Genomic DNA, 72,089 nt, shown 5'->3' on the forward strand with positions numbered 1-72,089 from the left:
CGATCCCCTACAGGCACATCTCCTTTTCTTGTCATGGCAGATGCTATACCTGGAAGGAGTCCATACATTGTATCATTTTCAGCAGTGAATCAGCTAGACTGTATGGGCTCAATTTTTTCATTTTCTCATGGACAACAGGATAAAATGAATCCTAAAAATTTGTTGGGCAATTTCTCCTGAGTACACCGATACCTCATATGTGGGGGTAAAATACTGTTTGGGCGCACGGCAAGGCTCGGAAGGGAAGGAGCGCCATTTGACTTTTTGAATGAAAAATTAGCTCCAATCGTTAGTGGACACCATGTCGTGTTTGGAGAGCCCCTGTGTGCCTAAAGATTGGGGATCCCCCACAAGTGACCCCATTTTGGAAACTAGACCCCCGAAACTTATCTAGATGCATAGTGAGCACTTTAAACCCCCAGGTGCTTCACAAATTGAACCGTAAAAATGAAAAAGTACTTTTTTTCACAAAATAATTATTTTAGCCTCAATTTTTTCATTTTCACATGGGCAACAGGATTATATGAATCCTAAAATTTGTTGGGCATCTTCTCCTGAGTGCACCGATACCTCATATGTGGGGGTAAACTACTGTTTGGGTGCACGGCAAGGCTCGGAAGGGAAAGAGCGCCATTAAACTTTTTGAATGAAAAATTAGCTCCAAACGTTAGTGGACACCATGTCGTGTTTGGAGAGCCCCTGTGTGTCTAAACATTGGAGCTCCCCCACATGTGAACCCATTTTGGAAACTGTTGTGAATTCTTTTGTCAAGCTCCCTCCTGTGGTCATGAATGGTACTTCTGCTGGTTCTGTCCATGGGCTTCCTCTGGTGGTTGTGAGTGGGGCTGCAGCTTCTGAGTTTCCTTCCACAGGTGACGAGGTTAATTCGTTAGCTGGCTGCTCTATTTAACTCCACTTAGATCATTGCTCCATGCTACCTGTCAATGTTCCAGTATTGGTCTAGTTCGCTCCTGGATCGTTCTTGTGTAGAGTTGAGCGACCTTGACCTTTTTAGAGTCGAGCCGGGTTTCGCGAAACCCGACTATCTCAAAAGTCGGGTCGAGTGAAATCGGCCGATTATGACGTAAAGTCGGGATCGACCGAAACACGAAACCCAATGCAAGTCAATGGGGCAGCATAGTCGGCAGTGAGTGGGGGCCAGGAAAACACCTAGAGTGCCCATTTTAATGTCAAAACCATCCATTCTTCTTAATGAAGCTTGTCAAGCGTAATTTACCTTATAATAATTGGAAGGCATTTGAAATTGGGGGTCATTTGGCTAAAGTTGTGTGGGGTAGGGCTGGTTCAAGTAATTAGTGGGCCCAGGAAATCTGGACCACGTCACGGCAGTGGAGCAGGGAGAGGTAAGTATTTCAACTTTGCAAGTGCTGTGATCCTGAGCAAGCAGGGGGGGCCCACTTGTTGGCATTGGCACTGGCACAGGGCCCCTCAAAGTACAGCGGTGTGTTTGCACGGCGGGGGCGCCTCCCACCGGCAGCAACACTTTTGCGTACTATGAGAGGCCCTGTGCCAGTGACGTCGCCAACTAGTATTCCTCCCCCCACCTGATGAAGGAACCTGCACTTTCATCTGCACCTTCCTCTTTGTCCCCGTGTAAGGTGGTATGGTATGCGGGAAGAGCAACCTGACTTTCAGCAGGGTCACAATGTTGTTGTGTAGCATGCACGGGGAATGTTGCGTTATGGGTCAATGTACCAGCAGACTCATCTATCAATGGCTGGGCAATGGGCACGATGAAGTGGAAACACAGATATAGGCCCAAAGAATAAAGTGGGCTAAATGCAGTTCAAAATTGGTAACACAGGAATAACCAGGGGGCATTGCAGTGGAGGACAACTGGAATGAGAGGCTGACACAGAGAGTAGGGCCAAATCAGTAAGTAGTCGAAATGCAGTTCAAAATTGGCAACCGTAGTAAACAGGCGGCACAGCTTTGTTCAGTGGAGGAGAACAGCAAGGAGTGGCAGACACCGATAGTAGGCCCCAACCCAACTAGTAGGCCAAATGCAGTCTAACATTAACAACTACTTAACGAGAGCCTGAAAATGGAATTTCAGGACAGGAAACCAGGAGAACAGCAAGGAGTGGCAGACACCGATAGTAGGCCCCAAACCAACTAGTACGCCAAATGCAGTTGTTCCATTTAACCACAATTTAATGAGAGCCTGAAGATAGAAGCTCAGGAAAGGCAACCTGGGGAACACCTTGGAGTGTAACACACCATCTCTCTCCACCCCATACCCATTTTGTAGGCCTAATGCTGTGTACTTTTCTACAACTACTAAACGAGAGTCGGAAGACCGAAGCAATGGCAAGGAAACCTGGGGAACACCTTGGAGTGTAACACACCATCTCTCTCCACCCCATACCCAATTTGTAGGCCTAATGCAGTGTAGTTTCCAAGAACTACTAAACGAGAGCCGGAAGATCGAAGCTCAGGAAAGGCAACCTGGGGAACACCTTGGAGTGTAACACACCCTCTCTCTACACCCCATACCCAATTTGAAGGCCTAATGCAGTGTAGTTTCCAAGAACTACTAAACGAGAGCCGGAAGATCGAAGCTCAGGAAAGGCAACCTGGGGAACACCTTGGAGTGTAACACACCCTCTCTCTACACCCCATACCCAATTTGTAGGCCTAATGCAGCGTAGTTTCCGACAACTACTAAACGAGAGCATGAAGATCGAAGCTCAGGAAAGGCAACCTGGGGAACACCTTGGAGTGTAACACACCCTCTCTCTACACCCCATACCCAATTTGAAGGCCTAATGCAGTGTAGTTTCCAAGAACTACTAAACGAGAGCCGGAAGATCGAAGCTCAGGAAAGGCAACCTGGGGAACACCTTGGAGTGGAACACACCATCTCTCTACACCCCATACCCAATTTGAAGGCCTAATGCAGCGTAGTTTCCAACAACTACTAAACGAGAGTCGGAAGATCGAAGCTCAGGAAAGGCAACCTGGGGAACACCTTGGAGTGTAACACAACGTCTCTCTACACCACGGAAGGGCTGATTCTTAGGAAGGAAGGCTGTTGGAAATAAGCATTGCGCGTCCGAGGGTGATTATATTCTTATTAGGTATATACTCACCCTCGGACGCGCCCTGCTTCTTTATTTGGAATGAATGTTAATTTGCAATGTGGTGTTGACTTTCTCTATTATTTTGGTAATTAATGATTTTATTATTTTCATTGTTTTGCATCTTCTCGGCAATAATATAAAGAAGAGGCGACAGGACAACACTCGGTGGATGCCATATCTGTGTTTTCAATTTAAAAAACCTTTCAGTTAACTACTTGCAGGAGAAAGTAATTGTAGCTGGTGGCCATTTTTAGTACTGTACCAGATTTTAGTTGTGTGTTTGTTTTTAATGTTAAAATGTCTGCATTTGATATCTCTCCAGTATTTTCCTTTTTGTAAGCAAAATACTTATTTTTATATTTTCTGATGTTGGTTCCAGGGGTACACGGGCAGCAGTGCCCTGGTCAGTGTAGTAGTAGTTGAAAGAATGGACCGCAGACAGGCATCGAAGGCCTAAAATAAAAAAATTGGGCTGGCTGTAGGCAATTTTAAATTGGTTCCAGGGGTACACGGGCAGCAGTGGTGTGGTCAGTGGAGGCCTAGTGGAAGGAGTGACCGCAGACAGGCATCGAAGGCCTAAAATAATAACACATGGCTGTAGGCAATTTTAAATTGGTTCCAGGGGTACACGGGCAGCAGTGGTGTGGTCAGTGGAGGCCTAGTGGAAGGAGTGACCGCAGACAGGCATCGAAGGCCTAAAATAATAACACATGGCTGTAGGCAATTTTAAATTGGTTCCAGGGGTACACGGGCAGCAGTGGTGTGGTCAGTGGAGGCCTAGTGGAAGGAGTGACCGCAGACAGGCATCGAAGGCCTAAAATAATAACACATGGCTGTAGGCAATTTTAAATTGGTTCCAGGGGTACACGGGCAGCAGTGGTGTGGTCAGTGGAGGCCTAGTGGAAGGAGTGACCACAGACAGGCATCGAAGGCCTAACATAACAAAAATGTCAATACAATGGTATTGTCAGTGGCAGGCATTGAAGGATGTCAGCGCATAGACTAAACATTGGTGGAGCTGTGAGATAATTTTGCAAGTGGTAGAGCACTGTTTGAGCTGGGGTGGGGGGAAACTGTCTTGTGGCCGGCGGTACAGGCCCAGGGCCCCTCATATTACAACGGTGTGTCTGACGTTGGGTGCGCACCACCACCGCCAGAGACACTTTATTGTACTAGGAGGGGCCCAGTGGCAGTGCCGTCGACCAAAAGCGGGCTCACCCACCTCTTCAGACAAACTGCACTCTCACGGGTGCTGTCGCCAAGTGTCGATACCACGGCCCCGTGTGGGGAGTTTGGCCATTTAGTGAGGTGTAAACATGTCGTATGCTGGACAATCAGGTGCTGAAAATTACGAGATTGGAAAAGGCATTCAGAATAGTCCACAGGCAAGACCTTTTCATAGGAAAGCTAGGTGTCAGCCGGGCAAGGTGGGGCAAAAGATTTCGAAATCCAGTTGTGGTTCATTTTAATGAAGGTTAGATCATCTACATTTTGGGTAGCCAGACGAGTCCTTTTTTCTGTTAGTATTGAACCTGCAGCACTGAATACTCTTTCTGATAGGACACTAGCTGCCGGGCAAGCAAGCTCCTGCAATGCATATTCTGCCAATTCTGGCCAGGTGTCTAATTTTGATGCCCAGTAATCAAATGGGAATGACGGTTGAGGGAGAACATCGATAAGGGATGAAAAATAGTTTGTAACCATACTGGACAAATGTTGTCTCCTGTCACTTTGAATTGATGCTGCAGTACCTGTCCTGTCTGCGGTCATAGCAAAATCACTCCACAACCTGGTCAGAAAACCCCTCTGGCCAACGCCACTTCTGATTTCTGCCCCTCTAACTCCTCTGGTCTGCTGGCCCCTGCAGCTCGTGTGAGAACGATCACGGGCGCTGTGTGCAGGGAATGCCAGAAGCAAACGGTCAACAAGAGTTGATTGTTTGGTTGCTAATATTAGTTCCAAGTTCTCATGTGGCATTATATTTTGCAATTTGCCTTTATAGCGAGGATCAAGGAGGCAGGCCAACCAGTAATCGTCATCATTCATCATTTTAGTTATGCGTGTGTCCCTTTTGAGGATACGTAAGGCATAATCCGCCATGTGGGCCAAAGTTCCAGTTCTCAAATCTGCGGTTGTGCTTGGTTGAGGGGCAGTTTCAGGCAAATCCACGTCACTTGTGTCCCTCAAAAAACCAGAACCCGGCCTTGCCGCGCCACCAATTTCCAGTGGCCCCGGAAAAGCTTCCTCATTAAAAATATAATCATCCCCATCATCCTCCTCGTCCTCCTCCTCCTCTTCGCCCGCTACCTCGTCCTGTACACTGCCCTGGCCAGACAATGGCTGACTGTCATCAAGGCTTTCCTCTTCCTCAGCTGCAGACGCCTGATCCTTTATGTGCGTCAAACTTTGCATCAGCAGACGCATTAGGGGGATGCTCATGCCTATTATGGCGTTGTCTGCACTAACCAGCCGTGTGCATTCCTCAAAACACTGAAGGACTTGACACATGTCTTGAATCTTCGACCACTGCACACCTGACAACTCCATGTCTGCCATCCTACTGCCTGCCCGTGTATGTGTATCCTCCCACAAAAACATAACAGCACGCCTCTGTTCACACAGTCTCTGAAGCATGTGCAGTGTTGAGTTCCACCTTGTTGCAACGTCTATGATTAGGCGATGCTGGGGAAGGTTCAAAGAACGCTGATAGGTCTGCATACGGCTGGAGTGTACGGGCGAACGGCGGACATGTGAGCAAAGTCCACACACTTTGAGGAGCAGGTCGGATAACCCCGGATAACTTTTCAGGAAGCACTGCACCACCAGGTTTAAGGTGTGAGCCAGGCAAGGAATGTGTTTCAGTTGGGAAAGGGAGATGGCAGCCATGAAATTCCTTCCGTTATCACTCACTACCTTGCCTGCCTCAAGATCTACAGTGCCCAGCCACGACTGCGTTTCTTTCTGCAAGAACTCGGACAGAACTTCCGCGGTGTGTCTGTTGTCGCCCAAACACTTCATAGCCAATACAGCCTGCTGACGTTTGCCAGTAGCTGCCCCATAATGGGAGACCTGGTGTGCAACAGTGGCAGCTGCGGATGGAGTGGTTGTGCGACTGCGGTCTGTGGACAAGCTCTCGCTTCTGCAGGAGGACGAAGAGGAGGAGGAGGGGGTGCGAACGGCTACAGCCAATTGTTTCCTAGACCTTGGGCTAGGCAGAACTGTCCCAAACTTGCTGTCCCCTGTGGACCCTGCATCCACCACATTTACCCAGTGTGCCGTGATGGACACGTAACGTCCCTGGCCATGCCTACTGGTCCATGCATCTGTTGTCAGGTGCACCTTTGTGCTCACAGATTGCCTGAGTGCATGGACGATGCGCTCTTTAACATGCTGGTGGAGGGCTGGGATGGCTTTTCTGGAAAAAAAAGTGTCGACTGGGTAGCTCGTAGCGTGGTACAGCGTAGTCCATCAGGGCTTTGAAAGCTTCGCTTTCAACTAACCGGTAGGGCATCATCTCTAACGAGATTAGTCTAGCTATGTGTGCGTTCAAACCCTGTGTACGCGGATGCGAGGCTAAGTACTTCCTATTTCTAACCATAGTCTCATGTAGGGTGAGCTGGACTGGAGAGCTGGAGATCGTGGAACTAGCGGGGGTGCCGGTGGACATGGCAGACTGAGAGACGGTGGGAGATGGTATTGTTGCCACCGGTGCCCTAGATGCAGTGTTTCCTACTACGAAACTGGTGATTCCCTGACCCTGACGGCTTTGGCCTGGCAAAGAAACCTGCACAGATACTGCAGGTGGTGCGGAAAATGGTGGCCCTACACTGCCGGAAGGGATGTTGCGTTGCTGACTAGCTTCATTGGCCGAGGGTGCTACAACCTTAAGGGACGTTTGGTAGTTAGTCCAGGCTTGCAAATGCATGGTGGTTAAATGTCTATGCATGCAACTTGTATTGAGACTTTTCAGATTCTGTCCTCTGCTTAAGGTAGTTGAACATTTTTGACAGATGACTTTGCGCTGATCAATTGGATGTTGTTTAAAAAAATGCCAGACTGCACTCTTTCTAGCATCAGATACCTTTTCAGGCATTGCAGACTGAGCTTCTTTAACCGGATGGCCACGCTGTCCTCCAACAGGTTTTAGCTTTGCCACGCGTTTTGGGCAAGATACGGGCCCGGCAGATGGAACCTGTTGCGATGTTGATGCCTGCTGCGGCCCCTCCTCCTCCGCTTCAGAACTGCTGCCGCCTGCACCCTGTTCCCCCAATGGCTGCCAATCGGGGTCAAGAACTGGGTCATCTATTACCTCTTCTTGTAGCTCGTGTGCAACTTCGTCTGTGTCACCGTGTCGGTCGGTGGTATAGCGTTCGTGATGGGGCAACATAGTCTCATCAGGGTCTGATTCTTGATCAGCACCCTGCGATGGCAATGTTGTGGTCTGAGTCAAAGGACCAGGATAGTAGTCTGGCTGTGGCTGTGCATCAGTGCACTCCATGTCAGATTCAACTTGTAATGGGCATGGACTGTTAACTGCTTCACTTTCTAAGCCAGGGACGGTATGTGTAAAGAGCTCCATGGAGTAACCCGTTGTGTCGCCTGCTGCATTCTTCTCTGTTGTTGTTTTTGCTGAAGAGGACAAGGAAGCGACTTGTCCCTGACCGTGAACATCCACTAACGACGCGCTGCTTTGACATTTACCAGTTTCACGAGAGGAGGCAAAAGAGCTAGAGGCTGAGTCAGCAAGATAAGCCAAAACTTGCTCTTGCTGCTCCGGCTTAAAAGCGGTTTTCCTACTCCCAGAAAAGGGAGCGTTCGAGGCCTTGTGTAGCTAGACGACGAACCTGGCTCCACAGCTCCAGACTTAGGTGCAATATTTTTTTTCCCACGACCAGCTGATGCTCCACCACTACCACTACCCTCATTACCAGCTGACAATGAACGCCCCCGGCCACGACCTCTTCCACCAGACTTCCTCATTGTTTTAAAAACGTTACCAAACGAACGGTATTTGTTGCTGTCACACAACTTACACGGTGAGCTATAACTTCAGTATGATTTAGCTACCCCTTTACAGGTGGGTGAGACCACAACGAAAATCAGCCACAATGTTACACACTCTGTTGTTGTTGGCAACAAATGAGATGGCACACACGCAGGACTGTCACTGAAGCGCAAATGTAAATATTTATCTCCCACTGATTTGTGTTTGTTTTTTTTAAAAGGGAGACTTCAGAAAAAAAAAAATTAAAAAAAAATTATTTTTTACAGAAGAATTTATAAAACAAATAAAATGAAATGATTGTTTCAGGGAGAATTTAGGAAAAAAAAAAAAAAAAAAGGCTTTGTAGGGCCCACTGAGTGAGAGAGGACGCACACAGGAGTCAGGAGTGGCACACAAGCCCAGAGGCCAATATTAATCTCCCACCGATTGATTTAGTTATTTTTTTTGGTAGATTTTGGAACCCAAATCAAGCAAAAAAATTAATAGGCTTTCTATGGCCCACAATTGGGGAGAGAGAGAGAGAGATGGCACACCCAATAGTCAAGACTGGCACACAAGCAGAAGGGGCAATATGAATCTCCCACAGATTTTTTTTTTTTTTTTTTTTTTCAGGGAGACTTGAGAGAAAAAAAAATACCAAAAAAATGATTTTTTTCAGGAATAATTTAGAAACCAAAGAAAATAAAATGATTGTTTCAGGGAGAATTTAGAAAACAAATAAAACAAAAAATAGGCTTTCTAGGGCCCACTGAGTGACAGATGACGCACACAGGAGTCAGGAGTGGCACACAAGCCCAGAGGCCAATATTAATCTCCCACTGATTGATTTAGTGATTTTTTTTGGTAGATTTTGGAACCCAAATCAAGCAAAAAAATTAATAGGCTTTCTATGGCCCACAATTGGGGAGAGAGAGAGATGGCACACCCAGGAGTCAAGACTGGCACACAAGCAGAAGGGGCAATATGAATCTCCCACAGATTTTTTTTTTTTTTTTTTTTTTTCAGGGAGACTTGAGAGAAAAAAAAATACAAAAAAAATGATTTTTTTCAGGAATAATTTAGAAACCAAAGAAAATAAAATGATTGTTTCAGGGAGAATTTAGAAAACAAATAAAACAAAAAATAGGCTTTCTAGGGCCCACTGAGTGACAGATGACGCACACAGGAGTCAGGAGTGGCACACAAGCCCAGAGGCCAATATTAATCTCCCACTGATTGATTTAGTGATTTTTTTCAGGTAGATTTTGGAACCCAAATCAAGCAAAAAAATTAATAGGCTTTCTATGGCCCACTATTTGTGAGAGAGATGGCACGCTCAGGACTGGCACACATGCCCAGAGGCCAATATTAATCTCCCATTTTTTTTTTTTTCCAGGGAAAATTTATAAACCCAATAAAAAAAATAATAATAAATAGGCTTTCTATGGCCCAATATCTGAGAGAGAGAGATGGCACGCTTAGGACTGGCACACAAGCCCAAAGCCCAATATTAATCTCCCACTGATTGATTTAATGATTTTTTCAGGTAGAATTTAGAACCCAAATCAAGCAAAAAAATTAATAGGCTTTCTATGGCCCACTGAGTGAGAGATGGCACACACAGGAGTAAGGAGTGGCACACAAGCCCTGAGGCCAATATTTTTCTCCCACTGATTGATTGATTGATTTTTTCAGGTAGAATTAGGAACCCAAATCAACCCAAAAAATAAATAGGCTTTCTATGGCCCACTATTTGTGAGAGAGATGGCACGCTCAGGACTGGCACACAAGCCCAGAGGCCAATATTAATCTCCCACTTTTTTTTTTTTTCCAGGGAAAATTTATAAACCCAATAAAAAAAATAATAATAAATAGGCTTTCTATGGCCCACTATCTGAGAGAGAGAGAGATGGCACGCTTAGGACTGGCACACAAGCCCAAAGGCCAATATTAATCTCCCACTGATTGATTTATTGATTTTTTCAGGTAGAATTTAGAACCCAAATCAAGCAAAAAAATTAATAGGCTTTCTATGGCCCACTGAGTGAGAGATGGCACACACAGGAGTAAGGAGTGGCACACAAGCCCTGAGGCCAATATTTTTCTCCCACTGATTGATGTTGTGATTTTTTCTGGTAGATTTTGGAACCCAAATCAAGCAAAAAAATAAATAGGCTTTCTATGGCCCACTGAGTGAGAGATGACACAGACAGAGATGGCACTCTAGCAGAAATGTCAATCTTAATCTCCCACAAAAAAAAAAAAAAAAAAGGAACTGTCCTTCAATTACTATCTCCCTGCAGTAATCTCAGCCAGGTATGGCAGGCAGCAATAAGGAGTGGACTGATGCACAAATTAAATAAAAAGTGTGGACAAACAAACAAGATAGCTGTGCAGAAAGGAAGGAACAAGAGGATTTGTGCTTTGAAAAAAGCAGTTGGTTTGCACAGCGGCGTACACACAGCAATGCAGCTATCAGGGAGCCTTCTAGGGCAGCCCAATGAGCTACAGCGCTGAGGAAAAAAAAAAAAAAGGAGCTTCCACTGTCCCTGCACACCGAAGGTGGTGTTGGGCAGTGGAAATCGCTACAGCACAAGCGGTTTTGTGGTTAATGGACCCTGCCTAACGCTATCCCTGCTTCTGACGAAGCGGCAGCAACCTCTCCCTAAGCTCAGATCAGCAGCAGTAACATGGCGGTCGGCGGGAACTCCCCTTTATAGCCCCTGTGACGCCGCAGACAGCAAGCCAATCACTGCAATGCCCTTCTCTAAGATGGTGGGGACCAGGACCTATGTCATCACGCTGCCCACACTCTGCGTTTACCTTCATTGGCTGAGAAATGGCGCTTTTCGCGTCATTGAAACGCGACTTTGGCGCGAAAGTCGCGTACTGCATGGCCGACCACGCACAGGGGTCGGTTCGGGTTTCATGAAACTCGACTTCGCCAAAAGTCGGCGACTTTTGAAAATGTTCGACCCGTTTCGCTCAACCCTATTCTTGTGACCTGTCTTCCCAGCAGAAGCTAAGTTCCTGCTTGTTTTTTTTTTGTTTGCTATTTTTCTGTCCAGCTTGCTATTTTGATTTTTGTCTTGCTTGCTGGAAGCTCTGGGACGCAGAGGGAGCGCCTCCGCACCGTGAGTCGGTGCGGAGGGTCTTTTTGCGCCCTCTGCGTGGTCTTTTTGTAGTTTTTGTGCTGACCGCAAAGTTACCTTTCCTATCCTCTGTCTGTTCAGTAAGTCGGGCCTCTCTTTGCTATATCTATTTCATCTCTGTGTTTGTAATTTTCATCTTAACTCACAGTCATTATATGTGGGGGGCTGCCTTTTCCTTTGGGGAATTTCTCTGAGGCAAGGTAGGCTTTATTTTTCTATCTTTAGGGCTAGCTAGTTTCTTAGGCTGTGACGAGTTGCATAGGGAGCATTAGGAGCAATCCACGGCTATTTCTAGTGTGTGTGATAGGATTAGGGATTGCGGTCAGCAGAGTTCCCACGTCCCAGAGCTTGTCCTGTATTATTTGTATCTATCAGGTCATTCCGTGTGCTCTTAACCACCAGGTCCATTATTGTCCTAACCACCAGGTCATAACAGTACAGGTGGCCCAAAGTATTAATGCATCTCAATAGAGGGATAAGAGAAGTTCTGAGACCATTTTTTTTTCTTTGCAGTGTGTTTTGTCTCTCTTTTCCCCTTTACCTCTGGGTGGTTCAGGATACAGGTGTAGATATGGACATTCAAGGTCTGTCCTCTTGGATGGATAATCTCACTGCAAGGGTACAAAATATTCAAGATTTTGTGGTTCAGAATCCGATGCCAGAGCCTAGGATTCCAATTCCTGATTTGTTTTTTGGGGATAGATCTAAGTTTCTGAATTTCAAAAATAATTGTAAATTATTTCTTGCCTTGAAACCTCGCTCCTCAGGTGACCCTGTTCAACAAGTAAAGATCATTATTTCTTTGTTACGTGGTGACCCTCACGACTGGGCATTTTCCCTTGCGCCAGGAGATCTGGCATTGCATGATGTTGATGCGTTTTTCCTGGCGCTTGGATTGCTTTATGATGAACCAAATTCAGTGGATCAGGCAGAGAAAATCTTGCTGACTCTGTGTCAGGGTCAGGATGAGGTAGAGATATATTGTCAGAAGTTTAGGTAGTGGTCTGTACTCATTCAGTGGAATGAAAGTGCCCTGGCAGCAATTTTCAGAAAGGGTCTCTCTGAAGCCCTTAAGGATGTCATGGTGGGATTTCCCATGCCTGCCGGTCTGAATGAGTCTATGTGTTTGGCCATTCAGATCGATCGACGCTTGCGTGAGCGTAAAGCTGTGCACCATTTGGCGGTATTATCTGAGCATAGACCTGAGCCTATGCAATGTGATAGGACTTTGACCAGAGCTGAACGGCAAGAACACAGATGTCGGAATGGGCTGTGTTTTTACTGTGGTGATTCCACTCATGCTATCTCCGATTGTCCTAAGCGCACTAAGCGTTTCGCTAGGTCTGCCACCATTGGTACGGTACAGTCGAAATTTCTTTTGTCCGTTACTCTGATTTGCTCTTTGTCATCCTATTCGGTTATGGCATTTGTGGATTCAGGCGCTGCCCTGAATTTGATGGACTTGGAGTTTGCTAGGCGCTGTGGTTTTTTCTTGGAGCCCTTGCGGTATCCTATTTCATTGAGAGGAATTGATGCTATGCCTTTGGCCAAGAATAAGCCTCAGTACTGGACCCAATTGACCATGTGCATGGCTACTGCACATCAGGAGGATATTTGCTTTTTGGTGTTGCATAATCTGCATGATGTGGTCGTTTTGGGGTTGCCATGGCTACAGGTCCATAATCCTGTATTGGATTGGAAATCTATGTCTGTGTCCAGCTGGGATTGTCAGGGGGTACATGGTGATGTTCCATTTTTGTCTATTTCGTCATCCACCCCTTCTGAAGTCCCGGAGTTTTTGTCGGATTACCGGGATGTATTTGATGAGCCCAAATCCAGTGCCCTACCTCCTCATAGGGATTGGGATTGTGCTATTAATTTGATTCCTGGTAGTAAGTTTCCTAAGGGCCGACTGTTCAATTTATCTGTGCCAGAACACGCCGCTATGCGGAGTTATATAAAGGAATCCTTGGAGAAGGGTCATATTCGCCCGTCGTCGTCACCATTGGGAGCAGGGTTCTTTTTTGTGGCCAAGAAGGATGGTTCTTTGAGACCTTGTATTGATTACCGCCTTCTTAATAAGATCACAGTCAAATTTCAGTACCCTTTGTCGCTGCTGTCTGATTTATTTGCTCGGATTAAGGGGGCTAGTTGGTTCACCAAGATAGATCTTCGTGGTGCGTATAATCTTGTGCATATTAAACAGGGCGATGAATGGAAAACAGCATTTAATACGCCCGAGGGCCATTTTGAGTACCTGGTTATGCCATTCGGGCTTTCCAATGCTCCATCAGTATTTCAGTTCTTTATGCATGACATCTTCCGGGAGTACCTGGATAAATTCCTGATTGTATATTTGGATGATATTTTGGTCTTCTCGGATGATTGGGAGTCTCACGTGAAGCAGGACAGAATGGTGTTCCAGGTCCTTCGTGCGAATTCTTTGTTTGTGAAGGGGTCAAAGTGTCTCTTTGGAGTTCAGAAGGTTTCATTTTTGGGTTTCATTTTTTCCCCTTCTACTATCGAGATGGACCCTGTTAAAGTCCAGGCCATTTATGATTGGACTCAGCCGACATCTGTGAAGAGTCTGCAAAAGTTCCTGGGTTTTGCTAATTTTTATCGTCGCTTCATCAGTAATTTTTCTAGTGCTGCTAAACCGTTGACTGATTTGACCAAGAAGGGTGCTGATGTGGTCAATTGGTCTTCTGCGGCTGTGGAAGCTTTTCAGGAGTTGAAGCGTCGTTTTTCTTCTGCCCCTGTGTTGTGCCAGCCAGATGTTTCGCTCCCGTTTCAGGTCGAGGTTGATGCTTCTGATATTGGAGCAGGGGCTGTTTTGTCGCAAAGAAGTTCTGATGGCTCGGTGATGAAACCATGTGCCTTCTTTTCTAGAAAGTTTTCGCCTGCTGAGCGCAATTATGATGTTGGCAATCGAGAGTTGTTGGCCATGAAGTGGGCATTCGAGGAGTGGCGTCATTGGCTTGAAGGAGCCAAGCATCGCGTGGTGGTCTTGAAGGATCACAAGAATTTGACTTATCTCGAGTCTGCCAAACGGTTGAATCCTAAACAGGCTCGTTGGTCGCTATTTTTCTCCCGTTTTGATTTTGTGGTTTCGTACCTCTCGGGCTCTAAGAATGTGAAGGCTGATGCCCTGTCAAGGAGTTTTGTGCCCGACTCTCTGGGTGTTCCTGAGCCGGTGGGTATTCTCAAAGAGGGGGTAATTTTGTCTGCCATCTCCCCTGATTTGCGGCGGGTGCTGCAAAAATTTCAGGCTGATAGACCTGACCGTTGCACAGCGGAGAAACTGTTTGTCCCTGATAAATGGACTAGTAGAGTTATCTCTTAGGTTCATTGTTCGGTGTTGGCTGGTCATCCTGGAATCTTTGGTACCAGAGATTTGGTGGCTAGATCCTTTTGGTGGCCGTATTTGTCACGGGATGTGCGTTCTTTTGTGCAGTCCTGTGGGACTTGTGCTCGGGCTAAGCCCTGCTGTTATCGTGCCAGTGGGTTGCTTTTGCCCTTGCCGGTCCCGAAGAGGCCCTGGACGCATATTTCTATGGATTTTATTTCAGATCTCCCTGTCTCTCAAAAGATGTCGGTCATTTGGGTGGTTTGTGATCGCTTCTCTAAGATGGTCCATTTGGTACCCTTGTCTAAATTGCCTTCCTCCTCTGATTTGGTGCCATTGTTTTTCCAGCATGTGGTTCGTTTACATGGCATTCCGGAGAACATCGTTTCGGACAGAGGTTCCCAGTTTGTTTCAAGGTTTTGGCGATCTTTTTGTGCTAGGATGGGCATTGATTTGTCTTTTTCCTCGGCTTTCCATCCTCAGACAAATGGCCAAACCGAACGAACTAATCAGACTTTGGAAACATATCTGAGATGCTTTGTTTCTGTTGATCAGGATGATTGGGTGTCCTTTCGCCCTTAATAATCGGGCCACCTCGGCTACTTTGGTTTCGCCATTTTTCTGCAATTCTGGTTTCCATCCTCGTTTCTCTTCAGGGCAGGTTGAGTCTTCGGACTGTCCTGGTGTAGATACTGTAGTGGATAGGTTGCAGCAGATTTGGACTCATGTGGTGGACAATTTGACATTGTCCCAGGAGAAGGCTCAACGTTTCGCTAACCGCCGGCGCTGTGTGGGTCCCCGACTTCGTGTTGGGGATTTAGTTTGGTTGTCATCTCGTTATGTTCCTATGAAGGTTTCCTCTCCTAAGTTTAAGCCTCGTTTCATTGGTCCATATAAGATTTCTTAGGTTCTAAATCCTGTGTCATTTCGTTTGAACCTTCCAGCTTCTTTTGCCATCCATAATGTATTCCATAGGTCGTTGTTGCGGAGATACGTGGCGCCTGTGGTTCCATCCGTTGATCCTCCTGCCCCGGTGTTGGTTGAGGGGGAGTTGGAGTATGTGGTGGAGAAGATTTTGGATTCTCGTATTTCGAGACGGAAACTCCAGTACCTGGTCAAGTGGAAGGGTTATGGTCAGGAAGATAATTCCTGGGTCTTTGCCTCTGATGTTCATGCTGCCGATCTGGTTCGTGCCTTTCATTTGACTCGTCCTGGTCGGCCTGGGGGCTCTGGTGAGGGTTCGGTGACCCCTCCTCAAGGGGGGTACTGTTGTGAATTCTGTTGTCAAGCTCCCTCCTGTGGTCATGAATGGTACTTCGGCTGGTTCTGTCCATGGGCTTCCTCTGGTGGTTGTGAGTGGGGCTGCGGCTTCTGAGTTTCCTTCCACAGGTGACGAGGTTAATTCATTAGCTGGCTGCTCTATTTAACTCCACTTAGATCATTGCTCCATGCCACCTGTCAATAGTCCAGTATTGGTCTAGTTCGCTCCTGGATCGTTCTTGTGACCTGTCTTCCCAGCAGAAGCTAAGTTCCTGCTTGTTTTTCTTTTGTTTGCTATTTTTCTGTCCAGCTTGCTATTTTGATTTTTGTCTTGAGCCGTGAGTCGGTGCGGAGGGTCTTTTTGCGCCCTCTGCGTGGTCTTTTTGTAGTTTTTGTGCTGACCGCAAAGTTACCTTTCCTATCCTCTGTCTGTTCAGTAAGTCGGGCCTCTCTTTGCTATATCTATTTCATCTCTGTGTTTGTAATTTTCATCTTAACTCACAGTCATTATATGTGGGGGGGCTGCCTTTTCCTTTGGGGAATTTCTCTGAGGCAAGGTAGGCTTTATTTTTCTATCTTTAGGGCTAGCTAGTTTCTTAGGCTGTGACGAGTTGCATAGGGAGCATTAGGAGCAATCCACGGCTATTTCTAGTGTGTGTGATAGGATTAGGGATTGCGGTCAGCAGAGTTCCCACATCCCAGAGCTTGTCCTGTATTATTAGTATCTATCAGGTCATTCTGTGTGCTCTTAACCACCAGGTCCATTATTGTCCTAACCACCAGGTCATAACAGGAAACTAGACCTCCCACGGAACTTATCTAGAAGTTTGGTGAGCACTTTTTACTCCCAGGTGCTTCACAGAAGTTTATAATGAAGAGCCGTGAAAATAAAAATTCTTTTTTTTTCCTCAAAAATGATTTTTTAGTCCACAATTTTTTATTTTCTCAACGGTAATAGGAGAAATTGGACACCAAAAGTTGTTGTCCAGTGTGTCCTGAGTATGCTGGTACCCCAAATGTGGGGGTAAACCACTATTTGGGCACACATCGGGGCTCGGAAGGGAAGTAGTGACGTTTTGAAATGCAGACTTTGATGGAATGGTTTGCGAGCGTCATGTTGCGTTTGCAGAGCCCCTGATGTGCCTAAACAGTAGAAACCCCCCACAAGTGACCCCATTTTAGAAACCCTGAAAGGAACTTTCTAGATGTGTCGTGTGCACTTTGAACCCCCAAGTGCTTCACAGAAGTTTATAACGCAGAGCCGTGAAAATAAAAAATCATTTTCTTCCCACAAAATTTTTTTTTAGCCCCCAATTTTTTATTTTCCCAAGGGTAACAGGGAAAATTAGACCCCAAAATTTGTTGTGCAATTTTTACTGAGTACGCTGATACCCCATATGTTTGGGTAAACCACTGTTTGGGCACACGTCAGGGCTCGGAAGTGAAGGAGCACCATTTGACTTTTTGAACGCAACATTCGCTGGAATCAATGGTGGCACCATGTTGCGTTTGGAGACCTCTTATGTGCCTAAACAGTGGAAACCCCTCAATTCTAACTCAAACACTAACCCCAACACAGCCCTAACCCTAATCCCAACCCTAACCATAACCCTAACCCCAAGCCTAACCCTAACCCCAACACACTGCTAACCCTAATCTTATCCCTAATTCCAACCCCAACCCTAATCCCAACCCTAACTCTAATTCCAACCCTAACCCTAAGGCTATGTGCCCACGTTGCAGATTTGTGTGCGGATTTTTCAGCACCGTTTTTGAAAAATCCACAGGTAAAACGCACTGCATTTTACCTGTGGATTTACCGCGGAATTCCTGCATTTTTTTGTGCGGATTTCACCTGCGGTTTTACATGTGCGGATTCCTATTGAGGAGCAGGTGTAAAAAACTGTGGAATCCGCACAAAAAATTGACATGCTGCGGAAAATACAACGCTGTGTTTCCAAGTGGTATTTTCCACACCATGGGCACAGTTTACATGGTACTGTACACCGCATGGACAAGTGTCCGCATCTTGTGCACATACCCTAATTCCAACCCTATCTGTAACCCTAGCCCCAGTTCTTACCCTAACCCTAGTTCTAACTTTAATTCTAACCATAACCCTAGTTCTAACCCTAATTCTAATCCTAATCCTAGTTCTAGCCCTAGTTCCAACCCTAACCCTAGCCCTAACCCTAGTTCTAATCCTTACCCTAATTCTAACCCTAACCCTTGTTCTAACCCTTACCCTAGTTCTAAACCTAACCCCAGTGTAAAAATAAAAATAAATATATTTTCTTTATTTTATGATGTTCCCTACCTATGGGGGTGATAAAGGGGGGGCAATTTATTATTTTTTTATTTTGATCACTGTGGTAAAACCTATCACAGTGATCAAAATGAATGAACGAATCTGCCGGCCGGCAGATTCGGCGGGTGCACTGCACATGCGCTCGCCATTTTGGAAGATGGCGTTGCCCATCCTAGATGCCGGACGGACACCGGGAGGGACCCCGGGACTCCGGAGGTATGGGGGGTGGGATCAGACAGCGGGGGGTCGCTGGACAGGACGGAGGGGAGAGGAGGGCACAGAAGACAGGATGGAGGGGTAGGAAACACTGACAGCAGCTGCAGATCACCGCTGTCAGTCGGTGGGGGGGTCAGATCGGGGTCTCCAGCCATGGCTGATGATATTGCAGCATCGGCCATGGCTGGATTGTAATATTTCAAGTTTCATTGGTGAAATATTACAAATTGCTCTGATTGGCTGTTTCACTTTCAACAGCCAATCAGAGCGATCGTAGCCATGTAGGGGCAAAGCCACTCCCCCTGGGCTGAAGTACCTTTCCCCCTGTCCCTGCAGATCGGGTGAAATTGGAGTTAACCCTTTCACCCGATCTGCAGGGATGTGATCCCTCCATGATGCCACATAGGCGTTACAGGTCCGATTGGCACCGACTTTCACGACGCCCACGTGGCGTCACAGGTCAGGAAGGGGTTAATGAAATGCAGGGGCGAAGCTTCGGTGACTAGCGGTGCCGTCATCGAAGCTCTGCCCCCTGGCGGCATGAACTCATATGAACTGTAGCGTGGGAAAATATTCAGAAACTTTTACACGCTACAGTTCATATGAGTTCATGCCGCCGGGGGGGTGGAGCTTCGTTACTACACCGCTAGTCACCGGAGCTCCGCTTCCTGCCTATCATTCATTCCCCAGTCTTTTACAGTCGGGAGCAGCTGCATTAGCAGCGCTCCCGATTGTAAATGTATTTAACCCCTTGAGCTGGATTACTGCACAGGACTTGACTGTACGGCACACAGGTATGGGATATTGTTGCTTTTTTATTTTGCTTTTTTTTCAGAAGAACGAGGGCTTCGCTTTGGATTGAGCATACAATAAAGATGGTAAAACATGTGTGTTTCTTTCATTAAAAGACTTTACTCGTAATGAGTGTGTATATTATTAACCCTTTTCTACTATTGGATTAATAATTAATATTGACACCTCTCCATTATTAACCAGGCTTAATGTCACCTTAGAATAGCAAGGTGACATTAACCCCGATTTACCCTATATGCCAATGCCACAAGGCAGTGGGAAGAGAGAGGCTAAGTGCCAGAATAGGCACATCTTACAGATGCGCCTTCTCTGGGGTGGCTGGGAGCAGATGTTTTTAGCCAGGGGGGCCAATAACCATGGTCCCTCTCTAGGCTTTTAATATCTGCCCTTAGTCACTGACTTTCCCACTCTGGTGGAGAAAGCTTCCAAATTTTACACACAAACAATTCTAACATTATTAGTGATGGATATAAAAAAATCTAACGGATATGAAATGGTTTACTGTATGTCAACCATGTCTCATATTCTGTCGGGTTCAGTAATGATTTAGCAAACGCCGACATTTGAATTGAAATGCCGGCTATTCTGCTATCTAGCTCTGTATTAAATATAAATATATATATGTGTGTCTCACTGACATATATATGTATATATATATATATATATATACTGTATATATATATATATATATATAGAGAGAGAGAGAGAGACTATATATATATATATATATATATATGTTTTCAATAATAATTGAGCCCATGGATCCATTATAGGTCCATTTTGCAAGCTGGCGAGAAAATCTCGCCATACGAATGTCATACGGATGCCATAAGGATGACACACGGATATTTTTGGGAGAAAAAGTCACATCCTCGCACTGCACACGGCTTACTGATCATGAAACATTTGTGCATTTCTCGTCCGTGAAAAACGGACCGATTTTTTTTATACTTTGTGTGTGATGCCAGCCATATAGAGGAGATCTGACCATCGCCTCTATGCAGCAGAGCCGATCAGGTTGTGGCAGCTTCTAATCTCCTATGGAGACTATTGAAGCATGCCAAAAGTAAAAAGAAAATGTTTTTAAAAATATAACAAAATAAAAAAATATAAAAGTTAAAATCATCCACCTTTCACCCCATTCAAAATAAAACAATAAAAATAATATCAAACATACATATATTTGGCATCGCTGCATTCAGAATCCCTGGATCTATCAATAAAAAAATGATTAACCTGAACGCTAAATGGCATAGCGAGAAAAAAAGACAAAACGCCAGAATTCCATTTTTTTGTCGCCGCAAAATTGCATTAAAATGCAATAACGGGTGATCAAAACATTGTATCTGTACCAAAATGGTATCATTAAAAACGTCAACTCGGCATGCAAAAAATAAGCAGTCACCTAACGAGAGTTCACGAAAAATAGAGAAGCTACAGTATCAGAAAATGGTGCAATTTTTTTTAACAAAGTTTGGAATTTTTTTCACCACTTTGATAAAAAAGAACCTAGACATGTTTGGTGTCTATGAACTTGTGATGACCTGTAGAATCATAATGGCAGGTTAGTTTTAGCATTTAGTGAACCTAGTAAAAAAGCCAAGCAAAAAAACAGTGTGGGATAGCACCTTTTTTGCAATTTCACTGCACTTGTATTTTTTTTCCCGCTTTCTAGTACATGACATGGTAAAACCAATGGTGTCATTCAAAAGTACAACTGGTTCCACAAAAAACAAGCCCTCACATGGCCATATTGACATAAAAATAAAAACGTAATGGCTCTGGGAATAAAGGGAGCGTAAAAGAAAATGCAAAACTGAAAAAAGCTCCGGAGGTTAAGGGGTTAAACAAAGAGAAAATATATGTATATAAACACATACATTTCCTTTCTGTTTCTATAATCTGTATATTGGTCCTGTATTTAGTAGTAAGTTTATGCCATGTTGTAAAAGATGAGTTATAAACTGAAACTTGCTCACCTGAGGCACAACTCTCATTTTGGTTTGGATTCAAAAGTGATAGACTGCAGCTATTACCAGAGAGACAGGGGGAATCGCTTCCTTGAGTTTCCCCACAGTGGAAGAATCAAAAATGGAGCACTGTCTTCTGTTGCCACAATTGAATCATGTTTTATTAAGACAATTATTATTATTTTTATTATTTTTTTTATATAGTGTTATTGCATTTTTATAAGCACTGTATATTTAGCAGATGTGTTTTACTGATTAATCTTTCCTTGTGGCAGAAAAGTATAAAACAGGATCATTGTTAGAGTACCACAGTGTGAATACGGTTGTAAACAAAAGTACACAGTAAGGGTTAAATATGTATGTGTTTAAAGCTTTCCCTTCCCAACCCTCTACACTGCGCCCTCACCCCTCCTTTTTCCATTCCTCCCACTTGCTGGTGGTGTAGGATATAAAGTTGGATAAGTATATTTTTATTATACATCTAATGAAGGCTGTAAGCAGCCAAAACGCATTATTTATTTTATTTATTTATTTTACTCATTTACTGTATATAGTGCCATCAGTTCCACAGTGCTTTACACACATTATTGGCAATCTAAATTCCTTATCAGTATGTCTTTGGAATGTGGAAGGAAACCGGAGTACCCAGAGGAAACCCACGGACACACAGGAAGAATATACAAATTCCTTGCAGATGTTATCCTTGGTGGGATTTGAACCCAAGGTTGCAGTGCTAAGCACTGAGCACGCCCATGTAAACTAATGCCTTAATAATTTTTTATTTTTAAATAAATGCTCATTGAAGCAATCAAAAAGGGCTGATAATAATAACCTGGGAAGCTACATATTTCTTACCACCTTCCCAGGCTATTAAGACCAGCTCTCAGCTAACTGCTTTCCCTCAGCTGGTTAATAAATATTAGGGGGACACATTTTTTTCTTTTATTTATTTAATTTTGAAAATACTCCACTTCCACTGGATGAGACAGTAGTCATGGTTCATTTTTTCATAAATTAATGGTAAAGATAGAAATAAGCAAATTTGTTACACAAATTTCTTCTGAGAAATCAATTTATTTCTCCTCCTGGATAAAAATTTCAATATTACTTAAAGGATAAAACATTCGGCTGTATATTCACCTGAAACAACAGTTACACTTCAAATCTATGTTAAAAGAAAGTTAACTTTTTATACCTGATACAAAAGAGTTCATTGAGTCAATCTGCTTGCATCTAATTCTAGCACTCCCATCCCATCCCATAGTGCAAGGCAAGTCTGGATTAATTTCACAAGGCAATGTTTTTACACTGCTCACTGATGTAATTTATGCCACCCTTTTCCCATTAGAGATTTCACTTTCTCCTTCCACTCGACAACGATGGCACTCAAACTAGTTATCTGATATTATAATCCATCAATGTGTAGAAACATGTTTCTTGGCACATAACCTGTTTTTAAGAACAACTCTTGACATCCTCCTCTGATCCCTCCCTTCAATGCTTTCTTTAGATCCACAGTATCCTCTTTTGCTGGATGTTTGTCATCTATCAAACAAGTATATTCTTGCCATAAATGTGCAAGAAGCCCCATGAGGTTGGCAGCTTTTAAAAAAAAACAATATTTTCCCTCACACACCACCTTCTCCCCTCGCCCTGTTGTGAATTCTGCTCTTGGGCTCCCTCCGGTGGTTGTTGATGGTAATGCAGTTATTCCTGAGCAGCAGTCTTGGACAGGTGTTTCTGCTAATTGCAATTCTGACTGGGGTATTTAGCTGTGCAGGACTCATTAGTCCTTGCCAGTTGTCAATGTTCCTTTGGAAGTGTTGGTCCTCTGCCTGGCCTCTCCTGCTTGCTGCCAATTCAGCTAAGATAAGTGTTTGCTTCATTTTTTAGACACACTGCTGTGTGTTTATTTTCTGTGCTTATCTTGTTTCTATTTTGTTCCTGCTAGACTGTGCCTGTTGTTTTTCTCAGTCTAGTTGGACTTGCTGGAGTCGCAGATATATTCTCCACATCTTTAGTTAGGTGGTGGAGTTTTTGTATTTTTCTGCTGTGGATATTTTGTAATGTTTTATGCTGACCGCATAGTATCCTGTACTATCCTTTCCTATCTAGGTAGAAGTGGCCTCCTTTTCTTATCCCTGTTTTCTGTCTGCATGTGTCTTTTCCTCTCCTACTCACAGTCATTATTTGTGGGGAGTTACCTATCCTTTGGGGATCTACTCTGAGGCAAGAGAGTTTTCCTATTTCCATCTTTAGCGATATTTAGTCCTTAGGCTGTGTCGAGGTGTCTAGGTCTGGTTAGGCACACCCCACGGCTACTTCTAGTTGCGGTGATAGGATCAGGGTTTGCGGTCAGTAAAGTTACCACTGCTCCAGCGAAGGTCTTTTCATGCTGCTCCAAGGCCACCTGATCATAACAGTACTACTGGCCAACAATGAGTTAATTGCTTCTCAGAAGAAGGGAGAAAAGATCTTGAGCCATTTTTTTTTCTCCAGTCTGTTTTGTCTTCCCCTCCCTCTTTATCTCTGGGTGGCTGAAGAGCCTTGTGCTAGCATGAATGGTCAGGAATTAGTTTCTTGTATAGACCAGCTTGCTGCTAGAGTACAGGGTATTTCTGATTACATTGTTCAGACTCCTGCTTTAGAACCGAAGATACCTACTCCTGATTTGTTTTTTGGTGACAGGTCCAAATTTTTGAGTTTTAAAAACAACTGTAAACTGTTTTTTTGCATTGAAACCTCGATCCTCCAGTGATTCCATACAAGTTAAAATCATCATTTCCTTGCTGCGTGGTGATTCACAGGATTGGGCATTTTCCCTGGAATCTGGGGATCCTGCTTTGCTTAATGTAGACTCCTTCTTTCAGGCATTAGGATTACTGTATGATGAACCTAATTTGGTGGATCAAGCTGAGAAGACCTTGTTGGCCCTGTCTCTGGGTCAAGAGGCGGCAGAATTGTATTGTCAGAAATTCAGAAAATGGTCTGTATTGACTAAATGGAATAATGATGCTTTGGCGGCAATTTTCAGAAAGGGTCTTTCTGAATCCGTTAAAGATGTTATGGTGGGGTTTCCCACACCCTCCAATCTGAGTGATTCTATGTCTCTGGCCATTCAGATTGATCGGCGCTTGCGGGAGCGCAGAACTGTGCGCTATGGCGTTATCCTCAGAGCAAATTCCTGAGCCAATGCAATGTGATAGGATTCTGTCTAGAACGGAACGACAAGGCTTTAGACGTCAGAATAGGTTGTGTTATTATTGTGGCGACGCTTCCCATGTCATTTTTGTCTGCCCTAAGTGGACCAAGAGGATCGCCAGTTCATTTACCATTAGTACTGTACAACCTAAATTTCTGTTATCTGTGTCCTTGATATGTTCATTGTCATCATTTTCTGTCATGGCGTTTATGGATTCAGGCACCGCCTTGAACTTAATGGACTTTGAGTTTGCCAGGCATTGTGGTTTTCCCTTGCAGCCTTTGCAGAACCCTATTCCTTTAAGGGGCATTGATGCTACACCCTTGGCTAAAAATAAGCCGCAGTTTTGGACACAGGTGACCATGCGCATGGCGCCAGCCCATTAGGAAGATTGTCGATTTCTGGTGTTGCATAATTTGCATGATGCTATCGTCCTGGGTTTTCCATGGTTGCAAGTACATAATCCTGTTTTGGATTGGAAGTCCATGTCTGTGACTAGTTGGGGTTGTCAGGGGGTTCATAATGATGTTCCTCTGATGTCTATCGCCCCTTCTCCCTCTTCTGAAATTCCAGAGTTTTTGTCTGATTTTCAGGATGTATTCGATGAGCCCAAGTCCAGTTTCCTTCCACCACACAGGGACTGCGATTGTGCTACTGACTTGATTCTAGGCTGTAAGTTTCCTAAGGGCCAACTTTTCAACCTGTCTGTACCTGAACCTACCGCCATGCGGAGCTATATTAAGGAGTCTTTGGAGAAAGGGCATATTCGGCCATCTTCTTCACCGTTGGGAGTGGGGTTCTTTTTTGTTGCTAAAAAAGATGGTTCCTTAAGACCCTGTATTGATTATCGCCTCTTGAATAAGATCACGGTCAAGTTTCAATATCCTTTACCTTTGCTTTCCGATTTGTTTACTAGGATTAAGGGAGCTAGTTGGTTTACTAAGATTGACCTTTGGGGGGCTTATAATCTTGTTCGTATTAAGCTGGGTGATGAATGGAAAACTGCGTTTAACACGCCCGAGGGCCATTTTGAATACCTTGTGATGCCATTCGGGCTCACTAATGCTCCATCTGTTTTTCAGTCCTTCATGCATGATATCTTCCGGGATTATCTTGATAAATTCCTGATTGTATATTTGGACGATATTTAGATTTTTTCCGATGATTGGGAGTCTCATGTGCAGCAGGTCAGGATGGTATTTCAGATCCTTCGTGACAATGCCTTGTTTGTGAAAGGGTCTAAGTGTCTTTTTGGGGTGCAGAAGGTTTCCTTTTTGGGCTTTATTTTTTCTCCCTCGTCTATAGAGATGGATCCGGTTAAGGTTCAGGCCATTCATGATTGGATTCAGCCCACATCCGTGAAGAGCCTTCAGAAATTTTTGGGTTTTGCTAATTTTTATCGCCGTTTCATTGCTAATTTTTCCAGCGTGGTTAAACCCTTGACTGATTTGACGAAGAAGGGCGCTGATGTGGCGAATTGGTCCCCTGCGGCTGTCTCTGCCTTTCAGGAATTTAAACATCGCTTTACTTCTGCTCCTGTGTTGCATCAACCGGATGTTTCTCTTCCGTTTCAGGTTGAGGTTGACGCTTCTGAGATTGGGGCAAGGGCTGTTTTGTCTCAGAGGGATCCTGTTGGTTCCTTAATGAAACCGTGTGCCTTCTTTTCCCGTAAGTTTTCGCCTGCTGAACGCAATTATGATGTCGGCAATCGGGAGTTGTTGGCTATGAAGTGGGCGTTTGAGGAGTGGCGACATTGGCTTGAGGGAGCTAAGCACCGTATTGTTGTCTTGACCGATCATAAGAATCTGATTTACCTCGAGTCTGCCAAACGGTTGAATCCTAGACAGGCTCGATGGTCCTTGTTTTTTTCTCGTTTTGATTTTGTGGTCTCGTACCTTTCGGGTTCTAAGAATATTAAAGCTGATGCCCTCTCTAGGAGTTTTTTGCCTGATTCTCCTGAGGTCTTGGAACCAGTCGGTATTTTGAAGGAAGGGGTGGTCCTTTCTGCCGTTTCTCCTGATTTACGACGGGTTCTTCTGAAATTTCAGGCTGACGAACCTTATCATTGTCCTGTGGGGAAGCTGTTTGTTCCTGACAGATGGACTAGTAGAGTGATTTCTGAGGTTCACTGTTCTGTGTTGGCTGGTCATCCTGGCATTTTTTGGTACCAGAGACTTGATTGGTAGGTCATTTTGGTGGCCTTCTTTATTGCGTGATGTGCGGTCTTTTGTGCAGTCCTGTGGGACTTGTGCACGGGCCAAGCCTTGTTGCTCCCGTGCTAGTGGGTTGCTTTTGCCATTGCCGGTCCCTGAGATGCCCTGGACGCATATTTCGATGGATTTTATTTCCAATCTTTCTGTTTCCCAGAGGATGTCTGTTATCTGGGTTGTTTGTGACCGATTCTCTAAGATGGTTCATTTGGTGCCTTTGCCTAAATTGCCTTCTTCTTCTCATTTGGTTCCGTTGTTTTTTCAGCATGTGGTCCGTTTGCATGGTATTCCTGAGAATATTGTGTCTGACAGAGGTTCCCAGTTTGTTTCTAGGTTTTGGCGGGCCTTTTGTGCTAGGCTGGGCATTGATTTGTCTTTTTCTTCTGCATTTCATCCTCAGACAAATGGCCAGACCGAGCGTACTAATCAGACTTTGGAGACTTATTTGAGATGCTTTGTGTCTGCTGATCAGGATGATTGGGTGGCTTTTTTGCCATTGGCCGAGTTTGCCCTTAATAATCGGGCTAGTTCGGCTACTTTGGTTTCGCCCTTTTTTTGTAATTTTGGTTTTCATCTTCGTTTTTCTTCTGGGCAGGTTCTGACTTTCCTGGTGTGGATTCTGTGTTTGACAGGTTGCAGCAGATTTGGGCTCAGGTGGTGAACAATTTGGTGTTGTCTCAGGAGGAGGCTCAACATTTTGTTAACCGACGTCTCTGTGTTGGTTCCCGGCTTCGGGTTGGGGATCTGGTTTGGTTATCTTCCTGTCATGTTCCTATGAAGGTTTCTTCTCCTAAGTTTAAGCCTTGGTTTATTGGTCCTTATAGGATTTCTGAGATTATTAATCCGGTGTCTTTTCGTCTGGCGCTTCCGGCCTCTTTTGCTATCCATAATGTCTTCCATAGATCTTTGTTGAGGAAATATGTGGAGCCCATTGTTCCCTCTGTTGATCCTCCGGCCCCTGTGTTGGTCGATGGGGAGTTAGAATATGTGGTTGAGAAGATTTTGGATTCTCGTTTTTCGAGGCGGAAGCTTCAGTACCTTGTCAAATGGAAGGGTTATGGCCAGGAGGATAATTCTTGGGTTTCAGCCTCTGATGTCCATGCCGCTGATTTGGTTCGTGCCTTTCATCTTGCTCGTCCTGACCGGCCTGGGGGCTCTGGTGAGGATTCGGTGACCCCTCCTCAAGGGGGGTACTGTTGTGAATTCTGCTCTTGGGCTCCCTCCGGTGGTTGTTGATGGTAATGCAGTTATTCCTGAGCAGCAGTCTTGGACAGGTGTTTCTGTTAATTGCAATTCTGACTGGGGTATTTAGCTGTGCAGGACTCATTAGTCCTTGCCAGTAGTCAATGTTCCTTTGGAAGTGTTGGTCCTCTGCCTGGCCTCTCCTGCTTGCTGCCAATTCAGCTAAGATAAGTGTTTGCTTCATTTTTTAGACACACTGCTGTGTGTTTATTTTCTGTGCTTATCTTGTTTCTATTTTGTTCCTGCTAGACTGTGCCTGTTGTTTTTCTCAGTCTAGTTGGACTCGCTGGAGTCGCAGATATACTCTCCACATCTTTAGTTAGGTGGTGGAGTTTTTGTATTTTTCTGCTGTGGATATTTTGTAATGTTTTATGCTGACCGCATAGTATCCTGTACTATCCTTTCCTATCTAGGTAGAAGTGGCCTTCTTTGCTTATCCCTGTTTTCTGTCTACGTGTGTCTTTTCCTCTCCTACTTAGAGTCATTATTTGTGGGGGGCTACCTATCCTTTGGGGATCTACTCTGAGGCAAGAGAGTTTTCCTATTTCCATCTTTAGCGATATTTAGTCCTTAGGCTGTGTCGAGGTGTCAAGGTCTGGTTAGGCACACCCCACGGCTACTTCTAGTTGCGGTGATAGGATCAGGGTTTGCGGTCAGTAAAGTTACCACTGCTCCAACGAAGGTCTTTTCATGCTGCTCCAAGGCCACCTGATCATAACATCGCTCCCTGTTTGTCGGTGTTTTCCAAGGCTCAGTTCTAGGACCCATATTCTTCTCCATCTACACCTTCAGCCTGGGACACCTCATAGAATCCCACAGTTTTGAAGTGTCATCTCTACGTTGATGACATGCAGATCTACCTCTCTGGACCTGACATCACCTCCTTACTGACCAAAATCCCAGAATGTCTGTCCACTATTTCATCTTTCTTTTCTGCTCACTTTCTAAAACTGAAGATGGACAAAACAGAATTCATCATCTTTCCCCCATCTCACTCTACCCCTCCACTACACCTATCCATTAATGTCAACGGCTGCTCACTTTCCCCAGTCCCGCATGCTCGGAGCCTCGGGGTGATCCTCAACTCTGCCCTCTCTTTCAAGCCACATATCCAAGCCCTTGCCTCCTCCTGCCAACTCTAACTCAAAAATATTTCCCTGATCCGTACATTCATTGACCAAAAAGCTGCAAAAACGCTCGTGCACGCCCTCATCATCTCCCGCCTTGACTATTGCAACCTCCTACTCTTTGACTTCCCCTCTAGCACTCTTGCACCACTCCAATCTATCCTAAACTCTGCTGCCCAACTAATCTACCTGTCTCCCTGTTATTCTCCAGCCTCTCCTCTCTGCCAAGCCCTTCACTGGCTTCCTATTGTCCAGAGGCTCCAGTTCAAAACCCTAACTATGACAAACAAAGCCAAACACAACCTGTCTCATCCATACATCTGTGACATGGTCTCCCGGTACTTACCCACATGCAACCTTCGATCCTCTCAAGATTTCCTTCTCTACTCCGCTCTTATCTCTTCTTCCCACAACTGCATACAAGACTTCTCCCGTGCTTCCCTCATACCCTGGAACTCTCTAGCCCAACACATCAGATTTTTGCCTACCATGGAAACCTTCAAAAGGAACCTGAAGACCCAGCTCTTTTGAAAAGCCTATAACCTGCAGTGATCCTCAGTCTACTGAACTGCCACATGGCCAGCTCTACTCTCTCCTATTGTATCCTCAGCCATCCCTTGTAGACTGTGAGCCCTCACGGGCAGGGTCCTCTCTCCTTTTGCACTTGTGTGTGCCTTGTATTGCTCATGTGTATTGTACTTGTCTATGTATGCCCCTTTTTCACATGTAAAGTGCCATGGAATAAATGGTGCTATAAAAATGAATAATAATAATAATTTTTGCACTGATGGCCATGCCTATTTCAAAGTTACTAATTTTGTTGGATTTTTCCATTCCAATGTGGATTTTCACTTAAAATGATCTACAAAAACTTACTTGCTTGTTATTATGCTGAACTTCAGGTTCATATGTTTAATTTCCATGCAGTATATTGACAATCATACAAGGACAGTAGTTTCTGATAAAGTAATTTTTGTATTTTTTTCTTATGGTCTTATAAAACTTCAGAGAAAAACATCCTGTATGCATCTGAAATAATACAGCTGTATGGATGAGCTCTTATAGAGTTTTTATGCAATTTAGGCAATCAGTAAATTGACTTTGAATTTGAGAAACTGTGTTTGACTTCTTTGCAATCTTTCTAATAGATTTTTGATTAATTTTAATATTATGGATTGAACTTTATACAATATAGTAACATTTAAATGAAATCTTAACTCACACACTTCTATTTCCTTTTTTAAAAATGATATTGACAATGCGATTGCTAGATTTTCAAATTGCTCTAAGAAATATATATCTGTGCAAGCTGTTCCACAGTTATAACAGCATGAATATTGTGCATTTAAACAAGAGTTTCTTATTACAGTAAAACGGCTCCACATAGTTTGATTCAAGTTGCAGAACTGCTAAGGGACATTTTCAAAATGAAGCCTTTTTAGTAATAATTAGAAATATAGATGCAGAAAAGGAAAGAGTCAATTCTGAACATTAACATTTCATATTCAGTATATACACAACGTGATGCGTTGCATATGGTAGCCACTACTGTTAAATTATCCATTGCTAATTGGCATTTTAATTGTCCCTAATCTAAATTAGATAATTAAACATATTCTGGACTATTAGCTGGTGCGTATTTTAGACGTTCAGCTAATTGGACATTTTCTAAACTATTCATTTGCATTTGAATAATTTATCCACAATTTGAATTTTTCATTACACACATAGCTGTCAAATGCTCTACTTCTGTCTACAGTTATGATATTGTTAGCATCCTTTACAAAGCTTTGTATACAAAAGAATGAAGATGACTGTATAAACAGAATATACACTCTTACGGAAAAAAATGTATTGCAATTTGTGGAGAAGTTATTTGAAGTTATCAGAAGCGATTTGTATGTCTTTTTTCCAGAAAATTGATTCTCATAAAAACACAAGAGGTCCAGGGATTTCAGTGCAAGAGCAAGTAATATACAGTAAAGATGCAGCAAGGACAGAAAGGATGATGGGTCGTGTGATGTTGAGGGGTCAAAAAAGTATATATAAAGATTTTTTGACTGTCAATGGCTGCCATCTTGCAAAGAGTCAATAAATTCCTCACCGTGCAATAAATGACCAAATCTGTCCTTTTTATGCAATAAGTGCCATTTCAAAAGCTTGTGATCATCAGGAAATTAGTGCAGCAAGACTTGGCAGCTCTGATGAGCAGCAAAGTCACTACCTGGTGCCTGTGAATAGCAGTCACTTTCTGCTATTCACAGACTCCTAAGAGAGATAGGAGGGATATGGAGTACATTGGACCTGTGTGGCAACATTTTGGGTAATACATTGGTGAATGAGGGAGTGTCTATTGTCTTTATTTCTGTCTTTTACTTTCATATATCCTTTCATATATTCTTTTCTAGACTACTTCAGATCTGGTGGATTACTTTGGACCTGCATGGGATATTTTTAATAAAATGATGAATAAGGTATAGTGTGGTGGAGACTTTATTAAAAAAAAGTTTTTTTTTCTCTGTGTGTGTTTTCATTTATTATTACCAGGTTAGTAATTGGGTGTCTCATACACACCTCTCCTTTACTAAACCTAGGGGTTGGTGGCAGCTGTAAGTAATAACAGCTGTCATCAACCCCAACTATGATTACTTCAATTTCCACAGCACCAGGACAATTGGGAAGAGCCGGACAAAGTGCCAGAATTGGCCCATCTAATATTACGCCAATTCTGAGGTGGCTGAGGGCTTGTATCCCAAATGTTATGTAAAATGTTTCCAATAAAAGCAAAAGCTTCAATTCAATCCACACAAAAAAGCAAGTTCCCACTCAGTTCCATCATCTGTCAATGGAAATATAGCGGGCGTGCCTTCCCTTGTGATTCTCACCATGTGGCTGAATGGTACTATAAAGTCACACAAGGGGTATTGCCACATTCAGCAGAAATTGTGTGCCAAAATTTGGTAACATTTTTGCAAACTGGCTAGTGTGAACATGTAAAATCCGGTGCTAAATCAATTTTTTTTTGTGGTAAAAATGTAATTACCTTTTCTTCACTTCCCAATGGCATACAATTCTATGACACACCCATGGAGTCAATATGATCATTGCACGCTTACATAAACTCATTGAGAGGTTTAGTTTGTAAAATTGGGTAACTTATGTGGGTTATACTGTTGTGGCATCTCAGAGCCTCTGCCAATGTGAAATGGCACCCAGAAGCCATAACAACACTATAATATGGTGCATCTCCCCTTCTGATCTTTCCATAGTGTCTGAAAGGTATTTTCCCATTTACATGTAGGGTATTGGCACACTGAGGAGAAATTGCACCAAAAACTGTGAGGTCCATTTTTTCCTTTTAGCACTTATAAAAATTAAGGCCACGTGCACACGTTACGGAAAGTGGTGCGGATTTTTCCAGACTGATTTTGTTAAATCCGCTGGTAATCCACACTGTGGATTTCCTGCGGAATTACCCCGGATTTACCACAATTTTTTGCGGATTTTGTGCGGTTTTACACCTGCGGATTCCTATTAAAGAGCAGGTGCAAACCGCTGAGGAATCCACACAAAGAATTGATATGCTGCGAAATAAACAACGCTACGTTTCCGCATGTTTTTTTCTGCAGCATGTGCACTGCTGATTTTGTTTTCCATAGGTTTACATGGTACTGTAAACTAATGGAATACTGCTGCGAATCCACAGCGGCCAATCCGCTGCGGATCCACAGCAAAATCCGCAACATGTGCACATACCCTAAAAACTAAGCCTAAAGCAAAATTTTAGCACTAAAAATACAATTATTCTTTCTTCCTCACCCAATGGTATAAAATTCTGTGAGGCACATGTGTTGCCAATATGCTGAATGCCCCTAGATAAATTCATTGAGGGGTGCAGTTTGTAATGTGAGGTCACTTATTGAGGGGTTTGCTTTCTGGAGGTCGGGCTCTGTCAATTTTATATGGAATCCACAAACCATTCCAGCAAAATCTGCACTCCAATATGGCTCTCCTTACCTTCTGATCTTTGAACTGTGCCTCAAAAGTACTTTTCAACCACATATAGGGTATTGGCATACTCAAGAGAAATTGTATAACAAATTGTGAAGTTCATTTTCTCCTATTACCCCTTCTGAAAATAATAACCTTGGGGACTAAACAACATTTTAGTGGAAGAAATTATAATTTTCACTTGACTCAGCCCAATGTTATGCATTTCTGTGTATTGTCTGAGGTTTAAAAATGCTCACTACACCCATAGATAAACACCTTAGAAGGTGTATTTTCCAAAATGGGGCCACTTGTGGAGGGTTGTCTGTCCTGCCATGTCACCCATAGGGTCACATCTTCTTGGATGCATTTCGTTGCTGTAGAAACCACAAAAAATCTTGTTTAAAATTTATCGGTATCATATTACTCAACCATAGGATGTTACATCTTCTTGGGTACATTTTGTTGCTTTAAAAGCCTCAAAAAACTTGTTCAAAATTTATCGGTATTATATTGCTCACTAGTAGGGTTGAGTGACTTTTACTTTTATAGGATTGGGTCGGGTTTCACGAAACCCGACTTTTTCAAAAGTCGGGTCGAGTGAAATCGGCCGATCCTATAAAAAAGTCGGGGTCGGGGTCGGCCGAAACTCGAAACCCAATGCAGTGCATTGGGTTTCCAATGGTTCCCAGGGTCTGAAGGAGAGGAAAATAAAAAATATCTCTATACTCACCCTCGGACGCGCCCTGGTACTAACAGGGAACCATCCTTCCTTCGAATCAGCGCTTGCAGGACCTTGCGGTGACGTCGCGGCTTGTGATTGGTCGCGCGACCGCCCATGTGACCGCTCGCGCGACCAATCACAAGCCGCAACGTCACCGCAAGGTCCTGCAAGCGCCGATTCTTAGGAAGGAAGGCTGCCGGAAAGAAGCAGGGCGCGTCCGAGGGTGAGTATATTCCTATTAGGTATATATAGCTTCAAAAGCTATAGAAAAGATAAGGCGTGTTACAAAACTACCACACTGTAATTTATGTTTTTTTTTACCAAGATAGTGAATAGACCTAGGGTATTAGACAGACCGAAAATTGGAATTTATGGAATGTATGCATGAAAAAAAAATATTTTGAGACACACATAGAACGGGCGTCGGATGGAGATAACGGACTGTTTCAATATGTGGCCTGTATTTTTAAAAATTCTTAAAACCACAAAATGCTGTATACACCCAGAGTATCAGTCCAAAAACTGGAATTTATGCCTGAAAGGCCAAGATTTGAAGACCACAGATAGAGCAGACGTGTGACTGAGATAACAGACTGTTTCAATATGTGGCCTGTATTTAAAAAAAAATTTAAAATCACAAAATGCTGTATACACCCAGGGTATTAGACCAAAAACTGGAATTTATGCCTGAAAGGCCAAGATTTGAAGATCGCAGATAGACCAAATGTGTGTCTGAGATAACAGACTGTTTTAATATGTGGGCTGTATTTTGTACAATTTAAAAAAAATCTAAATACTGTATACACCAATGGTAGCAGACCAAAAACTGTAATTTATGGCTGAAAAGCCAAGATTTGAAGACCACAGATAGACCACATGTGTGACTGAGGTAACAGACTGTTTCCATATGTGACCTGTATTTTTAGAAATGTTTAAAACCACAAAATACTGTATACACCAAGGGTATCAGACCAAAAACTGGAATGTGTGGCTTAAAAGCCAAGATTTGAAGACCACAGATAGACCAGACATGTCTCTGAGATATCAGACTGTTTCAATATGTGGGTTGTATTTTGTACAATTTAAGAAAAAAAATACTGTATACACCAAGGATAGCAGACCACAAACTGGAACGTATGCCTGAAAAGCCAAGATTTGAAGACCACAGATAGACGAGACGTGTGACTGAGATAACAGACTTTCAATATGTGGCCTGTATTTTGTACAAAATTTTAAACAAAAAATTCTGTATACAGCAATGCGAGCAGACCAAAAAATGCAATGTATGCCTGCAAAGCAAGGATTTGGACACCATTGATACACCGTGCGTCTGATGAAGATAACAGAGTGATCAAAATGTGGCCTTGATTTTTTTGGGACTACCAAAATTATGTCAATAAGTAGGCTATGACTAGTGTTACATAGTAACATAGTAACATAGTTAGTAAGGCCGAAAAAAGACATTTGTCCATCCAGTTCAGCCTATATTCCATCACAATAAATACCCAGATCTATGTCCTTCTACAGAACCTAATAATTGTATGATACAATATTGTTCTGCTCCAGGAAGACATCCAGGCCTCTCTTGAACCCCTCAACTGAGTTCGCCATCACCACCTCCTCAGGCAAGCAATTCCAGATTCTCACTGCCCTAACAGTAAAGAATCCTCTTCTATGTTGGTGGAAAAACCTTCTCTCCTCCAGACGCAAAGAATGCCCCCTTGTGCCCGTCACCTTCCTTGGTATAAACAGATCCTCAGCGAGATATTTGTATTGTCCCCTTATATACTTATACATGGTTATTAGATCGCCCCTCAGTCGTCTTTTTTCTAGACTAAATAATCCTAATTTCGCTAATCTATCTGGGTATTGTAGTTCTCCCATCCCCTTTATTAATTTTGTTGCCCTCCTTTGTACTCTCTCTAGTTCCATTATATCCTTCCTGAGCATCGGTGCCCAAAACTGGACACAGTACTCCATGTGCGGTCTAACTAGGGATTTGTACAGAGGCAGTATAATGCTCTCATCATGTGTATCCAGACCTCTTTTAATGCACCTCATGATCCTGTTTGCCTTGGCAGCTGCTGCCTGGCACTGGCTGCTCCAGGTAAGTTTATCATTAACTAGGATCCCCAAGTCCTTCTCCCTGTCAGATTTACCCAGTGGTTTCCCGTTCAGTGTGTAATGGTGATATTGATTCCCTCTTCCCATGTGTATAACCTTACATTTATCATTGTTAAACCTCATCTGCCACCTTTCAGCCCAAGTTTCCAACTTATCCAGATCCATCTGTAGCAGAATACTATCTTCTCTTGTATTAACTGCTTTACATAGTTTTGTATCATCTGCAAATATCGATATTTTACTGTGTAAACCTTCTACCAGATCATTAATGAATATGTTGAAGAGAACAGGTCCCAATACTGACCCCTGCGGTACCCCACTGGTCACAGCGACCCAGTTAGAGACTATACCATTTATAACCACCCTCTGCTTTCTATCACTAAGCCAGTTACTAACCCATTTACACACATTTTCCCCCAGACCAAGCATTCTCATTTTGTGTACCAACCTCTTGTGCGGCACGGTATCAAACGCTTTGGAAAAATCGAGATATACCACGTCCAATGACTCACCGTGGTCCAGTCTATAGCTTACCTCTTCATAAAAACTGATTAGATTGGTTTGACAGGAGCGATTTCTCATAAACCCATGCTGATATGGAGTTAAACAGTTATTCTCATTGAGATAATCCAGAATAACATCCCTCAGAAACCCTTCAAATATTTTACCAACAATAGAGGTTAGACTTACTGGCCTATAATTTCCAGGTTCACTTTTAGAGCCCTTTTTGAATATTGGCACCACATTTGCTATGCGCCAGTCCTGCGGAACAGACCCTGTCGCTATAGAGTCACTAAAAATAAGAAATAATGGTTTATCTATTACATTACTTAGTTCTCTTAGTACTCGTGGGTGTATGCCATCCGGACCCGGAGATTTATCTATTTTAATCTTATTTAGCCGGTATCGCACCTCTTCTTGGGTTAGATTGGTGACCCTTAATATAGGGTTTTCATTGTTTCTTGGGATTTCACCTAGCATTTCATTTTCCACCATGAATACCGTGGAGAAGAAGGTGTTTAATATGTTAGCTTTTTCCTCGTCATCTACAACCATTCTTTCCTCACTATTTTTTAAGGGGCCTACATTTTCAGTTTTTATTCTTTTACTATTGATATAGTTGAAGAACAGTTTGGGATTAGTTTTACTCTCCTTAGCAATGTGCTTCTCTGTTTCCTTTTTGGCAGCTTTAATTAGTTTTTTAGATAAAGTATTTTTCTCCCTATAGTTTTTTAGAGCTTCAATGGTGCCATCCTGCTTTAGTAGTGCAAATGCTTTCTTTTTACTGTTAATTGCCTGTCTTACTTCTTTGTTTAGCCACATTGGGTTTTTCCTATTTCTAGTCCTTTTATTCCCACAAGGTATAAACCGCTTACACTGCCTATTTAGGATGTTCTTAAACATTTCCCATTTATTATCTGTATTCTCATTTCTGAGGATATTGTCCCAGTCTACCAGATTAAGGGCATCTCTAAGCTGGTCAAACTTTGCCTTCCTAAAGTTCAATGTTTTTGTGACTCCCTGACAAGCACCTGGAATATGCAAATTAGCCTCCTGAAGCTTGAATCCCTGGTTTGGTGATGCTTTCGAAGCAGCTGGTCCCGGCTGTACCCAACGACCTTCTAGCTTAGGGAGACTTCGCTTCTCCCAGAAGGCACCTGGAATATGCAAATTAGCCTCCTGAAGCTTGAATCCCTGGTTTGGTGATGCTTTCGAAGCAGCTGGTCCCGGCTGTACCCAACGATCTTCTAGCTTAGGGAGACTTCGCTTCTCCCAGAAGGCACCTGGAATATGCAAATTAGCCTCCTGAAGCTTGAATCCCTGGTTTGGTGATGCTTTCGAAGCAGCTGGTCCCGGCTGTACCCAACGATCTTCTAGCTTAGGGAGACTTCGCTTCTTCCAGAAGGCACCTGGAATATGCAAATTAGCCTCCTGAAGCTTGAATCCCTGGTTTGGTGATGCTTTCGAAGCAGCTGGTCCCGGCTGTACCCAACGATCTTCTAGCTTAGGGAGACTTTGCTTCTCCCAGAAGGCACCTGGAATATGCAAATTAGCCTCCTGAAGCTTGAATCCCTGGTGTTGAGCGATACCTTCCGATATCGGAAAGTATCGGTATCGGATTGGATCGGCCGATATTCAAAAAATATCGGATATCGCCGATACCGATACCCGATCCCAATACAAGTCAATGGGACCAAAATATCGGAGTTAAAATAAACCCTTTCTTTCCTTGTAGGTTCATTCTACATGAAGGAAAACAACTAAGAATAATGCAGGATGTATTTGGGGAGGTGGCGGAGACATTAAAGGCATAGAGGTTTTGCCCAATCAAATAGAATAGCATGATTTATTTTTTTAAAGATGTTCGGAGTGACAAAGATATTGGCCTCAGCTGATCCCTTATTGCCTTCCGCAGCAATGAGGCCGCACAGTCTGAAGAAGGCGGAAGGAGGGGAGTGAAGACAGGTGAAGATATGCACTGCTAGTGCCCATCAATCACACCCTCGCAGTCAATATATATCAGACAATGAGAAGCGTTGTGTCAGGCAGGGCGGACGCACAGGCACAGACAGTCAACCAATGATGTCAGAAGACGGCCAGTGTTACCTAGGGGGGTGCTGCGTGTCATTTAAAAAGGAGAATCACACCTCAGGGACAGTGTAATGGTCTCTAATGAGACACATTTTGTACGTGTTGAGTGGGCAAGGAGAAAAAGTCAGCCACCTTGTACAAATGCAGCATTACTGCTGTACAAGGTGGCTGTTATACATAGAAACACCTGGGGGGGGCAGGATCCCTTTAATTTCAGTTCAGGTGCCTGCGTGGTGTTTGCAGGACACGATGCCGGCTACACAGCAGGGGAACAGCTGGCGGTGCTGAACCCCACTGACATATTGGCTGGTGTTTTTCTCTGTGCAGCTAGCACTTCCGGGCCCCAACTGGCAGTGTTAGAGCCCAGGGTCAGCAGGAGGAGGAGAGGAGCAGAGTGTAGGCCGAAGCCTGCACTGGTGGCAGCTTTAGGTCTGTTGTGCCAGCGTGGCTTGTGCTGGACACGTTGCCGGCTACACAGCAGGGGAACAGCTGGCGCTGCTGAACCCCACTGACACATTGACTGGTGTTTTTCTCTGTGCAGCTAGCACTTCCAGGCCCCAACTGGCAGTGTTAGAGCCCAGGGTCAGCAGGAGGAGGAGAGGAGCAGAGTGTAGGCCGAAGCCTGCACTGGTGGCAGCTATTGTTCTGTTGTGCCAGCGTGGCTTGTGCTGGACACGTTGCCGGCTACACAGCAGGGGAACAGCTGGCCCTGCTGAACCCCACTGACACAATTGCGGGTGTTTTTCTCTGTGCAACCAGCACATCCGGGCCCCAACTGGCGTTGTTAGAGCCCATGGTCTGCAGGAGGAGCAGAGTGTAGGCCTAAGCCTAGTAGAACCAATTTCAAAGGTAACCTTTAACCCCCCCTCAGGTGTTGCAAAGTACAAGAGCCACATCTTGTGCAGCTTTAATACTGCACAAGTCAGAGGTTGCTCTATGAATTTTTCTACTTGCACACGCTGAATGAAACACGTACACAATTTAGCCCATTATACAGTCAAACTGTATTGGAGGCGTGACTGACTTGCCTTTTTAGGGAGACGCAGCAGAGGTGTCAAAGTTTACACCTAGGTGGTGGGCGCAGACTCATAAGCGTCGTTATTTGATGTACAGGAGTCTGCGCTCTTGTGTTATCCCTTGGCAATGCCCTGTTAGCGCTGCCCGTCTTTTGACCTCATTTCATGTTGACCGTTGCGGGTAGCGATGCCCATGAATTCCAGACCCGCGTGGCTTTTAAAAAATTCACACTGCGGGCCTTGGATTCATGGCCTTGTGCAGTAAATATGTTCGCCGCTCACACATGTCCTTACACCTGCTTCAGACTGGGCGGCCTCAGCTGAAGTTTTATTGCATGCCGTGGCCATTGGGCCGCACAGTCTGAAGAAGGCGGAAGGAGGGGAGTGAAGACAGGCGAACATATGCACTGCACATGCCCATCAATCACACCCTCGCAGTCCAAATAGATCAGACAACGAGGGTCGTTGTGTCGGGCAGGGCGGACGCACAGGCAGAGCCAGCCAACCAAAGATGTCAGAAGACGGGCAGCGCTACCAAGGGGGGTGCTGCGTGTCATTAAAAAGGAAAGTCACACCTCAGGGACATTGTAATGGTCTGTAATGAGACACATTTTGTACGTGTTAAATTCCACGTGGGCAAGGAGAAAGAGTCAGCCACCTTGTACAAATGCAGCATTACTGCTGTACAAGGTGGCTGTTATACATAGAAACACCTGGGGGTGGGGGGCAGGGTCCATTTAATTTCAGTTCAGGTGCCTGGGTGGTGTTTGCAGGTCACGTTGCCGGCTACACAGCAGGGGAACAGCTGGCGGTGCTGAACCCCACTAACACATTGGCTGGTGTTTTTCTCTGTGCAGCTAGCACGTCCGGGCAAAAACTGGCGGTGTTAGAGCCCAGGGTCAGCAGGAGGAGGAGAGGAGCAGAGTGTAGGCCGAAGCCTAATTGAACCAATTTCAAAGGTAACCTTTAACCCACCCTCAGGTGTTACAATGTAGAAGAGCCACACCTTGTGCAGCAGTAATGCTCCACAAGTGAAAGGTTGCTCTTTAAATTTTGCTCATTGCACACGCAGAATGAAAGACGTACACAATTTTGCCCATTGTACAGTAAAACTGTATTGGAGGCGTGACTTGTGTTTTTAAGGAGACGCAGCACAGGTGGCCAAAAATAACGCCTTGGTGCTGGGCGCTGCCTCCTGAGCGTTGTTATTTGCTGTACAGGAGTCTGCGCTCTTGTTATCCCTTGGCCATGCGCTGTCAGAGCTGCCTGTCTTCTCACCTCATTTCATGTTGGCGGTTGCGGTTATCGATGGCCATGAATACCAGACCCACAGTGTGTTTTCAAAAAATCACACTGCGGGGCTGGGATTCATGGCCTTGTGCAGTAAATATGTTCGCTGCTCACACATGTCCTTACACCTGCTTCAGACTGGGCGGCCTCAGCTGATCCCTTATCGCATGCCGCGGCCATGAGGCCGCACAGTCTGAAGAAGGCAGAAGGAGGTGAGTGAAGACAGGCGAACATATGCACTGCACATGCCCATCAATCACACCCTCGCAGTCAAAATATATGAGACAACGAGGGACGTTGTGTCGGGCAGGGCGGACGCACAGGCACAGCCAGCCAACCAATGATGTCAGAAGATGGGCAGCGCTACCAAGGGGGGTGCTGCGTATCCTTAGCAAGGAAAGTCACACCTCAGGGACAGTGTAATGGTCTCCAATGAGACACATTTTGCACGTGTTAAATTCCACTTGGGCAAGGAGAAAAAGTCAGCCACCTTGTACAAATGCAGCATTACTGCTGTACAAGGTGGCTGTTATACATAGAAACACCTGGGGGTGGGGGGCAGGGTCCCTTTAATTTCAGTTCAGGTGCCTGCGTGGCGTTTGCAGGTCACGTTGCCGGCTACACAGCAGGGGAACAGCTGGCGGTGCTGAACCCCACTGACACATTGGCGGGTGTTTTTCTCTGTGCAGCTAGCACTTCTGGGCCCCAACTGGCAGTGTTAGAGCCCAGGGTCAGCAGGAGGAGGAGAGGAGCAGAGTGTAGGCTGAAGCCTGCACTGGTGGCAGCTATTGTTCTGTTGTGCCAGCGTGGCTTGTGCTGGACACGTTGCCGGCTACACAGCAGGGGAACAGCTGGCATGGCTGAACCCCACTGACACAATGGCGGGTGTTTTTCTCTGTGCAGCCAGCACTTCCGGGCCCCAACTGGCGTTGTTAGAGCCCAGGGTCTGCAGGAGGAGCAGAGTGTAGGCCTAAGCCTAGTAGAACCAATTTCAAAGGTAACCTTTAACCCCCCCTCAGGTGTTGCAAAGTACAAGAGCCACACCTTGTGCAGCCATAATGCTGCACAAGTCAGAGGTTGCTCTATGAATTTTTCTACTTGCACACGCTGAATGAAACACGTACACAATTTTTTCCATTATATAGTCAAACTGTATTGGAGGCGCGACTTGTATTTTTAAGGAGACGCAGCACAGGTGTCCAAAATAACGCCTTGGTGCTGGGCGCAGCCTCCTGAGCACTGTTATTTGCTGTGCAGGACTCTGCGCTCTTGTTATCCCTTGGCCATGCGCTGTGAGCGCTGCCTGTCTTTTCACCTCATTTCATGTTGGCCGGTGCGGTTATCGATGGCCAGGAATCCCAGACCCGCAGTGTCTTTTCATAAAGTCACACTGCAGGGCTGGGATTTATGGCCTTGCGCAGTAAATATGTTCGCCGCTCACTCATGTCCTTACACCTTCTTCAGACTGGGTGGCCTCAGCTGATCCCTTATCGCATGCCGCGGCCATGAGGCTGCACAGTCTGAAGAAGGCGGAAGGAGATGAGTGAAGACAGGCGAACATATGCACTGCACATGCCCATCAATCACACCCTCGCAGTCAAAATAGATCAGACAACGAGGGGCGTTGTCGGGCAGGGCGGACGCACAGGCACAGCCAGCCAACCAATGATGTCAGAAGACGGGCAGCGCTACCAAGGGGGTTGCTGCGTGTCATTAAAATGGAAAGTCACACCTCAGGGACAATGTAATGGTCTGTAATGAGACACATTTTGTAAGTATTAAATTCCACGTGGGCAAGGAAAAAAAGTCAGCCACCTTGTACAAATGCAGCATTACTGCTGTACAAGGTGGCTGTTATACATAGAAACACCTGGGGGGGGCAGGTTCCCTTTAATTTCAGTTCAGGTGCCTGCATGGCGTTTGCAGGACACGTTGCCGGCTACACAGCAGGGGAACAGCTGGCGTTGCTGAACCCCACTGACACCTTGGCGGGTGTTTTTCTCTGTGCAGCTAGCACTTCCGGGCCCCAACTGGCGGTATTAGAGCCCAGGGTCAGCAGGAGGAGGAGAGGAGCAGAGTGTAGGCCAAAGCCTGCACTGGTGGCAGCTTTAGGTCTGTTGTGTCTGCGTGGCGTTTGCAGGACACGTTGCCGGCTACACAGCAGGGGAACAGCTGGCGTTGCGGAACCCCACTGACACATCAGCGAGTGTTTTTTCTGTGTTGACAACACTTTCAGGTCACAACTGACAGTGTTGAAACCCAGGGAATCAAAGAGGAGCAAAGTGTAGGCCGAAGCCTGCACTGGAGGCAGGAAAATGTCTGTTATTGTGCCAGTGTGGCTTGTGCCGGACACGTTGCCGGCTACACAGCAGAGGAACAGCTGGCGTTGCTGAACCCCACTGACACATTGGCGGGTGTTTTTCTCTGTGCAGCTAGCACTTCCGGGCAACAACTGGCGGTGTTAGAGCCCAGGGTCTGCATTAGGAGCAGAGTGTAAGCCGAAGCCTGCAGTGGAGCAAGTTGAAAGGGAACCTTTAACCCCCCCCCAGGCATTTGTTGCTGAAAGAGCCATCTTGTACAGCAGTAATACTGCACATGGAAAATGGTGGCTCTTAAAATTATGCTCCTTGCAAACACTGAAGTACACACTCATATAATGTGTCCCCTCACACCGTTAAACCGTCCCGGAGGTGGGGCTTTCCTTTGTAATGTGACACAGCACAGCCGTAAATCCAACCCCCTTGGTGCCGTGCGCCACCTCCTCAACGTTGTTTGATTCTGTCATGGAGCCCGCGCTGTAATGTTATCCCTTGGCCATGCACAGTTAGCGGTGCCCGTCTTCTGACATCATTTAGGTGTCAGGCTGGCAGTGCCTGTGCGTCCAAGCTGCCCGAGATCCAACCTCGCAGTGTCATCTAATGTAATCCCACTGCGGGCCTGGGATCCATGGGCATGCGCAGTGCATATCATCGCCTCTCACTCCCCTCCTTCCTGCTTCTTCAGACTGTGCGGCGTCACGGCCGTGGCATGCTATTGGGGATCAGCTGACGCCGTCTAGTCTGAAGAAGCATGAAGAAGGGGAGTGAGAGGCTAGTATATGCACTGCGCATGGCCATGGATACCAGGCCCACTGTGAGATCACAGTAGACGACACTGCGAGGTGGGATTTTGGGCAGCGTGGACGCACAGGCGCAGCCAGGACGACAGCAAATGATGTCAGAGGACGGGCAGCGCAAACTGTGCATGGCCAAGGGATAACATAACAGCGCAGGGTCCGTGACAGAATCAAACAACGCTAAGGAGGCAGCGCACGGAGCCAAGGGGGTAGGAATGACGGCTGTGCTGCGTCACATTACAAAGGAAAGTCCCACCTCCGGGACGGTTTGACGGTGTGAGGCGACACATTACATGAGTGTGTAGTTCAGCGTTTCCAAGGAGCATAATTTAAAGAGCGACCTTTTCCTTGTGCAGTATTAGTGCTGCACAAGGTGACTCTTTCAGTAACAAACGCCTAGGGGGGGGGGACAGGTCCCCTTACATTTTAGTTGTGCCAGCGTGGCGGTCGCATGACACGTTGCCGGATACACAGCTGGGGATCAGCTGACGTTACTGAACCCCAATAACAGAGGAGCGACTGTTGACTGTGCAGACAGCACTTCCAGGCACCAACTGGCAGTGTTAGAGCCCAGGGACAGCAGGAGGAGCAGATTGGAGGTATTGCCGCACACACAGCTGGGGATCAGCTGACGTTACTGAACCCCAATAACAGAGGAGCGACTGTTGACTGTGCAGACAGCACTTCCAGGCACCAACTGGTGGTGTTAGAGCCCAGGGACAGCAGGAGGAGCAGATTGGAGGTATTGCCGCACACACAGCTGGGGATCAGTTGACGTTACTGAACCCCAATAACAGAGGAGCGACAGTTGACTGTGCGGACAGCACTTCCAGGCACCAACTGGTGGTGTTAGAGCCCAGGGACAGCACGAGTAGCAGAGGAACAGAGTGTAGACCGAAGCCTGATTGGAGGAAGTTGAAAGGGAACCTTTAACCCCACCCCAAAGCGTTTGTAGCTGAAAGAGCCATCTTGTGCAGCACTAAGGATGCAAAAGGAAAAGGTTGCTCTTTTAATTATGCTCCTTGCAAACACAGAAGTAAACACTAAAAATGTGACCCCTTATACCGTAAAACAGTCCCGGAGTTGTGAATTTCCTTCGTAATGGGACGCAGCACAGCTGTCATTCCTACCCCCTTGGTGCCGTGCGCTGCTTCCTCAGCGTTATTTCAAGCTGTCACGGACCCTGCGCTGTTCTGTTATCCCTTGGCCATGCCCAATTTGCGCTGCCTGTCTTCTGACATAATTTGGTGTCAGGCTGTCAGTGCCTGTGCGTCCACGCTGCCCCAGATCCCACCTCGCAGTGTCGTCTAATGTAATCCCACTGCGGGCCTTGGATCCATGGGCATGCACAGTGCATATCCTCGCCTCTCACTCCCCTCCTTCCCTCTTCTTCAGACTGTGCGGCGTCACGGCCGTGGCATGCTATTAGGGATCAGCTGACGGCACACAGTCTGAAGAAGGCGGAGGGAGATGAGCGAGAGCCCGAGGGGAAGATATGCACTGCGCATGCCCATGGATCCCAGGCTCGCAGTGTGATTCAATCAGAAGACACTGCGAGGCGGGATCTCGGGCAGCGCGGGCGTACAGGCGCAGCCAGCCTGACACAAAATTATGTCAGAAGACAGGCAGCGCAAATTGGGCATGGACAAGGGATAACAGAACAGCACAGGGTCCGTGACAGCTTAAAACAACGCTGAGGAGATAGCGCACGGCACCAAGGGGGTAGGAATGACGGCTGTGCTGCGTCACATTACGAAGGAAAGTCCCAGCTCCGGGACGGTATAACGGTATCAGTGAACACATTTTATAAGTGTTAAGTTCTGCGTGTGCAAGGAGCTAAACTAAACGAGCTACCTTTTCCTTGTGCAGCATTACTGCTGCACAAGGTGGCTCTTTCAGTAACAAACGCCGAGGGGAGGGGGGGGACAGGTTCCCTTACATTTAGGTTGTTGTGCCAGCGTGGCGGTCGCAGGACACATTGCCGGCTACACAGCTGGGGATCAGCTGACGTTACTGAAACCCAATAACACTGGGTCGCATGTTTTGACTGTGCAGCCTGCACTTCTGAGCCGCAACTGGCGGTGTTGGAGCCCAGGAATAGCAGTTCAGGTGGTAGAAAGATGAACACATCAGGAGACCTGGATGACACCCAATTACTTAATCAGGCAGAGGAGTGGCAAATTCCTGCGAGATCCAGGCCTGGTTCATTTTCAGAAAAGTAAGCCGGTCAACGTTATCGGAGGATAGTCGCATGCGACGGTCTGTTAGTACACCACTTGCGGCACTAAAGACACGTTCCGATAAGACACTAGCCGCAGGGCAAGCCAGCACCTCCAATGCATACTGGCTTAGCTCTGGCAATGTATCCAGCTTAGAGACCCAAAACTTGAACGGGGAAGAGCCGTCTGGGAGTACAGTAAGAGGAAAAGACATGTAGTCTGTCACCATCTGACGGAACCGTTGCCTCCTGCTGACTGGAGCCGCCGGTGGTGGTGTAGACATTTGGGGCGGGCACACAAAAGTTTGCCACAGTTGTGCCATACTGGTCTTGCCTTGGGCAGAGGCACTGCTTCTGCTCCCTCTTTGTGCAGAGCCTCATCCACTGCCTCGACGCACTGAGCTGCTTTGTAAAGCACTAGCAGCACTCCTCTGAGTTGGACTGGAGAAGATGATGGAATTCACCAGTGTGTCGTGGTACTCCCGCATTTTACGCTCCCGGGTCAACGCTGGGATGAGGTTTTGGACGTTATCCCGGTAGCGAGGATCGAGGAGGGTGAACACCCAATAATCAGGCATGTTGAGAATGTGGTCGATGCGGCGGTCGTTTCTCAGGCACTGCAGCATGAAATCAACCATGTGCTGCAGACTGCGAACTGGCCCAGAAATGCTGTCCCCTGCTTGAGACATGATCTCTGCCCACTCGTCATCACCCCACCCTTGCTGTACACACTGACCACTGGACAATTGTGTAACTCCCTCCTCTGGACGGAGCTCTTCCTCCTCCGTTGACTCCTCCTCATCCTCCTCACAAAGTGGCCCCTGCGTACCCCTTTGTGAGGAACCACGTGGCGCTGACTCTCCAGAAGCTGATGGAAAAGGTGACTCCTCATCCTCCACCTCTTCCACAACATCATCCCTTAACGCTTGCAAAGTTTGTTGAAGCAGGCAGATAAGGGGGACAGTCATGCTGACTAGTGCATCATCTGCACTTGCCATCCGCGTGGAATAATCGAAAGGACGCAAAACCTGGCAGACGTCCTTCATAGTGGCCCACTCTGTGGTTGTGAAGTCTGATCGGCGCTGACTGCGACTTTTTTGCGCCTGATGCAGCTGGTACTCCATTACTGCTTGCTGCTGCTCACACAACCGCTCCAACATATGTAACGTGGAATTCCACCTGGCAGGTAGGTCACATATGATGCGGTGTTCCGGAAGGCGGAATCGGTGCTGCAGAGCAGCAATGCGGGATCTTGCCAAGCTGGAACGCCGCAAGTGAGCACACTCTAGGCGGACCTTGTGCAGCAGTGCATCAAGATCCGGATAGTCCCTCAGAAAACTCTGCACAACCAAATTGAGCACATGTGCCTGATATGGGATGTGAGTGAGGTTGCCAATGGCCAAAGCTGCCACCAGATTTCGGCCATTGTCACACACTACCATGCCTGGCTGGAGATTCGCTGGCACAAACCACACATCACTCTCCTGCTTGATGGCATTCCAGAGCTCCTGCGTTGTGAGGCTTCGATTCCCCAAAGAAACAAGTTTCAAGACGGCCTGTTGACGTTTGGCCACGGCTGTGCTCATGTCGGTCATAACAGGTAAACGTTCACGGGTCCATGTGGAGGTGGACTGTGATGGCTCCTGCAGCGATGATTCCGAGGAACTTGTGTATGAGGAGGAGTCAATGCGTACAGACTGGATTCCTGCAATCCTTGGAGTGGGCAGGACACGTCCTGCGCCACTCGCACGATCTGTACCTGGCTCTACAACATTTACCCAATGGGCAGTGAGGGAAATGTATCGCCCCTGTCCATGTTGACTGGTCCACGCATCGGTGGTGAGGTGGACCTTGCTACTGACGGCGTTCAGTAGCGCGTGTTTTATGTGTCCCTCCACATGCTTGTGCAGGGCAGAGACAGCTTGCCTGCTGAAGTAAAAGCGGCTGGGCACCTTGTACTGTGGGACTGCCAATGCCATCAAGTCACGGAAGCTGTCAGTCTCCACCAGCCTGAATGAGAGCATTTCCAGTGACAGAAGTTTGGCAATGCCTGCATTCAGAGCCTGTGCTCGGGGGTGGTTGGCCGAGAATGCCCGCCTTTTCTCCCATGCCTGTACTACCGATGGCTGTAGAGTAGACTGGGAGTGTGAGGATGACTGGGAATGTGGTGCTGTGGGTGGAATTACACTAGGTCTCTGGACAACAGTGCCAGAGGTTCTTCCATGGCGATCCTGGGAGGAAGCCAAACCAGCTGTGCGTGAGTTGGAGGAAGAGGCAACACGAGCTGAAGAGGTGGTAGCTGCCGCTGTTGGTTGGCCTAGGTCTTCAGTGTGTTTTTGTAACTCCACCGCATGCCTGGTCCACACATGTTTCCACATATTTGTGGTATTGAGGTTGCTGACACTTTTACCTCTTTTGACTTTCTGATGACACAGCTTGCATTTGACAAAACAAATGTCATCTGCAACTGTGTCAAAAAAGGACCAGGCACTGCAAGTCTTGGGAGCGCCCTTTTTGGCTTTTGAAAGAGACAGGCTCCTAACGGGTGCCAAAGTAGAGGCTACAGGCTCTGCAGTCTTCCCCCTCCCTCTCCCTCTTTGACCCGTTAGGGGAATCTCTTCCTCAGAGCTGCTCCCACCACCTTCCTGTTCCTCACGCCACGATGGGTCAAGGACCTCATCATCTCCACTACCCTCTGCCACCAACTGCTCCTCCTGGGTAGTCTCGACAGCACAGTACGCACCAGAAAGCGGCACCTGAGTTTCATCATCAGATGCGTACTGCGCTGTGGTCACCGCAGGCACTGGCCCACCCGCCTCTTCAGAGTCAGAGAGACAAAGCTGTTGGGCATCACTGCACACTGCCTCTTCTTCCATTTCTCCAATGCTGCTTGGCTGGCCCCCTGTTTCCAAGCCAAGAGATTCAGAGAACAGAAGTAGAGACGGCTCCTGTCCTGGGCTCTCTGACTGCCTGGCCAATTTGGCAGGTGGTGAAGAGACAGATGGCTGCTCTCCAGTGGTCTGTGCCTGAGAGGATGTGGCACTAATTGAAGTCGATGCCGATGCGTTAGCTGCCATCCATCCGACAACGGCTTCAATTTGATCTTCACGCAGCAGTGGTGCACGGCGCTCTCCGACAAAGCTGCGCATGAAGGACTGTTCCCTGCTGAAACTGAATGATGATGAGTCACCGGTGCCCGCAGCAGGCACAGAATCACCACGTCCTCTCCCTGCTCCTCTTCCTTCTCCGCACCCACGCCCACGTGCCTTACTCCCTGCCCTCTTCATCTTAGTGGCCTTAGTGTGCTTATTCCTGAAATGCTCCTCCTAACAGGTGTAAGAAACACTAATTTGGACTAGACTTTATTATTGATAAAATGTGGCCTACACAAGTGTTAAGTGGTGTTTGGTGAACTTTACTTTTTTTTTTTCTGCAGATCGGGCTACAGAGTGACTTTAACTCACACGGGGACCGTGCAGACAGCCGTAAACGGCTCTAGGTTATCCTATGTAGTGTTTCTCCACTATTTAGCTGGAGACGGGTGGAAAGACACAAATAGGAAATTTTTGGAAAAATTTTCAACAGGCTGCACTATTTGAAAAAAAGGACAAGTTATTGAACGGTATGAGGCAGTGACGCACCCTGAGCTGAATACAACCGGCTGTGGCTGCACACAGACTACAGGGCGAGCTGCGCTCACACAGAGACCGTGGAGACAGCCGTAAACGGCGCTGCAAGGCCCAAAAACACTCCTCTAGGTTTTCCTATGTAGTGTATTTCCACTATTTAGCTGGAGACGGGTGGAAAGACACTAATAGGAAATTTTTGGAAAAATTTTCAACAGGCTGCACTATTTGAAAAAAAGGACAAGTTATTGAACGGTATGAGGCAGTGACGCACCCTGAGCTGAATACAACCGGCTGTGGCTGTACACAGACTACAGGGCGAGCTGCGCTCACATGGAGACCGTGCAGACAACCGTAAACGGCGCTGCAAGGCCTAAAAACACTCCTCTAGGTTATCCTATGTAGTGTTTTTCCACTATTTAGCTGGAGACGGGTGGAAAGACACTAATAGGAAATTTTAGAAAAAATGTGCAGCAGGCTGCACTATGAGCAAAAAAGGACAATGGATAGAACTGTATGAGGCAGTGTGAACCCCCCCTGAGCTGAATACAACCGGGTATATGGCTGCACACAGACTACAGAGTGAGCTGCACACACACACACACAGAGACCTTGCAGAACGCTGTTAAAACAGCGCTGCAAGGCAAGAGCAAGGTGAACACACAGCGTTTGCTAAATTAGCCTTGGAAAAGCAAAATAAAGCAATTAGCTATCTCAACTGGCCCTCAGTTAGAACACAGCGTCCTATCCCTAACTGAAATAACAGCAGAGTGAGCGCAAAATGGCGGCAGCGTTTTTTATAGTACATGGTGACATCATTTCAGCAGCCAATCACAGCATTGCCAGTACCATTTACCACCATGGTAAACACGATGTGCCCTCACTTCCATTCATTCCTCATTGGCTGCTGCGTGCAGTTTGAATTCTGGGAACTTCCGATTCCGGTATCCGATACGCGGGAAATATCGGAATTCGGTATCGGAATTCCGATACCGCAAATATCGGCCGATACCCGATACTTGCGGTATCGGAATGCTCAACACTATCTATGACACTAAAAAAAAACATTTGGAGTGCTAAAATTATACAACTTTAGCAAAATATTTTTTTGCCAGGTAAAAATTTTTTGGTCACCAAAATATTGTCTAAAAATGTTGTAAGACACTCCAAAAAAATATATACTACGCAAAAAAAGGCCAGAATTTTATGCGCACTCACATCTGATGCCTGGGACAAAAACAATCATTTTAAATTGTTAGATTTTAATACTCTTGTTTTAAAATTACCTCGCTGAAGTCTGCAGTGTGACACTGATCAAGCCAATAAATGTTGTAAAAAAATGGGGCACTGTACTGCTTTGTACTAAAATTTGAAGGTATAAGGTGCCCCCCCAAAATATTAATGGCCACGGATACCTGCAGCTAAATATATACAAAATATGCAGCAGCACAAAGTAATGGAGCCTTTTGATGTATGCAGGGAGATCTATAGACTCACATACAGTGCTTTCGTGCCTTGCAGTGATGTGAATATGTGCACATAGACATCCTTGCCTACCTAGCACAATTAACCCCTTCCCGACCTTTGACGCATACGCTGCGTCATGAAAGTCGGTGCCATTCCGACCCATGACGCAGCATATGCGTCATGGAAAGATCGCGTCCCTGCAGGCCGGGTGAAAGGGTTAACTCCCATTTCACCCGATCTGCAGGGACAGGGGGAGTGGTAGTTTAGCCCAGGGGGGGTGGCTTCACCCCCTCGTGGCTACGATCGCTCTGATTGGCTGTTGAAAGTGAAACTGCCAATCAGAGCGATTTGTAATATTTCACCTAAAAAACTGGTGAAATATTACAATCCAGCCATGGCCGATGCTGCAATATCATCGGCCATGGCTGGAAACACTTATGTGCACCCACCCCACCCCTCCGATCGCCCCCCCAGCCCCCCGATCTGTGGTCCGCTCCCCTCCGTCCTGTGCTCCGCTCCCCCGTCCTCCTGTCCGCTTCCCCGTGCACCAATCACACCCCCTGTGCTGCAATCAAACCCCCCCGCACTCCGATCACCCCCCCGCACACAGCGACCCCCCCCCCCGTGCTCCGATCCACCCCCCCCGCACAGCGATCCCTCACCCCGTGCTCCAATCCTTCCCCGTGCTCCAATCCTCCCTCCCGTGTTCCGATCCACCCCCCCCCATGATCCGATCCACCCCCCCGTGCTCCGACGCCCCCCCGTGCCCTGATCTCCCCCCCCTTATACTTACCTGGCCGCCCGAGGTCCGTCCGTCTTCTTTCCTGGGCGCCGCCATCTTCCAAAATGGCGGGCGCATGTGCAGTGCGCCCGCCGAATCTGCCGGCCGGCAGATTCGTTCCAGAGTGAATTTTGATCACTGAGATATATCCTATCTCAGTGATCAAAATAAAAAAAATAGTAAATGACCCCCCCCTTTGTCACCCCCATAGATAGGGACAATAAAAAAAATAAAGAATTTTTTTTTTCACTAAGGTTGGGGTAAGAACTAGGGTTAGGGTTAGGGGTAGGGTTAGGGGTAGGGTTAGGGTTAGGGGTAGGGTTAGGGTTAGGGGTAGGGTTAGGGGTAGGGGTAGGGTTAGGGCTAGGGTTAGGGGTAGGGGTAGGGTTAGGGCTAGGGTTAGGGTTAGGGTTAGGGGTAGGGTTAGGGCTAGGGTTAGGGTTTCGGTATGTGCACACGTATTCTGGTCCTATGCGGATTTTTCCGCAGCGGATTTGAAAAATCCACAGTGCTAAACCGCTGCCGATTTATCGTGGATTTACCGCGGTTTTTCTGCGCATTTCACTGCGGTTTTACAACTGCGATTTTCTATTGGAGCAGTTCTAAAACCGCTGCGGAATCCGCAGAAAGAAGTGACATGCTGCGGAATGTAAACCGCTGCGTTTCCGTGCAGTTTTTCCGCAGCATGTGTACAGCGATTTTTGGTTCCCATAGGTTCACATTGAACTGTACACTCATGGGAAACTGCTGCGGATCCGCAGCGTTTTCCGCAGCGTGTGCACATACTTTTAGAATTAGGCTATGTGCACACGGTGCGGATTGGCCGCTGCGGATTCGCAGCAGTGTTCCATCGGGTTTACAGTACCATGTAAACATATGGAAAACCAAATCCGCTGTGCCCATGGTGCAGAAAATACCGCGCGGGAACGCTGCGTTGTATTTTCCGCAGCATGCCAATTCTTTGTGCGGATTCCGCAGCGTTTTACACCTGTTCCTCAATAGGAATCCACAGGTGAAATCCGCACAAAAAACACTGGAAATCCACGGTAAATCCACAGGTAAAACGCAGTGCCTTTTACCCGCGGATTTTTCAAAAATGATGCTGAAAAATCTCATATGAATCCGCAACGTTGGCACATAGCCTTAGAGTTGGGTTGGAATTAGGGTTGTGGTTAGGGTTAGGGGTGTGTTGGGGTTAGGGTTGTGGTTAGGGGTGTGTTGGGGTTAGGGTTGTGATTAGGGTTACGACTACAGTTGGGATAAGGGTTAGGGGTGTGTTGGAGGTAGAATTGAGGGGTTTCCACTGTTTAGGCACTTCAGGGGGTCTCCAAACGCAACATGGCGCCACCATTGATTCCAGCCAATCTTGTATTCAAAAATTCAAATGGTGCTCCCTCACTTCCGAACCCCGACGTGTGCCCAAACAGTGGTTTACCCCCACATATGGGGTACCAGCATACTCAGGACAAACTGCGCAACAATTACTGGGGTCCAATTTCTCCTGTTACCCTTGAGAAAATAAAAAATTGCTTGCTAAAACATCATTTTTGAGGAAAGAAAAATGATTTTTTATTTTCACGGCTCTGCGTTGTAAACGTCTGTGAAGCACTTGGGGGTTCAAAGTGCTCACCACATATCTAGATAAGTTCCTTGGGGGGTCTAGTTTCCAAAATGGGGTCACTTGTGGGGGGTTTCTACTGTTTAGGCACACCAGGGGCTCTGCAAACGCAACGTGACGCCCGCAGACCATTCCATCAAAGTCTGCATTTCAAAAGTCACTACTTCCCTTCTGAGCCCCCACGTGTGCCCAAACAGTGGTTTACCCCCACACATGGGGCATCAGCGTACTCAGGAGAAACTGGACAACAACTTTTGTGGTCCAATTTCTCCTGTAACCCTTGGGAAAATAAAAAATTCTGGGCTAAAAAATTATTTTTGAGGAAAGAAAACGTATTTATTATTTTCACGGCTCTGCGTTATAAACTTCTGTAAAGCACTTGGGGGTTGAAAGTGCTCACCACACATCTAGATAAGTTCCTTTGGGGGTCTAGTTTCCAAAATGGGGTCACTTGTGGGGGGTTTCTACTGTTTAGGCACACCAGGGGCTCTGCAAACGCAATGTGACGCCCGCAGACCATTCCATCAAAGTCTGCATTTCAAAAGTCACTACTTCCCTTCTGAGCCCCCACGTGTGCCCAAACAGTGGTTTACCCCCACACATGGGGTATCAGCGTACTCAGGAGAAACTGGACAACAACTTTTGTGGTCCAATTTCTCCTGTAACCCTTGGGAAAATAAAAAATTCTGGGCTAAAAAATTATTTTTGAGGAAAGAAAACGTATTTATTATTTTCACTGCTCTGTGTTATGAACTTCTGTGAAGCACTTGGGGGTTCAAAGTGCTCACCTCACATCTAGATAAGTTCCTTTCGGGGTCTAGTTTCCAAAATGGGGTCACTTGTGGGGGGTTTCTACTGTTTAGCCACATCAGGGGCTCTGCAAACGCAACGTGACGCCCGCAGAGCATTCCATCAAAGTCTGCATTTCAAAACGTCACTACTTCACTTCCGAGCCCCAGCATGTGCCTAAACAGTGGTTTACCCCCACATATGGGGTATCAGCGTACTCAGGAGAAACTGGACAACAACTTTTGGGGTCAAATTTCTCCTGTTACCCTTGGGAAAATAAAAAATTGCGGGCTAAAATTCATTTTTGAGAAAATAATTTTTTTTTTTTATTTTCATGGCTCTGCGTTATAAACTTCTGTGAAGCACTTGAGGGTTCAAAGTGCTCACTACACATCTAGATTAGTTCCTTTGGGGGTCTAGTTTCCAAAATGGGGTAATTTGTGGGGGATCTCCAATGTTTAGGCACACAGGGGCTCTCCAAACGCGACATGGTGTCCGCTAATGATTGGAGATAATTTTCCATTTAAAAAGCCAAATGGCGTGCCTTCCCTTCTGAGCCCTGCCGTGCGCCCAAACAGTGGTTTACCCCCACATATGGGGTATCTGCATACTCAGGACAAACTGGACAACAACATTTGTGGTCCAATTTCTCCTATTACCATTGGCAAAATAGGAAATTCCAGGCTAAAAAATCATTTTTGAGAAAAGAAAAATTATTTTTTATTTTCATGGCTCTGCATTATAAACTTCTGTGAAGCACCTGGGGGTTTAAAGTGCTCAGTATGCATCTAGATAAGTTCCTTGGGGGGTCTAGTTTCCAAAATGGGGTCACTTGTGGGGGAGCTCCATTGCATAGGCACACAGGGGCTCTCCAAATGCGACATGGTGTCCGCTAACAATTGGAGCTAATTTTCCATTCAAAAAGTTAAAAGGCGCGCCTTCCCTTCCGAGCCCTGCCGTGTGCCCAAACAGTGGTTTACCCCCACATATGAGGTATCGGCGTACTCGGGAGAAATTGCTCAACAAATTTTAGGATCCATTTTATCCTATTGCCCATGTGAAAATGAAAAAATTGAGGCGAAAATAAATTTTTTGTGAAAAAAAAGTACTTTTTCATTTTTACGGATCAATTTGTGAAGCACCTGAGGGTTTAAAGTGCTCACTAGGCATCTAGATAAGTTCCTTGGGGGGGTCCAGTTTCCAAAATGGGGTCACTTGTGGGGGAGCTCCAATGTTTAAGCACACAGGGTCTCTCCAAACGCGACATGGTGTCCGCTATCGATGGAGATAATTTTTCATTCAAAAAGTCAAATGGCGCTCCTTCCCTTCCGAGCCTTACCATGTGCCCAAACAGTGGTTTACCCCCACATGTGAAGTATCGGTGTACTCAGGAGAAATTGCCAAACAAATTTTAGGATCCATTTTATCCTGTTGTCCATGTGAAAATGAAAAAATTGAGGCTAAAAGAATTTTTTTGTGAAAAAAAAGTACTTTTTCATTTTTACGGATCAATTTGTGACGCACCTGGGGGTTTAAAGGGCTCACTATGCATCTAGATAAGTTCCTTGGGGCGTCTAGTTTCCAAAATGGGGTCACTTGTGGGGGAGCTCCAATTTTTAGGCACACGGGGGCTCTCCAAATGTGACATGGTGTCCGCTAAAGAGTGCAGCCAATTTTTCATTCAAAAAGTCAAATGGCGCTCCTTCCCTTCCAAGCCCTGCCGTGCGCCCAAACAGTGGTTTACCCCCACATATGAGGTATCAGCGTACTCAGGACAAATTGGACAACAACGTACGTGGTTCAGTTTCTCCTTTTACCATTGGGAAAATAAAAAAATTGTTGCTGAAAAATCATTTTTGTGACTAAAAAGTTAAATGTTCATTTTTTCCTTCCATGTTGCTTCTGCTGCTGTGAAGCACCTGAAGGGTTAATAAACTTCTTGAATGTGGTTTTGTGCACCTTGAGGGGTGCAGTTTTTAGAATGGTGTCACTTTTGGGTATTTTCAGCCATATAGACCCCTCAAACTGACTTCAAATGTGAGGTGGTCCCTAAAAAAAATGGTTTTGTAAATTTCGTTGTAAAAATGAGAAATCGCTGGTCAAATTTTAACCCTTATAACTTCCTAGCAAAAAAAAATTTTGTTTCCAAAATTGTGCTGATGTAAAGTAGACGTGTGAGAAATGTTATTTATTAACTATTTTGTGTCACATAACTCTCTGGTTTAACAGAATAAAAATTCAAAATGTGAAAATTGCGAAATTTTCAAAATTTTCGCCAAATTTCCGTTTTTATCACAAATAAACACAGAATTTATTGACCTAAATTTACCACTAACATGAAGCCCAATATGTCACGAAAAAACAATCTCAGAACCGCTAGGATCCATTGAAGCGTTCCTGAGTTATTACCTCATGAAGGGACACTGGTCAGAATTGCAAAAAACGGCAAGGTCTTTAAGGTCAAAATAGGCTGGATCATGAAGGGGTTAAAAACTGCGCCCAATGTAAAGGAGCTTGTCTCCTAGACTTGTAATGTCCATACATGAAGTGCATGGAGTGACAAACATTTCCCCATGGGGGGTACATTTTTTAAAAATGTCTTATGGACATCATAAACACCCTTGTCAAAAAATGGACTTGCTGTAGCAGCACAGAACATGTTAACCCTGGTGATCTAGTGGCGGAGAAGGCCTCATTAAAAACCAGACCCAATGTAAAGGAGCGGGTCTCCTAGACTTGTAATGCCTTTACACGAAGTGCATGGGCTGACAAACATTTCCCCATGGGGGAACATTTTTAAAAAATATTTTATGGGCATCCTTAACTCCCTTGCTAAATAGTGGACAGACTGTAGCAGCACAGAACACGTTAACCCTGGTGATCTAGTGGCAGTGGATGATGAGATGTGGAGGACGGCCTCATTAAAAACTAGGCCCAATGCAAAGTAGCATGTCTCCTAGACTTGTAATGCCAATTCACGAAGTGCATGGGCTGACAAACTTTTCCCCTTTGGGGTACATTTTTTAAAATTATTTTATGGGCATCATAGACACCCTTGCCAAAAAGTGGACTGGCTGTAGCAGCACAGAACACGTTAACCCTGGTGATCCAGTGGCGGAGAATGAGTAGACAGAATGATCAATCATACTGAAATCAAACATATGAATAAAGGATGTGAATCCACCAATAAAAGAAAACAAAAAAGGGAGGAGTGAACACAGGTTCATACATATGAAGCAAGAATGTGTCCAACGAGATATGTTGGTCCCTATCAACAGCTCAGCGACAGGGATATAAATAAAAATATAATATAATAGTGTTTCAATATTTTTATATTGGACAGGTATACACTAGGACAAAAGAGGATTGTCCAGAGATTGGAAAAATAGAGAATATAAGAATAAATAGTAAGAATATAAGTACAGAACATCTCATTTTTATGACATTTCCCCCTGGGGGAGTAATATTTGTTTTGGTTTCAAATTAGTAATGGGCATCATAAAAACACCCTTGCACAAAAATTGAGTGACTTTTGCATCATGGAATATGCTCACCCTGATGTTCTAGTGGTTGTGGATGAGGATGAGGATAAGGAGGAGGATAACACCAAACAGACCAAATCAGGAAGCGTATACACATGTGTGGTTGTGAAGAAGTGCATGATAATACACCTCCGCAAAAAAGAAAATGTATTTTAGGTTGTTTCGCTGTTTTCATTCGGTGGTGTACAGAAGTCTTTCCCAATCCAGCTCTTGTTCATTTTTATGAGTCAGCATTTTCAGTTGACAGGCGGATGCACTTATCTGTTATAATTCCACCAGCGGCACTAAAAACCCGCTGTGACAGAACGCTAGCACCAGGGCAGGCCAGGACCTCCAAGGCGTAGAGCCAGTTCATGCCACGCGTCCAGCTTGGATACCCAATAAATAAAAGGCACAGAGGAATGCCAGAGGATGTTTATATGATCTGCCGTCATGATGGGAGGGTCTAAGAAAACTGTCCCAGAACATTGCCATTGTTCCCCTGTCTGAGCTGGATTGTACTTCCATCTCTCTGGCTTGGATTCCTTGGTTGTACAACAAACTCTGACGTCTGCTGCCAGCGTTCTCAGATAGGAATTTTTTAAGTAATTCCGCTACAAGGGCCCTCTGATCCTGCAACATTTTAGTACACCTGTTTGCCTCTGGAAGAAGAGATTGAAAGTGCCCTCTTCTGCTCACAAATCCTTTCAAACATATGCAGTGTAGAGTTCCAATTTGTGGGGACATCACACACCAGTCGGTGAGCTGGAAGCTGCAAACGCTCCTGGAGCACGGCAGGGGCAGCTGAAGCTGTAGCACACTTTCTAAAATGGACAGTCAGATGGCGTACTTTCACTAGCAGATCCAGTAGCTTCAGGTAGGTTTTGAGAAAATGTTGAACCACGAGGTTAAGCACATGGGCCAGGCAAGGTACGTGTGTGAGCTCACCTTGCCTCAGAGCCGCCACCAGGTTCTGGCCATTGTCACACATAACCATGTCCGGCTGTAGGTTCAGCGGTGTGATCCAAATATCTGACTGCTCTTTCAGCGCTGTCCACAACTCTTCAGCATTGCAGTTTGTCACCTAAGCAGAGTAGCTTCAGCACAGACTGTTGCCGCTTGGCTGAAGCAGTGCTGCAGTGCTTCCAAGTTCTGTCTAATGTGTCATTTCTGACATGGAGGCTGAAGAGGAGGAGAAGGAGGAGGAGGTGCAGGAGCTGCAAACTGTTGGGGCAACCTTGATTGACGTAGGGCCCGCAATCCTCGACGTGGCGAGGATGTGTTCCATCCCAAGGTCCAACTGGGTCCAGGGCTTCCATTATGTTAAACCTGTTTGTCATCAGTTAGATGTACCTTCCCTGCCCACAAGCACTTGTTAATGTGTCATTGTTGATGGCATGGGTAATGTTGTGGGACACATGCTGGTGTAATGTCGGTATAACACACCCAAAGAAATAGTAGCGACTGGGGACCGAGTACCTTGGGATGGCTGCCACCATCAGGTTGCGGAAAACTTCCACTCAAAGAGCCTAAAAGGCAACATTTCGAGTGCAAGCAGACAAGAAATGTTAGAATTTAGTACTATGGCCTCTGGGGCATTAGCTGGGTACTGGGGTATACACAACTGAACACTGCACGGGGACAAGGATGTGGAACCGGCTTGATGATGATGATGGTGCTAGTTGACTGTGGGCAACAACAGGTGCAGGGCCAGAGGCATCTTCACAGGCACGGTGAACTGGGGAATGGCTTGTACTCAAAACAGTGGAAAAAGCAGTGGTGTCACCTGCAGACAGTGTTCCTGGAGCCTGGGGTTTGGCCCACAAAGTTGGGAGCTTTGCTGCCATGTGCCTGATCATGCTAATGGTGGTCAAGCTGGAAGTTTTGCTGCCCCTGCTAATGCGGGCATGGCAGGTGCTGCAAATGGCCTGTTTGAGGTTATCGGCAGAGTCTTTAAAAAATAGCCAGATTCGGGAGGATCTCACAGGTGGAATGGCAACTTCACTCATGTTGTTGTTAAGGGGAACAGATGCATGCCTTCTGTCTGTGGCCACCACCCTGCTTCTTCCTGCCTGTTGAGGTGATATGAATCCTTCCCCATCTGTGCTGCTGTCCTCGCTCTGCATGTCCTCCTGCCAGGTTGGATCAGTAACTATGTTATCCACCACCTCGTCTTCCACATCCACACCCTGCTTCTCGTCCTGACTTTCTGGCAATTGTGTCTCATCATCCTCCACCTCTTGTGACACGTTCTCACCATCGCCTTCGTGTGACTGTGGCTGTTTAAATCCTTGGGCATCACTACATACGATCTCAATTGGCCCCACTTCAAGTTGACCGGCCGAGAGTCCAGAATCTTTAAAGAGAAAAATGAACAGCTCTTCAGAGTGTCCAAGTGTGGAATAAGTTTTCTCAGGGCACTTGGCATGGTGGGAGGAAGGAGGATCAGGGTGAGTATTATCTGGTCCACACTCATGGCTACTCAGATTTGACCATGTGGAAGACATGGTGGTGGTGGTGGCTAAGTGACTGGAAGCATTATCCGCTATCCAACCAACAACCATTTCACACTGCTCTTGCTTCAATATTGGTGTGCTGCAGTTCCCTGAAATCTGGGGACAGGAAGGTCGAGCGCAAAGAGGTGGGTCTTTGTTGTGGCCAACTTTCAGCTTGGCCACGGCCTCGTCCTCTGCATGCACCATCAGCATCACATCCACTTCCCCTTCCATTGTCCAATGACTTGCCCATTTTAAATAGACTAATGAAATATTTGAAAAGCTCAATACAAATGGATTTATTTGGAAAAAATATATGTAATCAGTATGCCTGAAAAAGCAAGTATTTGGAGACCACAGATACACCGAGCATCTGACGAAGATAACAGGGAGTTAAAATATATAATTTTAAAAAAATATATTTTTTAAACAAAAGATAATAAGACAAAGACTAGCAGACAAAAATACAATGTATGCCTGCAAAGCAAAGATTTTGACACCACAGAAACACTAAGCGTCTGACGGAGATAACAGATTGTATAATTTTTTAAAATGTTTTTGTAATTTTTGAAAACACTAAATACTGAGTAGACCAAGGCTATCAGACAGAACAATGCAATGTATGTTAGGAGTCGAGTTTCCTCTGCTGCACAGGGGGAATCTCGATCCGTGTCTGCTGCGGTCTCCCATTCTGCTTTGGCCGCAGTGGGCTCTGCTCAGCGGAGGCGTCGCTCCCAGCGTCTCGCTGGGACTGATTCTGTGCAAGGGGTTACTGCTGCCTTTTCTGGCTCTCCTGTTGTACCCGGCACTGATCTGCGGCGAGCGGGCTTCTCTGGGACTAAGTCCTTATTTGCACACACTGAGCATGCCCAGGGCAAGATCTCCCGTTGGAGATCGAGGGTCACATGCTCAGGTACTGCAGCACATCCCATTGGTCCTCCTGGCAGGTCCTGAAAGGGCAAAACTTCTGTAGCAGCTTCCTGTGCTGCAACTATATAAACTGCGCATGACGGCACGGCCATGCGCTAGTATTGTCTTGATATTATGTGTGTGTGTAGATGGATGTATGTCGATGGATGAAAGCTCCTAAGTATCCCTCCCTAGAGTTGTTGACTGCTCGCGGATGATGGTAGCTATCTAGCGCCCGACTAGCCATCTGCACAAAACACACATCACAGCGTCCTGTTGCTGTGTCCGCCAGTACGGCGCCGTGCGCTTCCTCTGCGCTTTCCTTACCCAAGCCTGGGTGGTTAATGGCGTCCGTCAGTGCGGCACCGCACGCACTCTCGTGCCTATAGTTTCTATTTAATAAGTTTCCTTACACACCCAGTTGCGGTGTTGTGCCAGCAAGTGTCTAATCGGACTTCAATCCTGTGTAGGGGTTGAGTTCGCTGACTTCTTGCTCGCGCTCTATGTGCGGTACTGCGCTCCTGTGACGCAACAGGATCGCTTCCTTCATGCAGGGTGAAGTTAACCCATGTGTGTATACTTAGTACCGCCATATAGTCCGTCTTACTAGCAGCAGGGTCTTTTACCTGCACGGTGGACCTCGGACTGCGAACGCACCTAGTTTCATATCATCTATACTTGGTGCGTTCCGCCGGTCCTTAACATAATACTAGCGCCAAGGTCTGGCTAGTAATGACGGACGATCAGCGTTTACAGCGGTACATCCAGCAGCTGGAGGGAAGGTTGGCGGCTCTTGAGAGTTCAACCTCAGCTGTGGATGTTACTGCTGTCGCTGTTCAGGCTGCAAGTGTGGCTGCAGCTACCTTGTCCACTGCCGCCCCTGTACCGACGCTATCTCGCCTCCCGCTACCAGAGAAATTTTCTGGTGACAGAAAGTCCTGTAGGGGTTTCGTGAGTCAGTGCTCAATACATCTCGAGCTTCTGGCCTCTCGTTTCCCTACAAAGCGGGCTAAGGTGGGCTTTATCGTATCTTTACTGTCGGACAGGGCGTTGCAGTGGGCTACGCCGCTGTGGGAGCGTGGCGATCATGTGGTGCAGAGTGCTCCGTTATTCCTGAGCACTCTGAAACAGGTCTTTTTAGGACCTCGTGTCACCCATGATACGGCGCTCCAACTGTTGGCATTGACTCAGGGCTCGTCCTTGGTCAGCCATTTTGCCGTCCGCTTCCGCACTCTAGCATCTGAGCTGGAGTGGTCGGATAAACTTCTTAGTCCTATATTTTGGGGGGGGCTGGCTGACCACGTTAAGGACGCCCTGGCCACTAGGGAGATTCCCGCCACACTGGAAGAATTAATAACAGTGCCTACTCGTATTGACCTCCGTTTTCACGAGCGGAGATTAGAGCGAGCCCAGTGTAGTCAGAGGTTTCGGCTGGCTCCCACCTTCGCCAAACCTTTGGAATCTCCAGTTCAGGCTCCTGAGTCTCATGAACCTAAGGTAGTGTCTCGAGCGGGATCTAAGTCCCGGACCGCTCGTGCACTCCAGGTTTGCCATGTTTGCCAACAGTCAGGACATCTTGCCACCAGATGTCACCAGCGGTCGAGGAAACGTCAGCGTCTAGTGGTAGTAGGTGGAGGTGCACTAGACACGGCAACGTTTGCCTCCAAATTGTCCTTTAAGGGGACAATAACTTTTGGCTCATTCTCCCACTCGGTAGAGCTCTGCGTGGATTCTGGGGCGGAAGGCAATTTTATGTCTTCTGCCTTCACCCAACGTCACGCAATACCCCTGGTTATGCTACCTCAACCAGTAACGGTACGAGTGGTGAATGGGTCGACACTCCCCGCACAGATAACACATCAGACCATCCCTTTTACTCTGTCCATGTCACCATCCCATCAGGAGATTGTATCTCTGCTCATCATTCCCGAGGGGATTGATGAGGTCCGGTTGGGGATTCCTTGGTTACGGTTCCACTCTCCTCACATCGAGTGGTCCTCAGGCAGAATTCTGGGATGGGGTGAATCATGTGGGGGTAGGTGTCACCGAGAGTGCGTTCAGGTTGCTACTACTGAGGTACCCGCAGATCTTTCCTCTCTCCCCAAGCAATACTGGTATTATGCAGACGTGTTCTCCAAAAAGGCGGCGGAGACCCTTCCGCCCCATCGCCCTTATGACTGTCCTATCGATCTCTTGCCTGGTGCAGAGCCTCCCCGGGTTGAGTTTATCCATTATCTCTCCCGGAGACGGAGGCCATGTCTCAGTACATTCAAGAGAATCTGGCAAGAGGGTTCATCAGGAAGTCAGTGTCACCTGCTGGGGCAGGGTTCTTCTTCGTGCAGAAGAAGAATGGGGAACTACGTCCATGCATAGACTACAGGGGTCTTAACGCTATCACCGTTAAGAACAAGTATCCTTTGCCCTTGATATCCGAGCTCTTCGATAGGCTTCGGGGAGCTAGAGTGTTTACTAAATTAGATCTGCGGGGTGCTTACAACCTGATTCGCATCTGTGAGGGGGACGAATGGAAAACGGCGTTTAACACCAGAGATGGGCACTATGAGTATCTGGTGATGCCCTTCGGGCTCTGTAATGCCCCAGCCGTTTTCCAAGACTTTGTCAACGACATTTTCCGGGATATGCTTTCCACCTCGGTTGTAGTCTATCTGGATGATATTCTCATCTTTTTTCCAGATATTGACTCCCACCGGAGAGATGTTGGCAGAGTCTTCGACCTCTTACGGGCAAAGTCTCTCTATGCAAAGTTGGAGAAGTGTATGTTTGAGCAGGAGTCTTTACCGTTCCTGGGCTATATCATCTCCGCTGTGATGGACTGGCAAGAGCCCCATTCTCTTCAGGCGGTGCAGCGCTTTATGGGGTTCATTAATTATTACCGCCAGTTCATTCCCCACTTCTCAACTCTGGTAGCTCCCTTGGTGGCCCTCACCAAGAAGGGAGCGAATCCCAAATTGTGGTCGGAAGAGGTCTCCAAGGCCTTCACTTCTGTTAAGTCTCATTTTGCTAGGGCTCCCATCTTACATCTCCCCGATGTGGATAAGCCATTCCTAATGGAGGTGGATGCCTCATCCGTTGGTGCTGGAGCAGTCCTCTATCAAAAGGACGCTCAAGGTCGGAAGCATCCATGCTTCTTCTTCTCTAAGACCTTCACATCAGTGGAGAGAAATTACTCCATCGGGGATAGGGAGTTGCTAGCAATGAAGTTGGCCTTTTCAGAGTGGAGACATCTTCTGGAAGGTGCACGGTTTCCCTTCCAGGTTTTCACGGACCACAAAAATTTGGTGTATTTACACACAGCCCAGCGGCTGAATTCTCGTCAGGCCAGATGGTCCTTATTTTTCTCCCGGTTCCATTTTACTCTGCATTATCTCGCTGGGGAGAAGAATATTCATGCCGACGCTCTCTCTCGCTCCCTTATGTCAACTGAGGAGGAGGAAGAGGAGCCTCGGCTTATTGTCCCTTCTGAGAGCCTGAGAACCGTCGCGCCGGTTTCGCTAGAGTCTGTGCCTCCGGGCAAGACTTTTGTGCCCATTAATTTGCGACCGGAGGTTCTCTCTTGGGCTCATTCGTCCAGGGTGGGTGGACACTTTGGGACAAAAAGGACATCTGAGCTACTGGCGAGGACGTACTGGTGGCCGCATATGGTCCGGGATGTCAGGGATTATATTCTGGCGTGTGTCTCCTGCGCCAAAAATAAATCTCCGCGTCAAAGGCCAGCTGGGTTGCTCTATCACTTGCCGGTGGCAGATAGGCCCTGAGAGATGGTCGGGATGGACTTTGTCGTGGGTTTACCCAAGTCTCGCGGCTGTACCATCATTTGGGTCATCACCGATCATTTCTCAAAAATGGTGCATTTGGTGCCGCTACCACGGTTACCTTCTGCACGGGCCTTGGCAGCGTTGTTCATTAAACACATCTTCCGCCTACATGGTATGCCTGACAAAATTGTCAGTGACCGGGGTCCCCAGTTTGCGTCTCGGTTCTCGGTTTCTATTTAATAAGTTTCCTTACACACCCAATTGCGGTGTTGTGCCAGCAAGTGTCTAATCGGACTTCAATCCTGTGTAGGGGTTGAGTTCGCTGACTTCTTGCTCGCGCTCTATGTGCGGTACTGCGCTCCTGTGACGCAACAGGATCGCTTCCTTCACGCAGGGTGAAGTTAACCCATGTGTGTATACTTAGTACCGCCATATAGTCCGTCTTACTAGCAGCAGGGTCTTTTACCTGCACGGTGGACCTCGGACTGTGAACGCACCTAGTTTCATATCATCTATACTTGGTGCGTTCCGCCGGTCCTTAACAATGTATGCCTGCGAAGCAAAGATTTTGACACCACATATACACCAGGTGTCTGACGGAGATAACAGACTGTATACATTTTTTAGTGTTTTTTTCTAATTTTTGAATACACTAACTACTGAGTAAACCAAGACTAGCAGACAGAACAATGCAACGTATGCCTGCGAAGCAAAGATTTTTACACCACAGATACACCAGGCTTCTGATGGAGATAACAGACTGTATAACTTTTTTAAATACTTTTTTGTAATTTTTGAAAACACTAAATACTGAGTAAACCAAGGCTAGCAGACAGAACAATGCAACATACGCCTGCGAAGAGATTATTTTTCCATCGCAGATACATCAGCTGTCTGACGGAGAAAGCAGACTGTATACATTTTTTATAATTTTTTTTAATTTTTGAAAATGCTAAATACTGAGTAGACCAAGGCTAGCAGACAAAACAATGCAACACATGCCTGCGAAGTGAAGATTTTTACACCAAGGATACACTAGGCATTTGATGGAGATAACAGACTGTATAAATTTTTTACACTTTTTTTTAAATTTCTGAAAATGCTAAATACTGAGTAGACCAAGGCTAGCCGACAGAACAATGCAACGTGTATGCACGTATACCTGCAAAGCAAGGATTTTGACACCACAGATAAACCAGGCGTCAGCCAGAGATAACAGACTGATCAAAATGTGGCCTTGATTTTTTTGGGCACACCAAAATTGTGTCAATAAGTTGGCTATAACACTAAAAAGAATTGGAGTACTAAAATTGTAAGATATTTAGCGCAATGATATGCGATACATGTGGCATACAACTCACAGTGATAAACATAAGAACTGTAGCTAAATATGTTTGGGCCAGCTACAGAATTTGGGGGCAGCAAAATGGTGTCCAACAATATTGTAAGTCGCTACAAAATATTAGATAGTACCAGAAAAAAAGGACAGATTTTTTGGCGCACTCACATCTGATGCCTGGGAATTTTTTTTTTTTAATTTTTAGATTTGCATGCTCTTATATTGCAAATAAATGCAGAAAAAGGGGGCTATGGATTGCTGTGTAATAAAATGAGCAGGTATAAGCTGCAAAATAAAAAAATAAAAATTGCCACGGATAATTGCAGGTAGATATATATAAAGTAAGCAGCAGCAGCAGACCATAATGGAGCTTCTTGAGGTATGCAGTGAAATTTATGTACAGTGCCTGCATGCCTTGCGCTGATGTGGATATGTGCACATAGACTCCCCTGCCTACCTAGCACTGCAATCTATGTACCGCTGAATTAGCCCTAAGAAGGACTGTTGGTTTATCAGGGTTTGTGGACTGAACACTACTAGACCCACACGATTAAATGAACGAATCTGACCCTATCTCAGCAGCAGCTCTCCCTACACTAGCTGACTCTGGAGCAGAATGCAGCGAGCAGGGCGGCACCAGGTCCTTATAGCCCTGATGATGCTGTGCGGCCATCCAATCACTGTAATACCACAACAAAGATGGCCGCGTCATTGCAGTGCATGGTAGACAATCCCTGCATGGACATTTGTGCTCTAAAGAGCGCCAAAATTGCAGGGTGGAGACCCGAGCTCTCGATGAATAATCCAGGAAATACTCGGTGCTCGCCAAGTACACCGAGCATAGTGATACTTGGCTGAGTACCGAGTAGTGGCGAGCATGTTCGCTCATCACTATTGCTCAACTATAAACTATTCCATAGTATGAAATACATTTCATTAGTATAAGAGCCTCAAACACTTGGTAAAAAATGTATTGATATTATTGATATTATATTGATCAAACTAAATTGATCTTTTTGGGTATAGTTTGTTGCTATATAAACCTCTAAAAACTTGTTCAAAATTTTAGGTTATCTGTATGCACTTGTTGCAGATTGGGTGCGTTTTTGTCTCTTTTTTCTGCGTGGATTTGTGACAAAACCTGGCTCAAAACCTGATGACAGCAAAGTGAGTGAGAAATCTAAACTGCAATGAGCATTTTAGTACTTGCTCATTCCTAGTGAAGCTCTCTGTATATGAAATAGAGTACATATTAGGATTTTATTTGAAAAAACATCCTTCAGGCTTTTTAAGTAATTGCATGAATGATTTTTCTTACCTTTTTCAACACCATTAATGTTTTGTTTTAAAAGAGATACTTTTTATTATTTCTACAAATAAAGTAAATTTGGTCTCTGGGGTCAGTGTCGATTATTCTAGCATACAGCTTCTTTGAAAAGTATATCTTCATCTTCACAGCAGTGTGTTTGGTGGCTGTTTTCTTGCTTTAGGGTTAATTTTTCTCAGTCACACATTTCCCAGATGGTGTTAAATGATTTCTTGAATTATATTTTAACTTGTCAACTTACCATGACTTCATAAAAAAAACTAAACTTGTTATTGCACTTCCCCAATTCTAGTTTTTAGTCTTCATGCTGACTGATGGTTGTATTACCAAGGTTTGGTAATGTACAGGGTGGGCCATGTATATGAATACACATGAATAAAATGGGAATGGTTGGTGATATCAACTTCCTGTTTGTGGCACATTAGTATATGGGAGGGGGAAAACTTTTCAAGATTGGTGGTGACCATGGCAGCCATTTTGAAGTGGGCCTTTTTGGATCCAACTTTATTTTTTCCAATGGGAAGAGGGTCATGTGACACATCAAACGTATTGAGAATTTCACAAGAAAAACAATGGTGTGCTTGGTTTTAATGTAACTTTATTCTTTCATGAGTTATTTATAAGTTTCTCTTTGTTTACAGCCATTGACATGTCACCACCCATCTTGAAAAATGTTCCCCCTCCCATATACTAATGTGCCACAAACAGGAAGTTGATGTGTAGGTGCATCCATATACATGGCCCACTCTGTATTATTTTGGCCATACATATATTGCTAGTTAATTTTCTTTAACTTTTGCTTTTTTTGGTGTTTATTTTCGTTTTAGTATGAGGATATACAGGATTTCTTGGACTATGAGATGCACCGGACAATAAGACGCAGCCTAAATTATCAGATGGAAAGTAGGGAATAAAAATTAAAGCATCAAATGGGGGTCTTTCTTAGGCTGGGATCACACTAGCAATGAATTTGGATGAGTGCTATGCGATAAAATATCGCATAGTACTCGGACCAGTTTATATCTATAGGGCAGCTCACATCAGCATTTTTTTTCTTGGCCGTTTTTAACATGAGACTAAAATTGCAGCATGCTGCGATTGCCACCAACACTCAGCCGAGTCTTGGCTCACTCACACCTTTATATGTCTATGCAAGCAAGTGAGAAAAGTCGCATCACGTGGATATCATCCGAGTGATGTGCGATATACGCTGACCCCAGCAATGTAACAGTATTGAAGCAAGCATGTTATATATAAAAAATATAGAATTTGTCACAATGTAAGATAACAAACATGCATAAAGGACTTATAGAGAACAACTGCCAACAATTGGCAGCTCCCTGCACTTTCATTGCTGTGATATTGTGGCCTCTGGGAAAATGTGCAAGGCTTTCACAAAATATCGGTAGAGCCCCCACACCACCAAACGCAGCCAAACCTGCAGCACCAGTCTGCGATGGGAGTCATATCATCACCGGACCAACGAACTCCCCTTGTGACCCTGCTCCACCAGAGCTGCCGATCCACTCTCCCGGTAAGCTGAATTCAGACTGTAATGCTGGGATCAGACTAGTGTATGGCATCAGCTGCGAAACCATTGGAAGCAATATGGTAATGACCCTCGGCTCCTGCTCTGCTGCGAGCGGGAGCCGAGTGTCATGAGTCTGTGCTGCAAGCCTCTCATGCAGCTGTGGATGAGGAGGAGAAATACATTTCTCCATCTCCTCCATTCACGGGGTCAACAAAGAAGAAAAATAAGCAGCCATATAGTCCCATAAAACATAGACTTTATTAAACAACATTAAAACCATCAAATCAACTACAATGATGCAAACAGGGGAAAAGATGTGTGCTACAATGGCCATAAATAGTTGGCTGGATCACCGAAAAAGAGCCCTGCCATAACATAGTATTAAGCCACATTATAATAAATATCTGTAGCAGCAAAATAAATATTGGACAAGTGCCCCAGCTTTAGCAAGAATAATGTCAGCCGTCAAGCATTAATACATACCTAATAAGCGCAGGATAAATAGGTGACCAGCCCGACCCCAACGAGCATTTCGGAGCAAGCAGCTCCTTCATCAGGGAGCATGTGTGGTATGTGTGGCATGTGTATATATATACACCGCCAATCGGAAGTGTGCAACTCACCCGTGTGCCGTGACAGCCCACCAACACCACGCACAGTATCCATCACATCTGCCGGCACCAGATACATGTGGGGCCCCACGTGAACAAGCGCCGGACTGAGGGATGGAGCCCACACACGGCTTGGCGGAGAAGGTGCATGCGCACAAGAAAGAAGCACATACAGCCATGATGGAAGAGGGCAAAAGTAAGGGCAATAACAAATACACAAAAAATAAGTGGATTACAGCATAGTTATTAATACGTGTGACATAGTCTCAATATCAATTATACTAAAAATCTAATATAAATATACAAATGTCAATCACATACAACAATTATTAATGGCATATGCTAAATAGGCAAAAACTATACCAATCTCACTGAACAGTGAGACCATATATTATTGCAAGGATATACACAATATCAAAGAAATTACAATATATACAGAGAACTAACTAATCACAAAATCTTCTCACATGTAATAAATATGGAAAATAGGTACGTACTGTATGTATAAATACACACAGACATATCCAAGATCACATGATATATATTACACTTTATCATATACATATACAACTCGTCCCGCAAAAAATAAGCCCTCACATGGCCAAATTGACGGAAAAATAAAAAAGTTATGGCTCTGGGAAGGAGGGGAGCGAAAAACGAACACGGAAAAATGGAAAATTCCAAAGTCATGAAGGGGTTAAACAATACCAAGGCATTTTAGGGAGTTCCACTCGTGCGATGCAGCGCTGCTGAGGGTGTGGGGCATTGGTCTTCTCAATATTGACATCAGGGGAGGTGGATTATCCAAGCGCCTTGCCCAATTAGAGAAAAGGTGGATCTGGACTCTGCGTACCATTCACCATTCATTTGTTTCATTTCTGTGATCTACATCTGTTTTGTATATAGTGTGTGATCCATGGCTTATTGTTTTAAATTTTATATTTTTATGTTTTGTGGTTTTAACATTTATTTGTTGTTTTGTTACACTAGTACTTGGTCATCTTGGATATTTTGATGAATACTGAAGCCCTATTGGAACTTCAGGTCACCCTCAGAATGAGTCTTCCAGCAGGTCAATATAGACGCTTTTTTCATATTTTCGTTTAAATATATATATATATATATATATATATATATATATACTGTATATGCAACATGTCTCTATATTTCTAGAGCTTTATCCGCTTTTTTATGTCTTCTGTGGTGTAACCCTTTTGGGCCAACACATATATGCGATTGACTTTCTATTTTTATTTATATATTTTTCTTGTTCTTTGTCTTGGGTATTTTGTACTGTATGTTATATATATTCCATTGGTATTTTCTTCTCCCATGTATATGATAAAGTGTAATATATATCATGTGATCTTGGATATATCTGTGTGTATTTATACATACAGTACGTACCTATTTTCCATATTTATTACATGTGAGAAGATTTTGTGATTAGTTAGTTCTCCGTATATATTGTAATTTCTTTGATATTGTGTACATCCTTGCAATAATACAGTCATAGCCAAAAGTATTGACACCCCTGCAATTCTGTCAAATAATACTCATTTTCTTCCTGAAAATGATTGCAAACACAAATTATTTGGTATTATTATCTTCATTTAATTTGTCTTAAATGAAAAAACACAAAAAGAATTGTCCTAAAGTCAAATTGGATATAATTCCACACCAAACATAAAAAAGGGGGTGGACATAAGTATTGGCACTGTTCGAAAAATCATGTGATGCTTCTCTAATTTGTGTAAATAACAGCACCTGTAACTTTCCTGTGGCACCTAACAGGTGTTGGCAATAACTAAATCACACTTGCAGCCAGTTGACATGGAATAAAGTTGACTCAACCGCTGTCCTGTGTCCTTTTGTGTACCACATTGAGCATGGAGAAAAGAAAGAAGACCAAAGAACTGTCTGAGGACTTGAGAAACCAAATTGTGAGGAAGCATGAGCAATCTCGAGGCTGCAAGTCCATCTCCAAAGACCTGAATGTTCCTGTGTCTACCGTGCGCAGTGTCATCAAGAAGTTTAAAGCCCATGGCACTGTGGCTAACCTCCCTAGATGTGAACGGAAAAGAAAAATTGACAAGAGATTTCAACACAAGATTGTGCGGGTGTTGGATAAAGAACCTCGACTAACATCCAAACATGTTCAAGCTGCCCTGCAGTCCGAGGGTACAACAGTGTCAACCCATATTATCCGTCGGCGTCTGAATGAAAAGGGACTGTGTGGTAGGAGACCCAGGAAGACCCCACTTCTTACCCCGAGACATTAAAAAGCCAGGCTGGA

The sequence above is a fragment of the Ranitomeya imitator genome, chromosome 5, assembly GCF_032444005.1.
Source record: "Ranitomeya imitator isolate aRanImi1 chromosome 5, aRanImi1.pri, whole genome shotgun sequence".
In the NCBI taxonomy this organism is placed as follows: domain Eukaryota; kingdom Metazoa; phylum Chordata; class Amphibia; order Anura; family Dendrobatidae; genus Ranitomeya; species Ranitomeya imitator.